This window comes from Anomaloglossus baeobatrachus, chromosome 9, assembly GCF_048569485.1.
Source record: "Anomaloglossus baeobatrachus isolate aAnoBae1 chromosome 9, aAnoBae1.hap1, whole genome shotgun sequence".
Classification (NCBI taxonomy): domain Eukaryota; kingdom Metazoa; phylum Chordata; class Amphibia; order Anura; family Aromobatidae; genus Anomaloglossus; species Anomaloglossus baeobatrachus.
In genome coordinates, this window is record NC_134361.1 from 23,499,619 (window position 1) to 23,571,707 (window position 72,089).

Sequence of the window (72,089 nt, forward strand, 5' to 3'; positions counted from 1 at the left end):
AGCTTATGGCATTTATTCCAAAGAATACTGTGAACCGCTCCCTCATTAACCCTTCGTGGACACATTACAGAGTGTAGGAATTAATTCATCCGGGTTCTGGACCGAGGCCCAGCAGGAAATCGCTGCAAGAAATTACACAGATAATCGCAACCTGAGTTTACATCAACAGTTCGGCAAATTCTTTGCTGCCCGGGGAAACCTTTGTAACCACACAATCATCCCCATAATCATTATTATGGCTTTGACTACTGTTGCATGGTAAAGTAATACAGTCATATGAAAAGTTTGGGCACCCCTATTAATGTTAACCTTTTTTCTTTATAACAGTTTGGGTTTTTGCAGCAGCTATTTCAGTTTCTTATATCTAATAACTGATGGACTGAGTAATATTTCTGGATTGAAATGAGGTTTATTACTAACAGAAAATGTGCAATCTGCAATTAAACTAAATTTGACAGGTGCATAAGTATGGGCACCTCAACATAAAAGTGACATTAATATTTTGTAGATCCTCCTTTTGCAAAAATCACAGCCTCTAGTCGCTTCCTGTAGCTGTTAATGAGTTCCTGGATCCTGGATGAAGGTATATTTGACCATTCCTGTTTACAAAACAATTCCAGTTCAGTTAAGTTTGATGGTCGCCGAGCATGGACAGCCGCTTCACATCATCCCACAGATGTTCAATGATATTCAGGTCTGGGGACTGGGATGGCCATTCCAGAACATTGTAATTGTTCCTCTGCATGAATGCCTGAGTAGATTTGGAGCGGTGTTTTGGATCATTGTCTTGCTGAAATATCCATCCCCTGCGTAACTTCAACTTCGTCACTGATTCTTGCACATTATTGTCAAGAATCTGCTGATACTGAGTTGAATCCATGCGACCCTCAACTTTAACAAGATTCCCGGTGCCGGCATTGGCCACACATCCCCAAAGCATGATGGAACCTCCACCAAATTCTACTGTGGGTAGCAAGTGCTTTTCTTGGAATGCCGTGGTTTTTTGCCTCCATGCATAACGCCTTTTTGTATGACCAAACAACTCAATCTTTGTTTCGTCAGTCCACAGGACCTTCTTCCAAAATGTAACTGGCTTGTCCAAATGTGCTTTTGCATACCTCAGGCGACTCTGTTTGTGGCGTGCTTGCAGAAACGGCTTCTTTTGCATCACTCTCCCATAGAGCTTCTCCTTGTGCAACGTGCGCTGTATTGTTGGCCGATGCACACTGACACCATCTGCAGCAAGATGATGCTGCAGGTCTTTGGAGGTGGTCTGTGGATTGTCCTTGACTGTTCTCCCCATTCTTCTTCTCTGCTTTTCTGATATTTTTCTTGGCCTGCCACATCTGGGCTTAACAGGAACTGTACCTGTGTTCTTCCATTTCCTTACTATGTTCCTCACAGTGGAAACGGACAGCTTAAATCTCTGAGAAAACTTTTTGTACCTTCCCCTGAGCAACTATGTTGAATAATCTTTGTTTTCAGATCATTTGAGAGTTGTTTTGAGGAGCCCATGATGCCCCTCTTCATAGAAGATTCAAATAGGAGAACAACTTGCAAGTGGCCACTTTAAATACCTTTTCACATGATTGGATGCACCTGCCTATGAAGTGCAAAGCTCAATGAGGTTACAAAACCAATTTAGTGCTTTAGTAAATCAGTAAAAAGTAGTTAGGAGTGTTCAAAACAAGAAATTGATAAGGGTGCCCATACTTATGCACCTGTCAAATTTAGTTTAAATGCGGATTGCACATTTTCTGTTAGTACCATAAACCTCATTTCAATTCAGAAATATTACTCAGTCCATCAGTTATTAGATATACGAAACTGAAATAGCAAAAACCCAAATTGTTATAAAGAAAAAAGGTTAACATTAATAGGGGTGCCCAAACTTTTTCATATGACTGTATGTGCAGAGTGATCAACAAACTAAACCATAAGTACATCAATCAAATAGGGTCAAAAGGTGGAAAACCCTCAAATAATAGTGAAAGTGCATTCAGTAACAATGGACCCAGTGACCCTATAAACAGAGAGCCATTATATAACACATATATAAAATCGGCAGACGGAAAGCTGGAATAAGGCAACCAAAGACAGGTGGAGCACTACCTCTGTCATTCGGGAGGGAGTTGACATCTACACTGGAACCTTGGTTAACGAAAACAATCCGTTCTGGGACTGTGCTTGTTAACCAAGTCACTCGTTCAGCAAAGCAAGATTTCCCATAGGAAATCATTACAATGCAGACAATTCGTTCCACAACTTGTTATATGTCCCATCCTGGTCCCCTATTATGCCATTCCACACACGTGCAAACACGCACAAACTCACACAAACACACACACATATTATGCTCACCTTACCTTCCGTCCCCTCGCCGGCTTCATTGAACTTGTAGTTCACCGGTACAAGCTGTGTATCGGGTAACCATCATGACCGATGCCGGAGCTTCCGCTCCCAGCGCGCTGATGTCAAAGGCAGGAGCCGCTTGCCTCTGATTGGTCAGCATGCTGCCTTTGAGAAGCGGCTGACAGCGGAAGTTCCTCCCTTGTCGCGATGGTTACCGGATACACATCCTGTAGCGGCGAACTACAAGAACCATGAGGCCGGCGATGGAACGAAAGGTAAGGTAAGCATACGTATACCTTCCGTTCCATTGCCGGCCTGATGGTTCTTGTAGTTCACCGCTACAGGATGTGTATCGGCAAGCATCGCGACGAGGGTGGACATTCGCCTGTCAGCCACTACTCAAAGGCATCGCGCTGGCCAATCAGAGGCAAGCGGCTCCTGCCTTTGACGTCAGCGTGCTCGGAGCGGAAGGTCCAGCATCTGTCGCGATGGTTACCCGATAAACATCCTGTACGGGCGAACTACAAGTTCCAGGAAGCCGGCGAGGAAACGGAAGTTAAGGTGAGCATAATATGTGTGTGTGCATGGGTGCGTGTTTGTTTGTGTTTTGTGTGTGCTTGTGTGTGTTTGTGTGGACTGCAAGAGCGGGTTAGAGTGCGGTGGATGTACGGAACCGGAAGTGCATGCGGTGAGTATTTTGCTTGTACGACAAAACTTTCTCATAAACCGAGTTACAAATTTACAGAAAGCTTTGCTCGTTCAGCAAAATACTCGCTAACTGGGTTACTCGTTAAGCAAGGTTCCCACGGTATTTGGTATTAAACTGGGAAAAAACTGTGGTGCCCCTGAGGCTTCAGTCGCCACAGAGTATTGCACCCAAATTTGGGTGTAATGCTAAACCCGGTTCCTGAGGAAGTCCGTCCCGGTTTTACTACATTACACACTCAAATACACACACTAGGTTGCCCCTGTTCCCACTGGGAACTGGGCTAGGGTTAGGTAATAAAGGGTTCGCTGACAGAGTGGCATTTACAGGATACCCTCCAACAGGGCCCTAGTCCCACTAGCTTAGGACCTGGGAGGGGGAGGTGCGGCCAGCAGGGGGAGACAGGAGCCAACACAACAGTTAACAAAACTAGTGAGCCAGCCACACACAGGCAGGCAGTCTAGAGAAGTTCTCCAGCAGGAGAGCAGCGGAGCAGTCGCATCCACAGGTGCTCCGGTGGGAAGGAGGAAGAGTTCACAGGATTGCCGCGGAGAGATTGTATCTGCTCCCCACGAACTCGACGCCACACAGGGTGCAGGACCCTAGGGAAGATCATACTTCGCGTTGGTTTTCCAGAATCTGCCTGGACGGGGAACGTTTCAAGCTTCCCTGACCACACAGCGCCCGACAGCACAGTGCCATATAGGAACCGGGGCCTCGCTTCAAGCCTGGCCCCACATCGGAACTGCGGCACCTGCATATAGGAGTACATCTCATGAAACCCAGGGTCCCCTTGTAGCTACAAGCCATGGGATCCACAGACAGGCGTTACAGGGAGGGAACCCACTGAACACCAAACCGGACTGATCTCTAAAGGGTTCGGGTTCGACGGAGTCCATCATAGCAAGTGACCGGTATTACCTGGGTGAGAGGCATCGTAGAAAAGTGAGTAAAACCTGGAACCAAAACTATAGACTCTGACTCTTTACTACCCGTACTGCTGCTCTGACCCGCCATTACTACTCCCCTCATCATCTTCCCCAGGGCCCGCTCCACCTGTGGGGAGCGATACCAACCCTGGCTGCTACTACCATCAGCCCCGGAGGAGAGCGACAGCAGCGGCGGCCCATTCCCTGGCCGTATACCACAGGTGGCATCACGACATTCACCTCACTACTACTTCCATCATCCTTCCCCAGCCATCCTCTGTACGCCTCGGAGCAATGGAGCCAGGCTAGGCCGTCCGTGACAGCGACAGTTGACGGCCCGGCGGCGAGTAGGTTCACGAACCTGCCCCGAGGGGAGCTACAGAACCATGGGGTAATAGTGTTTAAATTATGTAGGTATGAGCAGGTGATTCCTTGGAGGGGGAGAGGAGTCACATCTGACTATGGCGGGTTAAGGAGGAGCAGGTAATACAAAGGAGGAAAGGAAAGAGGAGTCACATTCCACCAGTGGGCGCAAAAAGGAGCAGGTCATTACTCACCTGTCCTGGCATAACCACTGAAGCTTGTTTCCTTACCCTGTGGTTGGTTCCCTTTGTGCCGAGTTACAGTGATAACCAAACACCCCCGACATCATCACCTCATGCCTTTTAAGGCCAGGCCAGGCAACATGTGCTGTCTGAGTATTGAGTAAACATAGTGCTCAGCTATCAAGTGTTTATCAGAAGTTACCGTCATCTTTCACTTGCCACAGTTTCACCCAGGCAACTATCTCCCTGGCACTCCTGATTTCCATTCAACTTCCATTGTTTACTTTCAATCTAAGGCCAGCTTCTGTAGGTGTTGTTGAAATTTACAAATTCTGTAATCAAGGTATGTTCAGTTTATATATGCCTTGTTACTATTACAAGTCTAAATATACTTATCTGTTATTACTGTGATTAACTGCATCCCTGCTGCAAGAAGCCACAGTTATTCCTGTGATTAACTGCATCCCTGCTGGAAATTATTTCCATTCCCCTAAACAAAGCGATCGTACTAACAAGCAAAATGCGCATTGCGCCATTCTTCTGCCCCCCCCCCCCCTCCGGCACCACCAATCTTTTACTGCAGCATTACCAGGTAATTTGGTGCTACATCACATTCTTAATCAATTTTTGTCATATGACATATGGTGCGTGGGTTTGCTCCAGGGGTTTGCTCCAGGTGCTTACGCACTAATTATCCAGTAACTGGTGCTATTTCATGATACTTTACTTGTTGATACACTCAATATAGATTTACAGCATTTCTAAGATTTTTCACATGTAATTGTCTACCCTGTGTAGTCAACTTGTATTGTATACTTTTACCTAGTGTGATCTATGACACTAGTATTCACACTTACTGTTTTCTGTGTTTTTGTATGTATTTTAATATATATTGAGTAAAATGTATCTTTTATGTACGCCATTTTGCTCCACATTGTCCTCCTTGTCATATAATAAGCATATGTGGATACTGTATATGCTTCATTATAATACTGGGATCTATGTATCTTTATCCCATGGTAAATATTTTCAATAAGTCTTTCTGATGGAATTTGAGTGTTTATGGAAAATATAAGATTACATATATATCTCTGATTCCTGTGATTAACTACATTCCTGCTTGAAGATAGCAAATTCCTATCAGTCTGTGTGACAGAGTTTGGGTTTTCCTTTGTCTGTTTTTATCTGTCGTTTTCCCAGGGGGGAAGGGGAATTAGATCAGAAGGGTCAGGAAGGAGACTCAGGCCTCCCAAACATTAGGAGTATCCCCGAGAATAGGGATAGTATAGGACTCCCTAGCTTGAGGGACAGCTTAGGAACCCCAGTTCCCCACTGTTGCATAGTCATCGAGACACTTAGCAATAGAAATAGGGAAAAAAAGAAGGAAACTGCACAGATAATGTGTATGACAGCAATAAGATTAAGGAAAGTGTGAAGTAAAGACAATAATACAGATTTATTTTATATATATATATATATATATATATATATATATATAATATATATATATATATATATATATATATTTATAAATGTATATAGATGGAAGACCTGAGAGAGTCATACACATAACCACATAACCAAGCAAAATAAATACCAGTTTTAGGACTATTTCATCACAAATTGCACTTTTCTATATTACGCTCCTCTGTACAGTTTCTCAGCTTTGTCTTATTGATCCACTGTTATGTTTTGCAAGTCTCTAATTTTTATACAGTAAATAAGGAGAAATTTCCCCTTTTTCATGAGTCTGGTGAATTGGGTAACATCACCCGGCTCCTCCTCTCTGCAAACACCTTGTTGTGAAACCGAACTGTTTATTTTATCATTTACAGGAATTCACTTGTCCTCAACCCCTGCTATATACACAGCACCAAACCCTCAGCGAGGCTCAGATCCCAGGAAAGGGGCACAGAGAGACGACGGGACAAGATGTTACCGCTATTGCTCCTCATCCACATAGCACGTAAGTAACAGAACGTAGGAGGCTTATTGGGATTTACAGATGGAGCAGGTTTTATTGTAGAGAGTGAAACAGTGGAGATGGAGCAGAGATTCCATAACATGAAGACTCAAATTGTCAGATCACAATTCATATTTTCTCCATTATTTTAAATTTGGGATTTTAGCATTGACATTGAGAATTTAGGCATTGTATGGCAGCATTATTTGTACACTTTTTGGGGTATTATCTATTAAGCAATGTGTATCAGTATTGTGCAGGAAATATATAAATACATAATAATATTATAGATTGTACTGTATATGGCAATATGATATATGGTATACTGTAGTGTATAGCGGTATTATTTAGGCACTTTGTTTAGGACTCATATTATGTGGAATTTATTTAGTATTTGTATACTATATGTTGGTATTATTTAGGCACTTTTTTAGGACATACATTATGTGGACTTTACTATTTGTATACTATATGGTGGTATTAGGGCACTTTTTTTTAGGACACAGTATTTGTATACTATATGGTGGTATTATTAGGGCACTTTTTTAGGACACAATATTTGTATACTATATGGTGGTATTAGGGCACTTTTTTTTAGGACACAGTATTTGTATACTATATGGTGGTATTATTAGGGCACTTTTTTTAGGACACAGTATTTGTATACTATATGGTGGTATTATTAGGGCACTTTTTTAGGACACAGTATTTCTATACTATATGGTGGTATTATTAGGGCACTTTTTTAGGACACAGTATTTGTATACTATATGGTGGTATTATTAGGGCACTTTTGTAGGACACAGTATTTGTATACTATATGGTGGTATTATTAGGGCACTTTTGTAGGACACAGTATTTGTATACTATATGGTGGTATTATTAGGGCACTTTTTTAGGACACAGTATTTCTATACTATATGGTGGTATTATTAGGGCACTTTTTTAGGACACAGTATTTCTATACTATATGGTGGTATTATTAGGGCACTTTTTTAGGACACAGTATTTCTATACTATATGGTGGTATTATTAGGGCACTTTTTGCATAGTCATCGAGACACTTAGCACTTATATCACCCCAACTTAGGTCCTATTAAACTTTTTTTGATTGCACTATTTCCATATTTTGTGCTTCGAAATCACCTTGAAAAGGAACCTTCTAATGTTTCCTGCCGAGCTGCTAAAATTCTGTACTTGTTTCCCTGTTATTGCCGTAGGGGGTTTGTGGCTTACTTTTAGATACCGCGATCTACACCTCTACATTGATATCCATGACATATGCTTTTAGAGGGGTTCCCCAATATTGCAGTATGGCTATATTGCTAAACCGTGGTCAAGGTGTTTGCACACAGGGATCTCTGCAAAAATTACCGATCCATGGACAAAGTGAGGGCGATTTACAAAATGGGTTGCCTTCTTTGAACACATTTGCTCCCTGCCTTTTTAAGTTGGTGGAATCTGTCTACCCACTCCAACTATAGTTTATTGCTGTGTTGACCTGTGTGCTGTTGTGTTCCAGTCGTGCTGGTGATTATATTGCGTGAAGATTGGAGTTGTTGTGGAGTTCTCCCGTGATCTTAGTCTGCGTGCCCATGATCGGGCTTCACAGCGTTTTGGACGCAGAGTGGATGGGATTTCTAGAAATCCCATGCCCACTGTGCTTGTTTTACCCGCAGTGTAAACTGACATGCAATGCGGCTTACCGATCCACAGCATGTCAATTTATTGATGCGGAGCCTCGAGTCTTCTCCACTGGGAGAGCAGAGAGAAAGACCACAGCAGCCCAAACTCTGATCGTGGGCACATTTAGCTGCGGTAATCCTGCAGAGAGCACTCACGACCCCGCAGGACGGCCGAAACTGCTTCCAGGATGCTGTGTCTCCTGACTGTGAGCCCGTACCTTCATTATTTCCTCCTTACCTCTTATTGTCTTATACCTCTGTGTGTGCGTGCTGTGAGATAGAGTTTTGGCTTCCCTTGTTTGTCTGTCTTTGTTGGTTTAATCACACTCCCGTCCTGGCCCTGCCCTGGGGTAGAGGGGTCTAAAATCAGGGTTGGTTAGGAGCAGGGTCAGGAACGTGGCTCAGACATCCTCGACTTCAGAGGTAACTCTGAGATCAGAGATAGTTAGGCCCCCCCCTTCCCCAGCTTGAGGGCTAGTCTAGGAGCCCCAGTCCTCAGCTTTCACTATAACATTGGGGTAGTAATCACAGGTGAGGGGCTTCTGAGCAGTCCTCCTTCTGTGGTCCATGCTCGGACCAACTCCACAGAGCAGGGGGGAAAGGAACAGTTGTGCTGAGCTTGGCTGGGTTGTGGTCTTTGTGAGAACAAGCTCTACCTGTGATTAGGCCCTCATGCAGACCAGGATTCTTCCGCCAGGGAGTCACAGACATGGTTACTGATTTCTTTCTTAACAATCTTTTACATTGCTCACCGTACTTCCAACACCACCTTACTATGGACACAATACTTCAACAAGTTCTTTATAGTACAATCGAGTTCAAGGTATAGATTAACTTTAGGCTCCTCCATCATTCCTGGTACTACTCTTTGCCTGTCCTCCTTCTCACTGCTTGACCCCGCAGTTCCACATGACAAAAGTCATATAGTCCTCATCCTCAATGGCCAGAGTCTTGTCCCACTCACAGGGACACGTTCTCTATAAACGTGTTGACCGCCTTAGGATTCGCCTCATCTACTGTGGTTTTGGTGCCGACCTGTTCTCCCAGGTCAATGCCAAGCCTTCATTTGAGGACTAATACAGCTGGAGTCAATCTACTGACTGGGAAACCTCTGTAGAGTCCGAGCCTGGTATTCCCGACTTCGGGACGGAAGTGACCCTTTACCCATCCTTGACTGAAGCCCTTCCTGCGTGCTCTTTATCCTGAGGGTCATGTCACGGATGCCACAGACACCCACTTTCTATGGCCTAAGTTATCTGATCGGGTGCACACTTCTTCTCACTATACTATCCACTAGTACAGATTTCTACACCCTAACTACTACTCTTCGACATATTAAACTCGGATGGAGTCAGGCTGTATCCTGCAGCTGGTTCCTCCTCCTGTGGGTGACTCAGAGAACTTAACTGTTCCCTGCCTCAATCCTCCGGTCACAAGGGAGGACTACCTAACCTGGCCACTAGATAGCCACACTTACACTTCATGCATGAATACATTGCATATATCAACACAATTCACATTATTATAACTCAATGACTACCAGTGTCTTCAGGGCAGGGGCACTCCGGCCTGGTCACCTTCTTACATCTAGACACAGTGACTCCACCAGAAGAGAGAGTGCAGCTCTGGAGTATAATACAGCCTGTATTTCGGAATTTGGAAATGTTGTGCTCATGCATATTGGGATAACAGTGACTGAGATATAACAATATAAATCTCTGCCCAGACTGACTGTACATTTACGCTATTCCTTTTTCTTTTTTTTAGTGTGTATTGCGGCACCGGAATGTGATCTTAGTAAAATATCCATTAATGGTGGTAATTACACTGTGAGTGATGGAGGAAATGTTGGCAGTACGGTGGAGTACAGCTGCCCTCCAGGAATGTATCCGCACCCATCCTTCTCCCGGGATTGTCTCTACACCGGTCACTGGTCGAATGAAAAAGTAAAGTCGCAATGTAGAGGTAAGTGACCGCACGTCTGCTGACTGAGGACCCTAGGGCAGAGCTATAGGGGGAACACAGGGAGCAGCCGCATCTGGACCTCTTTTCCTCAGAAGATCCTAAGGCTCCTCCGCTGCTGAAGATGACACCAGTAACATAAATGGCACATGGAAGCTGGGGCCGATACACATTATACATTGAATATGACTTTACCGCTTGGCGGTGTTGGACTGGGGAACCCGGGGCCTCAAGAAAGCGTCCAATAAAATTGTCTTATACCGTAGCCTTACATATATTGGGTCAAATAAAGGATCCACTGGAACCAGTTCTGTATATTATTTCTGTGTGATGTTTGTTCCCTTTACCCCCACAGTTGTGCAGTGCCCCAGAGTGGAAATGTTCGAAAATGGAGGGTTTTTTCCTCCGAAACCGAGATACTTTGTGGGAGACGTCCTGCACTTCGAGTGCTACGGAGGATTTAAGATGTTTGGACCTGAAAATCGCACCTGTCAGGCAAATGGAAAATGGAGCGGAGAAGACACGAAATGTGACGATCAAGGTACAAATATGTGTGAAAATGAAATCATATATATAAAAAAAATATATAAAAAGGTTAAATACATGTATACAAAAAAATATATAATTTACTTATTAAAATTGAATAATAATAAATATATTAGTATATAGTAAATATACATATAATAAATATAGTAAATAGTAAAAACATCAAGTTCAATATTATAATAAATAACAATGTAATAAAACAACAATAAAATCAAGTGTAATAAAATGTGTGTGTGTGTATATATATATATATATATATATATATATATATATATTATACATGGATACACTGGAGATCAAATTCAGAGATCAACACACAATTTCCTAAATGTTGTGGTGATTGGGTCGTCCTATGTGTTTATATTCTAACATGAGGAAACTCGCAGGATTTTAAGCTTATTTCATAAATTGAATTTATTGTAAAGCAAATAAGAAAAATGTAAATGAGATAAATGAAAAAGACACAGATCAAAATTAGAGAGCACTTTCCGATACCTGCAAGTTATTGGTGTTAATCTGGCACCTGGTGCTAATTTCCTTAATTATCTGACAAACACTTTGTAACTGGCAGCCTAAGCTTCCAGTTTGCAATGACTTTGCACAATTGGTGTGTCATTCCAAAGTGACTGAAACCCTCCGGCAGATGTTGCCCAGATGAAGACCAAAGGGGTGACCCAACCAGCCATAGCAAGAGAAGTTAATCATTCCAAGTATGTGATTTGGAGAATATTGCATCTTTACAACATCACAAAGTGTTTTAAGTCCCCCAAGAAGGCTTGTCACCCTTGAAAGACAAATACAAGAGTGGACAGGATCATGCGGAGAATCTCCATGGGTAATCGTTTCATCACTGCAGCTGAAATTGTTCGACAGTTCAGCACTGAACAGGGTAAGGATCTGTCTCGTCATACAGTGTCACAACGTTTAAGAGCATTTGGACTGAAAGCCCACTCTGCAGTGACCAAACCTCTCATTAGCAGAAACAATCAAAGGCTAGACTCCCCTTTGGTGAGGAGCATGTTGTGTGGACAGAGGAGAAGTCTCCACAGTTCAATTTAGTGATGAAAACAAGGTTAATTTCTTTGGGTCTGATAGGAAACATCATGTTCATCAAAAAACTGGGAAAAGACTGAACCCAAAGTGTGTTAAGAAGTCAGTGAAAGGTGGTGGAGGAAGGGTCATGGTTTGGGGAATGTTTTCTGCAGCAGGAGTTGGACCTCTCATACAGCTACATGGCAGAGTGAATGCAAGTGTGGATCAGAACCTTTTTCGCAACACGTGGTTCCTTACTTGCGTCATCACGCAATCAGCAACAATTTTTCATGCAGGACAATGCCCCCTGTCACACAGCAAAACGGGGAAAGCAGTTCCTTGAAACAGAAAAGATTGAAACAATGAAATTGCCGCCCAGAGTCCTGATCTAAACCCAATAGAAAACCTCTGGAACATCCTTGGTGATGAACTTATGGCCAAGAAACCAACAACAGTCAAAGAACTGTGCAAGAGACTAGAAGAAGAGTGGACCAAAATCCCACCAGAGCAGTGTGAGAGACTAGTGATGTACTGTGGCCGCAGATGGGCTGAAGTCATTCACAGCGACGGCCGGTGCACGTCCTACTGATTGTGACTGTTGTTACCTGCAGAACATTCACTGATCATCTCTCGCAGCACATTTTGGGCAAAATAAAGATTTTATGTTGATAAACTTTGGATCTTTTGTAAAACCCTGTTCTAATAGCATGGTGCACCCCTTACACAAGACCTTTACATGTTCATCAATGGAGATTACATTATATCTGAAAAAAGTAAGTGATCATACATTGTTCTCTAATTTTGATCTCCAGTGTATATATATATATATATATATATATATATATATATATATACTGCTCAAAAAAATAAAGGGAACACTTAAACAAGGATTTTGTAAAAATAAAGGGAACGCTTAAGTTCCCTTTATTTTTTAAGCAGTATATATACACTGTATATATAGTCATCTATAGAGGCTCGTAACTCAGTGCCCCATCGTTGTCAAAGTGTAATTGATACTCAAGGCCACATGACAAGTTATTGATACACTGACATCTTTTGGGGGGAATACCCACTACTGGTGTTGGCTTTTGTGTCAATGAATTGTATGTAGGTATGTATATATATATATATATATATATATATATATATATATATATATATATATATATGAAACTAAGTCTCTATAAACTGTATGTACACAAGTAAATAATTTAGTAATAACAAAAATAAAATTAAAAGAACGAGTATAATATTATAAGTCATATTATAAAAAAAAGTATAATAATATAGTAGGACATAATAAATAACAAAATGTAAGAAAAATAGGTAAAAAATTAAATAGAGAAAAAAAGATAAGTAAAGTTCTGATAATGAATAAAATGTACATAATAAATAATGTAGTAAAAACAGCAAGTATGATAACATAAGAAAAAACATAATAAAAACAGTAATAATAATAATAATAATATAGAAAAAACAAGTAAGATATTATAATGAATAAAATAATATAATAAAACAAGTAAAGCACGTATAATAGTAAATAATATAGTAAAACAAGTGAAATATTTTAACAAATAATATAGTATAATAAAAACAACAAGTGTACAGTAATTGCTGAGCCTGCATGTCTTATATTAGCAATAATAGACTTCAAAGTTGTTTTTTTGGGATTTTAGGAATTGGTACGATATGTGTAGAATTAAAAATTAACCAAAATACAACTCTGAAATACCCATCTGCTCCTGCCTTTCCGCTCTGGTCGTGTGTTAGATGCTATATTCATGTGACCGCTGCTGCCAATGATTAGTTGCAGTCATGAGAATGATGTATGTGATGTCATTGGATGGGGACTAGCGCATAGTTGTCAACTGTCCAATTTTTTCCGGGAGATCTGGATGAAAAAGTAAACCTGGACAAAAGTGGGTGTTTTGGGAGGATCGGAGGGGCGATACAAAAAAAGGTGGGGTGTTACTAGGAGGCGCAGGACTACTAAGCTAAAGATGAGGTGGCTCTGGAATTACAGGGGGATATTTAAAATTATAGCTCTCCTCCTCTTGGACAACCCGTGAAAGCACAGGCATTAAATAGCCTATAAATCTAGAACACGTCCTCCTCTTGGTCTCTTCTAGTGTTCTGCCTGTGTAACGGTTATGGCAGCTCGGCTCTAGATTATTTCTTACCCATGGAGTTGGGAGTACAATTCCAGGCCTAGTAGACCCCAGCAGGAGGGTAATATGAACCATTGGAAAGCTTCTGTAGTCAGAACGGCTGATTGACAGACAATGAGTGCTATTTGTAAGGAAAGATGGGATCCAGATTGATTTTTTTTATCAATATCGATATTTAGGCGCAAAAACATAGCAGAAACTTAGATTGGGTCCGTCAGACTGAGTCAAGTAATAAAATTCTATCAGCTTGCTGCCACCACTAGGGGGAGCCAACAGCAAGTATTTATCTGTATGTACTGGGCTCCCCCTAGTGGTGAATATAAGTAAACGCTAATAAGAGCGACAAAAGAACAAAACTATACTATATTATCCTCTGACGCTGCTGATTTCTCTTTTTTTGTATCTCACCTGCCTTTTTCATCTTTTCCACACATTTACCCACATACAGAGTCCGACTGTCCAAATCCAGGAATTCCTATCGGGGCTTCAAAAGTAGGATCTTCCTACAAGATTGAGCACAAAGTGAAGTACGAATGCCATCAGGGGCTTAGTATGTTCGGCTCCAAGGAAAGAGTGTGTATGGAGAACAAGCGCTGGTCCGGAGCAGAACCGTCCTGCAGAAGTAAGGCTATCAGTCTTTATGGAATAAGTTGTTGGATTTGCGCAGTTTTCCATTATCTATTCATTTTCCTCATCCATTTGTCTGATCCTTCAAGAACCCTGTCAGCATTTTTGAGATGTGATATAGTTGTGAAAGATTAGGTTAAGAACACTGCATCTAAAATAAGAAATAAATTGTTTCTATGGTTACAGACTACAAACAAACTCTGTGTAGTCAGATCCTGCAGTCTTGTGTCATTTTGCACCTTCTGCCTTTTCTTTTACTTCCTATAGGGGGCAGATTAAGTGAATTGCTTAAACTTCACCGACTGTCATAGCGGTATTGGGCCCTGTTCAGATTGCAGATTCTAATACTTCGCCCGATGGTTTCTCTGGTGTCTGGGATTAACGCAGGCAGACACGAGTGTGTCGCTCAGGGTTATGGGGTACTCGGTCCCAGGCGGTATATAACTGGGGAATGTCACTTTGGTGGCCGTTGCCTGGTTCCGTGCCCTGGGTGCTTTTTGAAAAGGGGGATATTTACAGGGGATCAGAATAATGTTCACACGTGACGCCACTTGCGGTTTTGCGGCTATGTAGATGGAGCCGCCACTGCACAGTTTCTGCTAACTGGTGTTAGTGTCAGCCTGGATGTTAGGCCCTCCGCAAGCAGGGCCAGGCCCCAGAGGGTAGGTGATGTGACGGGTGTCGAAAGAAGGTAGGCCACACAAGAGGGTTTCAGTGCAACTGCTTCTTTACTCACTTTTTGGTGGTAACTGGTCATACGAGGTCGGCTGGTTTCACCTGCAGGTCCCCTTAGTCCCAGTGCCAGTTTAGCAACCTGGTGGCTTCTTCCACTGCACCTGTCTTTGGTTGGTGGGTCCCCGTGGCGTAGAGCAGCTGGGGTCCCCTCCTGGTTGTCTTCTACAGCGGTCCGTATGACGGTAGCGTGAACCCTGTGGGGTTGGAGTCTCTGATCCTGTCCCTGGTTCTCCCATTGCTACTGAGTCCCAAACTTCAAGGTCAGTGAGGTCCTTGATGGTCCCCTCACTGTGCAGGTGTTATCCGGTCTGCCTGGAGCTTTTGCCTGACCTAGGGTCCTGCACCTTGTTGGTGCGTAGTTCCGGGAGTACTCCACCGTACTCCATTGGCAACTAACCGCCTGTGCCCTCAGGTCACTGTTCACTCCGGTCAGTCCGTCTGCTCACTTCCTCTGTCTTTTCTGACTGTCCACTCTGTTCTGACTGTCCACTCTCTGCCCCTCCCACCTGGTTGTCTAGTAGACTGGACCGGCTCCACTTCTAGGCGGCCATCCATTGGTCCAACCCTAGCCTGGTACCATTCTATGGGGGATGTTGGGGAAACAGGGATTATCTGGAGTGTTTGGATGTTACCGACACTGGTCTTCTGGGTCCCTGCTCCTGGTGAGGGATGGAGTACCTTGTAGCTCCCTGATGGCCTCAGGGGCACTACACAAGTGTCGATCTGCTGTGTGTTGATTCATAGGCAGGCTAGCAAACGTTAATCTGTGCTAGTCTGCTTGCTCTTTTAATCACGTTTTGGGGAGACCTGTCACATCGGCTCCCCGCCTATTTATGCTGGTTGACTCCTTCTACCCATGCCAGCTATAGTTTAATCTATGTTGTTCTGTGAGGTGTGATGTCCCAGACTCTCTGGTGAAAGTTGTGCCTATTGCTTGGAGCGGTTGTGGAATTTACCTCTGTTTTTTTGTACTTCCTTAATGCTCTTGTCTTAACTCCTGAATCTCTTATTGTCTTTACTTTTGTGTGTGCTGTGTGACAGAGTTTTGGTTTTCCCTTGTCTTTATTTATCTGTGGGTTTCATCACATCAGATCAGGAAAAGTCAGGAGAAGGGCCAGGAAAAAGACTCGGGCCTGTCCACCATTAGGAGTATCCCTGAGGTTATGGATAGCGTAGGGCCCAGGATCAGAGTGCACAGGGTTTGTTTGTAGTATGTAACCATGGTTACACATAGGTTTACATAGGAACTACATACACATTATAAGAGTTATCAATTTGTTTAGAAAAGATAAGTTATGTCCAGCGGTAGGAGATGAATTTGATAAAAAGTTTTTTAAAATGCTCCATTTATTGGAATATTTTAAGTCTTCAGATCCAGACTTTATAATACACGGTTCAATAAACGGGTCTGTCCTCAACCCAACGCGTTTCGGCTTAAGCTATCCTACTTAACGCGTAAGGCAGCTTAAGCCAAAATGCGTTGACAATTTTTTTTCTAGGAGTTCATTTTACTAAATTTGGAGGAATAAAAATTGATTGTAAAAAAAGTCCATACCCTCCAAAGACCTTCCATATAGAAGTATGTAGATGAGGCAAACACAAATGGTGAAGAGGAAGAAAATAGAAACGCTTTAACATTGACATTTTTAGGTTACTATCCTTTATAAAATGTTGTACTAACAGGGTCTTCTTCTCCCCAGAAACAGTGCCACTCTTGTCTAAGGCCATGTCTGGTATTGCAGCTGATGCATAGTTTTTCTTCCCAATGATTTTCATAAATCTGCCTAATTACAGAAATGAGTAATTCGGTCTATGGTGGAAAAAAAAGGATCATTTTTTGTAATCTTATACAACCCCTTTAAGTAAGAGATCCCTTCTATAATGTGTATGGTGACTGATGTCTCTTTCCTCCACAGACTGGTACACGTTTGACACCGCCGAGGAGGTGGCGGAGACTTTCGCTTCTTCCCTTTCTGAAACCATTGAATCATCAGACAAAGATAAAGTAGAAGGTATTAGAACAGTACGCGGCATGACCCCCATAGTGGAGAATACCTATGTTATAGCGGGGGAGGGGGGTGGACAGGCGGTAAACAAGACAATGAATTTCATAATGACGTTCAGATCGTTATTTGGCCTGTGCTCAAATATTAGATACGATAGTCAAATAAGCAGAACAAACAGGGCCGCGTCCAGGGTCCAGGATTAGTTTGGACTCGGGCTTCCTGGTAAGAAACTGTTGATGTTTGGTTTGTGCTGGGAAAATGATCTTTCAGTAAATGAGACCATGAAAGGACTAGATGAGAACACGAATATCAATACTTAGGAGCGTTTTGTTAAATGATTTTAATTAAAAGCTTCATGACTCTACCCACTTATTCCCTCCATCCCACAGGAGGTTAAAAAAAAACAAAAACCCCAAAACAACAAAAAAATGGTAAAATTGAATTGAAAAATTTCCCATAGAAATAAATTTAAGTATTTTTCCCTCCAAACTCTGTGATAATAATATTCAAATATCAATGATCTAGTAAACTGTAAGTTACAAAAATTCTTAGACGACCTTCCGGTGTTATTTTTTTTTGTTATATGTGTTATCAGTGAAATATGCTTCTTTCTCCACTCATAAGCCACTTTTTCTGCCCATCCCCCTCACTGTCGCGATGCAATGGAACCCGTCGCGCCAGGTCCGAGAATACACCTGGGAAGAGGCGTAACACAGAGGGAACACCAGGATAACAATACAACAGAAGGCCCTGGCACTAGGGAGAAGGGAGAGGGGTCACCTCTTAACACCTGAGGCTGATCCCTGAACTCCCTAATGTTCCTAGATGGATCCTTCCCCCTGTGCGCTGCCACTTGTCTAGGCCCTTGCGGGTCTGAACTTAACCTGACTAGTAAAAGCCAGCAAGATGCTAGTTTTGCTACTGCAATAAGACAGCATGAAGGAGGAAAGACAAACAGGTGGGGAAAGACAAAAAAAAAATAACACTCCAGCAGGAACTTCTCAGCTACAACTGAAAAAACTCCTCAGCTTCCTCCAGAGACAGGCTCCTTCCAAGTGGACAGCATAGGTATGAGCTATAGCCCGCATAGCAAGGAGTGGGGATTGGATACTTATAGCAGAAGGGAACGGTTGCAGCTGAGATTACAACTACCTGTTAGATCACTGCAGGATAGAGAGGAACCTTAACTCCTTCAGTACTGGATGGAATTAAATACACTCCAACTGAGGGTAAACAACTAGGGGGCACTAAAGCGGATCTGCGATCAACAACACGCTGTGACCTTCTGTTCCTAGATCCTCCCTGATATCACTTCAGGCTGTGACACACTCGTGAGGCTTACTTGTTGGTTTTCAAGGGGGCAGGGTGTCTTTAAGCTGATCTGCAATCTTATCTTGAGAGCCAGCCCCCTCCCATTTGTAAAAACCATAAGAGTTAGCACTAAAGAAAATGGTCCATATCTCTGGAAACGTATGGTGGATTTTTAGAAAATAAAATGTATATAAAAACTGAATACTCAGAGAAGTAGCAAAAATAGGATAAGAGCAAAAGTTCAACAATTTTGACCAGGTGACAGGTCTCCTTTAAAGGGGTAGATATGGATATTACTGGTTTCCCCTGGCACATTAGCTGGATGATTCACGGAGGAGGCGCTCTACAGAAAGCATTTTATTTTCAGCAGATTAAAAGGATCCTCCGACTGCCCTCACATTAGGACAGGGATACAAATCCTGATGTTCTCTTAGTATATTTTCTTTTATTCTTCACATAGGGGAGACTGTTCGTAAAATAGGAGTGAAAGAAGGAGGTCTGATGAACATCTTCATTATCATGGATGCCTCTAAGAGCGTCGGACCAAAAAACTTTCAAACGGCGAAGGAAATCAGTGAAGTTTTCATTGATAAGGTACGGAGAATATACGTAGACGAGTGATGGCCGCTAGCCACTTAGGCCACTTTATATAGAACCTGTGTGGTAATGGTGTACCTTCTACTGTCCTGCAATCTAAATATACAATATCAACTGCCAATCCTATTGTTTTCAGCAATGTCAGAGGTGTCTTTCACCTCGATGAAGAACACTTGGCAAAGTCAAAGCTTTCAGATTTATGGAGGAGTCTATAAAGATAACTGTCTGCTGAATGAACAACTGGACGACATCTGTCTCATGGTTATCTTAAAAACCAATATGGAATAACCCGAATGCAGTTTTGATGTGATTTTTTTTTCTGCCAGTAGATGCAGATTTGCTGCAGAAATGTGTTGCAGACAGTTCTGCACCAAATCTGCATCTCCTGGTCACTGAGTTCAGAGAGTTCACCAGAGGTCAGTTCAACTGAGGTCACAGGAAACCCAGCTGTGACCTCAGGTGAACTCACTAAGCTCAATGCCAATTTATAGAATTAGGCAATGTATGCTCATTGAGTATTTGGCTGCAGACATTTCTGCACTATCCTGGCAGAAAAGACCCGCTTGCATTTATTATGCGATTACGGTATGTTTTTCTGACGGGAAATGCAGATTCGGTGCAGAAATGTCTGCAAACAAATATTCATCGTGCGGACATAGCCTAATCCAGTAATCCGGCATTGACTTCAATGACTTTACCTGAGGTGAGGTCATCGAGTTCACTTCAGGTTAATTTACCTGCAATCACAGCTGGTCTGCTGCCATTCTTTTAGTGTTTTGGAGGTATGCTTTGGGTTGTTGTCATGCTGAAAGAGTGAAAGTCCTCTTTATCGTCAGCTTTTTAGCAGAGACCTGAAGGTTTTGTTATAAAATTGACTGATATTTGGAAATATTCATAATTCCCTCCACTTTGATGAAAAGCTCCAGTTCCAGCTGCTGAATAACAACCCCAAATCATAATGCTGCCTCCTCCATGTTTCACTGGGAGTATGGTGTTCTTTTGGTTATTTGAAGTCTTGGCTTTGTGCTAAAAATACATTTTTGAATAATAGCTAAAACGTTCAGACAATAACAGGTTTTTTTCCACATAATTTTAGCCTCCTTGAAGTAAGTTTTGGCAAAACTCAACAAGGCTTGGATGTTTTTTCTTGGCAAGAAAAGGCTTCCAACTTGCCACCCTACCCCATAGACTGGACACATGAAAAATGTGGGAGATTGTGGTCACATGCAGGACACAACTAGTACTTGCTAGAAATTCCTCCAGCTCTTGTAATGTTGCTGTTGGCCTTTTGGCAGCCCCCCAGACCAATTTTCCATCAATGTTTGAGGGACATCCAGTTCTGGGTAAAGCCACCTCTTAATCACTGTTTTCACAGTGTCCATGGTAGGTCTAATGCTTTTTAAAGTTTTCAAACCCTTCCTCTAACTAATAACTTTTAACAATGAGGTCCTTTTGCTGTAACGTAAGCTATTTACGTACCATGTGTTATGTTTGTATATAATCCTACGTAAGTAAAGGGGAAAATACTAGACATTCACAACCTGGACCTGGCTGCTTGAGTGGCTGTCGGACAGTTTCATGGTGCTCCTGAGGAACCAGAGGGAAGTTTGCAAAGCATATGATCAAAGATAAGTTAAGTGTGCAGAGATAGACAGGTACCCAAAGTGAGGAAACATAACACATGCACAAGTAGGTGTCGGAGAGGCAAAAGAGAAGACACAGAAAGAACAAAATTGGTCTCTGCCTAAATCTCTAACTGCAGGGCTGGACATCCATAGCAGACACCCCATTGAAATATAGCCAGCAGTGAAAGGATGAAATAGGAGACTAAAACTAGCCCTACCCGGGATGTGATAGGCAAGTGACACACCCACTCCAGGGCCGGGGGCACTCGGAACCGGGCCGGACTATTCCAGGGATGTCAGCGGTGGCAGTGCTCGGCTCCGTGACCCTGGCGGTGTTTTTTCTAATGATAAAGGGAGATGATGATGGGAGTTATAGTCAATATTAAATAACGTTTGTGACACCACCTGTGGATTGCGGCTATGGGGACGTGGCTGCTGGACGGGACTCCCGGGGCTGGTGTTGTGGCAGCTGCGGTGTTTCTGCTCCCCACAGGTGGAGCGGGTAACCCGGGAGCAACCACTTTGAGAGTCTGTGGTAGGGACCGGGTGGACTTTAGGGTGCTGGGCCAGGTGGTGGACAGTAACAGACACAAACAAGGATTTCTTTACCTTCTCCTTTACTTGGCTTAACTGGTACAGTCCAGGGAGCCTGTTAGAGGTGGTGGTGGTGGTCCGGTAGCCTGGAAGCAATCCGGGAAACTCACACTGGCCAGGTGAGCAATGAGGCCTGATCCCTACTTTCTATTTGTTTGTGCAGGGCCCCGCTGCTTCAGCTATGCTGAGGTCCGTTCTGCTGTTCTCTGAGGTCATTTTACCTCACCCGTATGGCAGTCTGCGTGGACCGACATAGATGCCGCTCTGCTGGTCGTGGCTCCAGGTCCTGGCTCTGCAGCTGTGCCTCCGGGTGTGCGGTAGACAGGAGACCTGAAGTCCTTCTGTCCTCCGGATGCGACCACCAGTACTCGAGTGGTCCCAAACTCCAGTAATCGATTTTCGAGCAGTGACTTCGGGGTGAGCTGGCTGCGCTCCACTCCCTAGTGTCCTTCTCCTCGCTTCGGACCGTACTTTACTGGGCTGAGCGGACCGGCTCCAGTCCCACCTCGTACGTCCACACTACTCGACTTCTCTCACTCAACTCTCCTCAGGACTGACTGACTCATCCCTAAGGTCAGAGCTTAAGGAATGCTCCCTAGAACTCCAGGTTTAGAGCTCCCACTGCTGACTCAGAGGAGGAATTGTGTTGTATGATGGTACTCACTGGCCAATGGACTCCCCCATCTGCCTCCAGGCACAGGATTAACCCTTTTAGGTAGGGCAACACTACTGTAACATCCAGACCACAAGGGTGCCACACTAGAGATAATGAGCAACAGAGAACAGAGGATAACAGCACAGCGTAGGAAGAGAAGCAAAAGTAAATAGACCATCAGCACTTGGAAAAGGAGTGGCCAGGCTGTGGTATAGTAAGACATAATATCCAGGTGGCACTCAAAATTGCAGGTCCACGGTCAAGGGATAGCTCACCCAAATAACAACACTATACAATAACAATAAGACCGGCACTCCAAGCTTTGCAGTAAATCTTTAGGGTTTAATCCATGAAAGCATGATACAAACAAAAAGAAAGTGTTTCGACTAAAGGTCTAACCGAAACGCGTTCTTTTTGTTTGTATCATGCTTTCAAGGATTAAACCCAATAGATTTACTGCAAAGCTTGGAGTGTCGGTGTGAGGACATAGGGATATATTCCGATCTATTAAGCCATATTCTTAAAGCCGCCATCTTGTCAGGGTATGACCATGTCTCTTGAGTGTGAATGGGCCTTCAGGCCTAAGGAGGCTTCAATCAGTATGCTAATTAACTTGAGGAAATTTTCTGCTAGCAGTGGCCTGAGAAAAAGGCAATCTCCTATGATATGGAAATTAGGTGAGCTGTTTAGGCCTTGGGAACACAAAGGGGGAGGAAGACCCCCCTCTGTGACGCTGTAGAAGAAGTTACAAACTAATTACAGGCATCCTGAACACCTGAGACAGACAGGCACCAGGAATAAATGTTTAATATCTCATGAGCCGTGCTTCCTATAAACATGTCAAGCAGAAATATCGCATCCCGGCATGCTGACGATTCTAGCACATATTTTATATACGTGCGGGACCTCTGTAGGTATCCCAAACTTGATATTGGCCAGTGGGGCACCAGCGGACTAACCATGTGTCCTATCATTGCGAAGGTAAAATTGTAACTGTAAAAATGAAAGCATTGGCGTCCTACGACGTTCCCAGGCAAAGTTATGGCCAATAATCATTTTGGGATATTATTTTAGACTCAAGCCAGGGGTGGGGCAGTCCTCCCCTGTGAGGTCACTAGGTAGGAGGGGACATGGGTTCTAGCCAGTTTGATAAAGGCAATGTGGCCATGTTTTGCCTTGTCTTTGCTCGGGGGTCACGTGTACTATACACCTGTGAGAAAGTCCCTGGAACCTGGTCGAATGGCGCCCCCCTGTGGCCAGACGCACAAGGTAACTGCCTGATCTGTATGCCTGCTTGTGATCCACAACTTACCTGTACATATACTATGACATATATATATATATATATATATATATATTCTGTAAATTCTATATTGTATATATTGTAGTTTCTAGTGTGCCTTAGGCCAATTAAAATATATAATTTAATCTTGGGCTGTTCTGTTATCTCGATCCCGAATTCCACGTCTGTGTGCTCGGCGTAATAGTTATGATAATCGATTGGTGGCAGCGAGTTTATGCCAAGGATCATTGTGAGGCGACCAGTGAGATTTGGGGAGGTTTAGATATATTCCGTCCGCTGAGGTCGGGGGAATATATACCTTACTCTCACCGGGAACCCTTCAATCATCGGCATAGTAGAATAGTGGCCTCCTTGCTTATTGTCTGGCAATTCCATAATTGGCCTGACTATAAGAGAGGCGCTAGAGAGCGCGTCACGTGCTCTGTCTGTCGGGTGGTAGAAAGGAAGGGTGTAACTTCCACTTCCTACCCCCCGTTTCGTGACAGCCGGTCTTATTGTTCATTTGTTAACACTTATGGGCAACATTAAAGGTGGAAAAAAGTTTTGAAATGATTCTTCTAGGTATGATTTTTTTACATGACAAAAACCTGTCATTTTAGCAGGGGTGTATACATATTTTATATTAACTGATCTATCACTGTATTTTGCAGATTGCCAGCTTTGATTTTACCCCTCGCTATGCCGTCATCTCATACGCGTCATTTGCAAAACCCATTTCGTTGCTGTCTGATGATGACAGTGCGGACGCCGATGCAATCATTGATAAGATTAAAGCGTTTAAGTACACAGGTAATGGAGCTCACATCACTTTCCCAATAACCTTACTAAAGATATAAGATCACATGACCAATCACAAAAGAAAGGAGACTATAGAATAATTATTGAAGGGGTTGTCCAGTTTAGGGAACTCGTTTCCATACAAGCCATTACATAAAGGTGATTGGAGATGGCATGGATAGAGCTTCTCTCACTCTGGAGGACCTGACATGTCCTGCGTCACCCAGTTGACCCATTCATGTGAATCGACACTGTATATTTTTTTTATTTTTCATATTTTTTTTTTAAAGCACACCAGGATAAACAGGGAACGAATACCCGGGCGGCCCTGAATGAAACTCACAACATGTTGTCTCTGGAAAATACGAGAGATCCCAAAAAGTTCCTGGAAACGAGAAATGTAATCCTGCTGATGACAGATGGTAATTATCGGGTCGCGGTTAGTCCTAATGAAAATCTTCGCTAGTGCTTTATCCTTGTCTTCTTCAACTACCAGTCAGTGCTCTATATCTTCTTACTAAAATCTTTAGACAAAGGATCCTCGGGGGTGGGCACGGCTCTTACCATATATTAGGTCCTAAATCTCAGACAGAGTGTTGTATTTTCTAATGGGTTGATCACAAAATAACTTTTTAAATCTTACTAATGAAATGTCCTATGTGCAATGATAACGAGTACAGATTAGCAAATCTGCTGAATTTCGAATTTGATGGGAAATTCACTTTACATTACATTTTGGGATGTGAAGTAAAATTGCCTTACTATGCTCACTGGTGACCCCAGAACATAACAAATGTAAGGGAAGAGTTTACTCTTCACTCTTGAGCCTTAGAGACAACTTGGTCATCCTGACAAACTGCACCCTGATTGCCACAGATGGTTCTCACCCTTCACCGGTCTCTCAACGCAACTTCCTGCCTGGTGGTCTACTCCTCTTTAAGAAGCCTCTAATCCTCTTCCATCTTCACATTTGATCTTTGGGTCCAATTTGGCCTTGTGACATTGTGAGGCCTAGCCAGTAATTAGGACCCATGTGTTCACATGACGTGTGTCGTCCCAAGTCTTCATGACGTCACAAGGTCTAATCAGCTTTGGAGGTGTTGAAGACCAGTTTGAAGTCAGAAGAGAACAAGAAGCACTTAGAGGCGGACCAGATGATTGGCTGGGAACTATATGGAAAGACAGATGAAGAGTGGAAATGTTGATTGCATTTTTTTGTCCCCTTCTTAGTAGAATGGCAGCCAGCCATGATCTCTTCAGACCCCAGAATCTCAATAGTCTCTCCAAGCAGGTCCCTGCTTGGTCATCCAGCTCTCTCCTAGGTGCCTCCGGTCCTCATCTGTCTCCACAATGTTCTGCCTCCAATGCAGATTAGACCCTACGTCTTCATGACATTATATAGAGCCTAGTCAGTGACTAAGCCGAATTCGACATCATGTACCACATCGTCCCACAACATCATGACGTCACAAGGTCTAGTCTGCATTTAAGGCACCTATAAAAAGGACCAAGTGTGAAGCTGGGAGACTTAGGAGAGAGTGGGGAAAAGCGGGTATTATATTTTTAACAAATACTTGGCCATTTAGAATCAGAATTTTTTGTAAAATTTGAAGCAAATTGGATTTGATTCATCTCTAATAACAAGAGATTATAAATGCGATTTTTTTGGAAGTGCACATGTTCTGCACAGATGGAGGATGGCTCCTCAACTCATCTCAGCTGTTGGGTCCAGAGAACTCCGATCTGATGCTAATCTTAACAAATTCTTCAGCCTTCTCAAATATTTAGCCAGTGCTTCACGTCACCACAAACACATTCCATATCATTGTGTCCACTTCATGACAGTTGACTTTTGCCTTTTAGGAAAGCACAATATGGGTGGAGATCCTACTGTCGAGATTAAGAGGATCAGAGAAATTCTGAACATCAGGAAGGACAATAATCGGGAAGATTATCTAGGTATGGAAAATATATGTTATGGTACTTGTGCCTCATTTCAGTAGACAGTGATGATAACCATTATCAGGTATGAAGGTACTGTAGTTTAGCAGCAAAGTTGTGTAATCAGTTGTCAGGGATAGCCATGGGCCGAAGGAGAAGACAGATATGGTTCATTACCACTCCTGTCTTCTTTACTATATTTCACACAGCACTTGGTAGTGAAAATATTGTCATCACTGTATTTTTTGTAACCAGTGATCATGAGTTCCAGATTATATCTGTGTGTGAGGTCCTTAGAAGACAAATGCCTTAAACACCAGGGACTATTCATATTATAGCCAAATGACTAAAGTCTCATGACCATGAAGACAACTTTATACTAATAAGGAGATCTGTATGGGGGTTTCCGAGTGATTGGTCCAGCAAAAGATCTATAGTATCAGAAGCAAAACCCCCAATATACAATTATTCGGAAAGAATAAGGTGTCTACAAATATTAAACATAATCTGGGGAAATCATTGTATACAGTGTGGTTGTTCCTGACAATAGATGCAATTTCGGTAGAACATATAAAGTCACCACACTAAACACTTAATTCACGATTGAGGAGGAGATGATGATGATTTCCTTTACATTAATGTTCCTTGACATTTTACATAATCCCTCGCTTTAATTACTTTTATCCCATTTTTAGACGTTTATGTCTTCGGCCTGGGTAAAGACATAAGTGAAGATGAAATCAATGACATTGCATCCAAGAAAGATCCCGAGAGGCATGTCTTCAGGATGGAAAGTGTAGATAGTATGAAGAAGGCCTTTGACCAAATGTTGGGTGAGAACATTTACATTTCCTTCTTCTACATTCTTCATGCTAGTATTAAGCGGCAAAAATTTGAAACAAAAGGCAGGAATCGGCTGCCAAAATGGTAAAAAGATTACCTAGGTATATTCATGACTGTTTGGGGGGCCAGCATCAAAACCTCTCCTATGTGTGTCTCTGATGGGCGTCAGCGGTGGGCCGAATCTTATAGGTGGGATGGTGACACCCACCATGTTTTTTTTCCACCAACTGGCCTTGTCTGAGCGTGTTCTATCTTATCAATTTTATGGTTTTTTTATACCTTGCTTTTAGATGAAACTGAAGTTCTTCAGATGTGTGGCCTTTCCAAAGAACGACTTGAAGATCATGAAGGCCTAGAGGAAGTGTTCCCCTGGATTGCTAAAATCACCATCACAGTAAGTCCATATCTGCAAGTCCATATAACAAACCTAGAGTAAGAAATCCCTAGACAGGCGACAAGAACAGATTTAGTGTCAGAATGTCATAGATGACGATAGCATAAATAAACCCTGCCTATATGATAAAAAAAACACATAGGGAATTTTTGTGTCTAAACGGGCACTGGAACCATGTAAATATTCGATATAGCAGAAACATGTCTGCATATATTAAGAAACAATTTTTATTAAGTGAAAAAGTTTAAAAATCTTTAAAAACATAACACACAATTAATGGCAGTCCAGGCATCCCAAAGGTCTCCCTAATACAAAGCATAATATATGCACACAGGTAACAATCTGTCAAAAATAGTGAGGGTACAAGGGCAATACCCAGAGTGGCACAGATCATATAACTGAATCAGCATAAATTATCACAGATAACATATGTACAAGACACCTAGAGCAGGCTCAAATAATATTCATTATTATCAATATAATACCTGTACAAGGAAATATAAAGCGATAAATAACCCTAATGTCAGGCTGCCAGCAGGGGGAGCTGGAGTCCTGCAGGGAAAGACGCTACACGGAGCTGAATGAGCATGGATGGGAACTCCCAGTGTGTGCTGATGCAGTGTCTGCTAGCATCAGCCGGACAGCTGAAGCTGTGGAGCATGCGGGGGATGGTCAGACGGGTCCGGGTCATACACAGTACGGGCAGCACGAAGACCGGAGGAACTAGCAATGGAGGAGTCGAGATCAGGCCGAGGTCAATACCAGAGAAATCAACCGAATGGGTAGGTAGGAGAGGGGGAAACAATCGGGGCTATTGTGGGAAGGAAGGAGGTGAGACAGAGGAATGGCAGAAAGACTATGGGACAGAACACAGACAGAGGCTTAGGGCACAGAGAGGGAACGGATCAGGATCACACTTACAAGGACCAGCACTCACAGGCAAAGCAGCACTAAGCTTATAGCCGGCGCTGGTGCACTGGAAATGTCAGCTTTTAAGGCATCCAGGCTCCGGAAGTGAGGCCCGGGAGAAGGCTCCACCCCTTAGCCATGTGGACGGGGAGGCGAACCATGACACCTAGATCCCTGTAAGAGAAGGGAGTGATGGGGAGACGGCTGCTGGCCCCTCGCGTTACGCCAACCAAATGCTAGGCTTCCTCAAGAGTGCACGGAACCGTTTATTATCCTTCTACTATAATATTGCAGTAGTGCAGACCCATTTTCTTTGGTTTTTCTAAGACTGACTACATCATATAAATTCAAGGTTACATTTGCCCTGCATTTAAAGTCGAAAAAGAAAACCTCTATCTGGTGCCAGTAAGCTGCCAGAAAGCCACGATCATATAGTAAAGTGATCCTTAAATGAGATTGTAGCCCATTAGAATCCCCTGTATCTTCCAAGGGAGAGTTATTAATTCCCAAAATACCTTATGGTGGACAAAACGCTGATGGGAGATGTCCGGTGCAAGAAAAATGAATGCATCTAGACAGTTTGTCATTATACAGACTACAATTTGTTACCTGTTTCTCTGGGAACCCAAACTTCCAATTTCTGTAGAGGTGCATGTCTACACTGTGCAGCTACACAAAATGTTATACAGTTAGGTCCAGAAATCTTTGGACAGTGACACAATTTTGGCGAGTTGGGCTCCGCATGCCACCACATTGGATTTGAAATGAAATCTCTACAACAGAATTCAAGTGCAGATTGTAACGTTTAATTTGAAGGTTTGAACAAAAATATCTGATAGAAATTGTAGGAATTGTACACATTTCTTTACAAACACTCCACATTTTAGGAGGTCAAAAGTAATTGGACAAATAAACCAAACCCAAAAAAAAATATTTTTATTTTCAATATTTTGTTGCGAATCCTTTGGAGGCAATCACTGCCTTAAGTCTGGAACCCATGGACATCACCAAACGCTGGGTTTCCTCCTTCTTAATGCTTTGCCAGGCCTTTACAGCCGCAGCCTTCAGGTCTTGCTTGTTTGTGGGTCTTTCCGTCTTAAGTCTGGATTTGAGCAAGTGAAATGCATGCTCAATTGGGTTAAGATCTGGTGATTGACTTGGCCATTGCAGAATGTTCCACTTTTTTGCACTCATGAACTCCTGGGTAGCTTTGGCTGTATGCTTGGGGTCATTGTCCATCTGTACTGTGAAGCGCCGTCCGATCAACTTTGCGGCATTTGGCTGAATCTGGGCTGAAAGTATATCCCGGTACACTTCAGAATTCATCCGGCTACTCTTGTCTGCTGTTATGTCATCAATAAACACAAGTGACCCAGTGCCATTGAAAGCCATGCATGCCCATGCCATCACGTTGCCTCCACCATGTTTTACAGAGGATGTGGTGTGCCTTGGATCATGTGCCGTTCCCTTTCTTCTCCAAACTTTTTTCTTCCCATCATTCTGGTACAGGTTGATCTTGGTCTCATCTGTCCATAGAATACTTTTCCAGAACTGAGCTGGCTTCATGAGGTGTTTTTCAGCAAATGTAACTCTGGCCTGTCTATTTTTGGAATTGATGAATGGTTTGCATCTAGATGTGAACCCTTTGTATTTACTTTCATGGAGTCTTCTCTTTACTGTTGACTTAGAGACAGATACACCTACTTCACTGAGAGTGTTCTGGACTTCAGTTGATGTTGTGAACGGGTTCTTCTTCACCAAAGAAAGTATGCGGCGATCATCCACCACTGTTGTCATCCGTGGACGCCCAGGCCTTTTTGAGTTCCCAAGCTCACCAGTCAATTCCTTTTTTCTCAGAATGTACCCGACTGTTGATTTTGCTACTCCAAGCATGTCTGCTATCTCTCTGATGGATTGTTTCTTTTTTTCAGCCTCAGGATGTTCTGCTTCACCTCAATTGAGAGTTCCTTAGACCGCATGTTGTCTGGTCACAGCAACAGCTTCCAAATGCAAAACCACACACCTGTAATCAACCCCAGACCTTTTAACTACTTCATTAATTACAGGTTAACGAGGGAGACGCCTTCAGAGTTAATTGCAGACCTTAGAGTCCCTTGTCCAATTACTTTTGGTTCCTTGAAAAAGAGGAGGCTATGCATTACAGAGCTATGATTCCTAAACCCTTTCTCCGATTTGGATGTGAAAACTCTCATATTGCAGCTGGGAGTGTGCACTTTCAGCCCATATTATATATATAATTGTATTTCTGAACATGTTTTTGTAAACGGCTAAAATAACAAAACTTGTGTCACTGTCCAAATATTTCTGGCCCTGACTGTAGGTTGGGCCAGTTGTGGGTATTGTAGCTCTACTCAAAAGGCTGTATATAAATACTGATAAATAGTCTTCTAGATAAATAATGTCAAGAAGATGCTAGAAATCCATATTTATCTACAGAAACATGGCTGCAAGGGATTTAAAACTACATTTCAATTAATAGATCTTGGAATAATTATAAGCCCCCCCCATACGATGTGTTAAAATTGTTTTAATATTTTTGTAAATGTGCCCCTGCTATGTACTGTCTTGTTTGCTGTATCTGATCATGCAGAGCTGTTCCAGTTCATGGTCAGCATATACCATAGCTCCTGGCCAGGGGAGGTAATATAGGTCACTTATGACAACTAACTATACAAACATGACATTTCAGGGCCTTGTAGCTGCTGCTTTCTGCGAGAACCGATTTCCCTGTCTGTTTTATCACAGGAGCGATAGTTTAATCTCCAGTCTGCTGGGTTCATTGTAAATAAAATCAATGAGATAGGTGCTCCGAAGGCCTCTAAGTTCATACGTCACTCAGCTCATAGGATTAGTGATATGGCAGAAACACTCGCTCCTGTGATAAAACAGCTAGGGAAATGTGTTACCTTAGAAAGCAACAGCTGCGAGCCCCTGCAATGTCATGTATTGTATGCTCAATTATCAAAAGTGATGTTTCTTCCCCTGGCCTGGAGGTGAGGTATATGCCGACCATGAATTGGAGCAGCTCTGCATGGTCAGATACAGAATTACACAGAACATAGCAATTTATAAGATTATCTTAGCACAGGAACACTTTTGTTTCCAACACATCCAATTGTGTAATTTATTATTATTTCAAATATATTGATTAAAATGTATTTTGTTCGTGGGATAGCGCTTTTAAGAAAACACTTTTATTAAAGGGAACCTGTGATCAGAAATTTGGCTTTCAACCTAAATGTTTCCCCCTCTGCAGCTCGTGGGCTGCATTCTAGTAAGGTTTTTATACTTTTTGTGCCCCCTTTTAAACCAAAATAAATACTTTATAAAACTGTACCTTTCGGTTTGAAAATCTTGTAAATCGTCCATGGGGGCGGGCCGTGTGGCGTCCGTTGCTGTATCTTACGCCGTCCCCCATGCTCCAAATCATCCCTCAGGACGCCGCCCACTGCACCCGAGGTCCCGTGCACGCCGGGACACCTAGTGACGTGGTCGCAGGCACAAGAGTATGGGGGGCGCTGTGATTGCATCGCAAGTGCCGGCCCATACTCTCGTGCCCGCCCTTTCCCCACTGCCTCCAGCGTTCTGCGCCGGCCCGACGTCACCTCCTTCCCATCGTACCCTGCAGCAGGAAATAGATGGGAGGAGCGTAGCAGGCCACTACAGGAGAAGCCGAGAGGTCTGAGCGACGTACAGAGGGGAGAGCGCGCCCACGTGAGTATGGGCGGGCACTTGCGATGCAATCACAGCGCCGCCCATACTCTTGTGCGTGCGACCACATCACTAGGTGTCCCGGCGTGCACGGGACCTCGGACGCAGTGGGCGGCGTTATGAGGGATGATTTGGAGCAAGGGGGGCGGCGTAAGATACAGCAACGGACGCCACACGGCCCGCCCCCATGGACGATTTACAAGATTTTCAAACCGAAAGGTACAGTTTTATAAAGTATTTATTTTGGTTTAAAAGGGGGCACAAAAAGTATAGAAACCTTGCTAGAATGCAGCCCACGAGCTGCAGAGGGGGAAACTTTTAGGTTGAAAGCCAAATTTCTGATGACAGGTTCCCTTTAAGAATGGCAAATCTTATTCTGAAGCAAGCTGGAGTAGGAAGAGTCCAATCTATTAACAGGTGAACAGCTTTGATATATTTTACACATATTGGGTGGTAAGGTAAAAAAATGAGGTCTACTTCAACTATAAGCATGCGTAGATTAGGATTAAATATTGCACCTGTGCCAGCAGCCGGCGCTGCTGGAGTCTGGACCTTCAGGGGTGATGGCTCGAGGGTCTCCGGACCCGGGGGTCTCGCGGACATACCGAATAAAAGGGGGGACGTATATGTAAGGGCTAGGCCGTATTGAGTTTGTGACGCCACCCACGGTGTGTGGTGAGTTGGGACACCACCGCTGCTATGACGGGGCACCCGGGGGAGATGTTGTGCAGCAAGTTGTTAACCCCTCCGTGGACAGGGATGGTGGCCCCGGGACCCGGTGGCTGTGCTGCAGGGGATGGTGACCGCCGGGGGTGCTGGTGTACTCACTGTTAGAAACAAACACACGAGTCTCTGGTAAACCAAGGTGATGGTGGCCGGTGCCGCGGCCAGCTGCGTTGGGATCCCCCACCCGACTGGTGGTCTCTATCCCTTTCCTGCACTGTTTACGTACAAAAGACTTCCCTGTATAAAACGTAGGAGTCCGCTCCCGGCTGGATGTGACCTAAGGAGCTGTGCCCGCAGACGCTGGCCCGTGGGATCTATGGGCCCTGGCAGTGACCTCTTATCCCTAATCGGTGGGCTGTTGTCTTCTATGAGGGACTTTGGGTGGGACAGAACCTCTAGTCCTGGCCTCAATTGGTTAATTAACCAGCTCCAGTTGATTCTGGTCTCTGGCTTCAGGGTCCGAGTACCCCCCTTTGTGCTACAGTTTCGGGGTCGGTTCCCCGTGTCGGTAGCGGCGGGCTACAACCCTGGCCCGGTCCACCTCGGTTCCACCAAGCCGTCTTCCCGTCTCCTGCTGATGGAGACCACCGTCTGCCTCCTAGCCAGTGGCACCAGGGCTCCTACCCTGGCACCGTTCAACTTGAACTTCCTGCTGGAGCTACACTTAGCCCCAGCCCACACTCCTTTCCAAACTGAACTCTACACAAGACTGTTTGTTTTCCCGCCCTGGGCTGTCTAGACCCCTGGGTGGGCGTGCACCAACTGCCTGGTCACGTCCACTGGTGTGTCTATCTGTCCCTAAGGGGGTGACTAGGGTTTGATGGTTGGCTGAATGTTATCTAGTGGGGGGAACAGTGTTATGCAGGGGCCTAACTGTGACTACCTGGTTTTGCCAGGGCGTCACACACCAATTTACGTCTTTTAAAGTGGTGGGCAGACTCAGACTGTAAAAGTCCGAATCCGCGCAGTTTCAATAGTTCATGGGTGCCGGGCTCGGAGTTCTCAAGGAACTCTGGCTAATAATCTGAATCTTGCAACTCGGGAAATAAAAAAAATAAAGGAAAAATAAAGCAAGTGCGCTATACTCACTGAGTCTACGGAGCGGGTGTAACTGCTTCCGGGCCGCTCATTCTTCTTCCAGGGCCGCTTATTAGCCTCATACATATTCACTGCTTCCCCCGCCCACCGGCAGTCCTGGCATCTGTGATTGTTTGCGGATAGACAGCATCCCCAGCCTGTGTAACTGAACCTGACTGGAACCAATCACAGCCCCTGTCTGCAAGTCACTGTAGATTGGTATAAAAATAAATAAATAAAGTGGCGTAGGGTCCCCCCGTATTATGATACCCAGCACAGATAAAGCATACGGCTTCAGGCTGCAGCCCCCAGCCATGCGCTTATCTTGGCTGTGCATCAAAATAAGAGGAACCGCATACAGCTTTTAAAAAAAAAAATAAATAAAAAAAATGATTTAAATAAACAATTTAAACCCCTTCCCCCCCAAATTTTGATACCCAGCCATGATAGAGCCCGAGCTGCTATTTTTAAGCTTGGGTGGCCCAATCAGCATGAGTCTCCCCAGTCTGAGAATATCAGCTCCCAGCTGTCAGCTTCATCATGGCTGGGTATCAAAACTGGGGAGGACCGCACGTCGTTTTCTGAAAATTATTTATTTAAATAATTTTATAAAAAAGCCTCATGCGGTTCCTCTTATTTTGATACACAACCAAGATAAGCGTATGGTTGAGGGCTGCAGCCATATTCCTTATCTGTTCTGGGTATCATAAAACGGGGGGGGCAGTATGCCAATTTTTTTTTTTTTTACACCAATTTACAGTGACTTGCAGACAGGGCCTGTGATCGCAAGCAGTCAGACACGGTCACACAGATTTTGGGCGCTGTCTAACTGCAACCAATCACAGATGCCAGGACTGCCGGTGGGCGGGGGAAGCAGTGAATATGTATGAAGGTAAATGAGCGGCCCTGAAAGTAGAGTGAGTGGCCCGGAAGCAGTTACAGCCACGCCAGAGACAAGGTAATTATAGTGCACTTGCTCTAATCCCTCTTTCCCTTCTACCCCCATTTTTAAGCGCTGGATTCTGGTCTCCATAAACTTATATGAGGACCGGTGTCTGGTCAGATATTCGGGAACAATTCCGGGCGAGAACCATTTTTTTTTCTGTCCACATCCAACCACATGTGACATGTTTTCTTTTTTATTACTTTAAGCGTCCAGGTTCTGAAGAGAAATGTAAAGGATCCATTGTGAGCAAATCTTTTGTCCTGACGGCTGCTCACTGCTTCCATCTCGATGAATTACTCCATACGATCAATGTCAGAGTTGGAGGTAAGTTCTCCCATCAATTTTAATGAAACTCCAGCTGTAGTTCTACTTCATCAAGGATGGGGAATCTCTGGCCCGTGATGATGGTTCGTGGTTTTCATGCATTTCCAATAATGATTATTCACTTTTTAATTCACTATCTGTATGGATGTGCCGAAATCCTATTGACTATCATAAATACCACCAAAGGGAAGCAGCTCCAGACATCACATTCGGGGGGAGTTAATGAGATGTCGTTCCAAATATTTCAGGATAATTTTTATGTTCATAATGTTGTTTGGCCCACAAATGATAGTATAAACATCCAAATGGCCATTGACAGAAAAAAGGTTCCCCATCCCTGATGTACAACCTCCAACGCGGCCTCTAGCGGAGACTTGAGGACCTCGGAGCCGATTCTACAAATGTGAGGACTACGTATATTTCTGCTTTCATCTGTTGTAGATAAGGTATTCAAAGTGAAGAACCTCTACCGTCATACTGACTATAACCCACTCGGCAAAACAGACAAGGGCGTGAAGAAATCCTATGATTACGATATGGCTCTCATTGAACTGGATAAGGCACTTGAGTTTTCCAGTAAAATCAGGTAAAAAAAGAAAGGATTTTGTTTGACAACTTGGTTAAATTGTTCATATACATGTCCAACAATGAAGATATGATCACCACATCTTAAGGCACCATGACTAACCTTCTCATAGGGCACCGGAACTGAAATTACTAAGGGGACACTGTGACCAGCATTGTCCTGGTCTGAGATTAGCAAATCTAAGTTCCTGGTCTGAGATTAGCAAACACCAACTTAAAAAAACAGGGCTTGGGTTCGAAGTTTGGATGCTTTACGTGTGAACTTAACTTGCGCGTGCAACACTGTGCTCGGGCACACTTGGTGCTCAGCCCTGTGCGAACCGCTTGCAGTGTTTGAACGGCTTGTACTGGTGGAGACTCCAACTGCCAACTAGTGATTCCAACCCTCTTTGGGCCAAGTTCAGACCAGTGGAGGCTCGGTTTATTTGCTGCCAGCGAACCAAACCTCCAAAGGTTTGCTCATCTTTAGTCCTGGTAGCATGGCTAGTGGATAGAGATGAGTGAATAGGTTCACTGGTCTTGTGTGACGTCACTGTTGCAGCGTGACACATGCATGACATTGTGCCAGGCCACCTAATCACAAGACGCACTGGCAATCCATACAGGTAGGAGGTTTGCAGAGCTCTGGTCAGCTACCATGGACTACCAAAGTGGCCAGTGGACTAGGGTCTTCCAAATCTTTTTGTTCAAATATACTACTGATACTACTGTACTTTATGGTGTCTCTGTATGGGGGCACCATGCTGGACACTTTCATTAGAGACTGGGAGAATGTCCCACATCTGCCCCCTTTGCATCTTATACTGAGCATAACAACATTATAGTATCAAATAGTGCCAAGAAAATGTAAACAATTGCACTCGGTAGTGCTAAGATATGTGGAACAACGAATATGGGAATATAGACATGCATTATTGCTATGAAAAACATGTAAAAAATGTGGTACTTAGCACACAAAAATGGCCAGTTTTGTGTGAGCCCAACAGCCAACGGCAAGGCGACCTCTGTTTGTTGGGTCCCTGCCTACTCAGTTTGCATCTGTTCACATTAGAAAGGTAGGATGTGCTATCAGTCTTTTTCTTTGATTACAACGTTATAGTAAAACACTATAGCGTGAGGCATTGTAACCCCAAAATGCCACAGGGAACATCCTATGATTTGTTTTATAATACAGAGATGTCTTATACCCAATATACATATCTACCAGGAGCACTATATTAAGACGTATACAACACAGACATTGCCAGAGTCAATAAGCTGCTGGAAAGCCAAACTCATGTAAAGCAGATAAAACAGCGTCAATAAGCTGCTGGAAAGCCATATGTTCTTATCATAAGATCAGTGTAGACTGGATGGGCCTTATGCATTAAATTTTGGTGCTTCTGTTACATAAAAATTAGTGAAATAGTAGGTTGTCCTACCACATTCTGAAAGCGCTGAAGTGATCAGACTTCCATGGGGGCTGTTCTACTGGATAAAACCTTACACTTTAGATTTTACTTGTTGGAGTTTATTCGGAGAGGGCGGAAATGAACGTTGTTACTTAGACATCAGGAATAGCTCCGCTCTCTTCTCGCAGACCGATCTGTCTTCCATGTACTACGGGGGCCTCCTGGGCTTTAAAGCAACGAGGGAAATCTGTGACCTGCAACGACCATGGTGAGTGTCGGAGAGAGGGATTTGGTGTGATGGGTTTGTGTAATTCCAACGATAAACTTCTTTTTGTGGGGGGTGGGGGGGGGTTATATTTCTATTTTTTCTTTACACAATCAAAGATGTAAGAGAAATTCCAATAGAAATTAACAAAACCAAAATTCCTAAAAGTTTCACATTTTATTAAATATAGCATTAAAAAACACAATAATTAGATATGAGAAGAGCGCTCCAAAAAGCAAAGGATCAAAAAAAAGTGAGGAAAGCAAAGATCTAGGTAAGTCTAAGGGGCACTTTGCACACTACGATATCGCACATGCAATGTCGGTGGGGTCAAATAGAAAGTGACGCACATCCGGCGTCGCTGTCGATATCGTAGTGTGCAAATCCTTTATGATACGATTAACGAGCGCAAAAGCGTCGTAAACGTATTATCTGTGTAGCGTCCGACATTTCTATAATGTAGCTGCAGCGACGGTACAATGTTGTTACTCGTTCCCCTGTGGCAGCATACATCGCTGTGTGTGAAGTTGCAGGAGCGAGGAACATCAGCTTACCTGCGTCACCGCGGCTCACACCGGCTATGTGGAAGGAAGGAGGAGGGCGGGATGTTTACGTCCCGCTCATCTCCGCCCCTCCGCTTCTATTGGCCGCCTGCCGTGTGACGTTGCTGTGACGCTGCACGACCCGTCCCCTTAGGAAGGAGGCGGTTCGCCGGCTAGAGCGACGTCGCAGGGCAGGTGAGTGCATGTGAAGCTGCCGTAGCAATAATGTTCGCTACGGCTGCAAGCACAAGATATTGCAGCTGCGACGGGGGCGGGGACTATCGCGCTCGGCATCGCAAGCATTAGATTGCGATGTCGTAGTGTGCAAAGTACCCCTATAGGGAGAAACCGTTGGCCCTACGGTCTGACCCTACCTTGATGGTGGTATCCACACCATACAGAGACATCTATACCCCAATCAGGCCTCCTGATGAACCTGAAATACAGGAGAAACGCGTTGAGGCCGACTTGTGAATGATGACATCTACAAGGGGAGTGTTTGGGTTTTCTTTTCATTTTTTTGTCTGATATTTGGTTTTGGTTTGCAACCTATATTGTGGGCTTTTCAATTCATTTTTGTGGGGCGCTGTGGCGCACTCCAGTAGCCCTGGAATTTTGATTGGTTGTTACATGCGGTATCTATTAGGATCCAGCATGGCATATTAATAGTGGACACCACCGTTGTTATCTTTTTTGAGTCTGGTTGTTAAAACCTATTTGATCAGATTTGGTATTGTGGATACTTTCTGATAGGATCCATTTTAGGGACTCATCAGGGTAAGTCATCGGTGAGCGGGGGCGCCATATGCGCTTTATTAGGGTGCCAACCTCCGCGGCAACAGTAGGGCCTGTCAAGGGAGAAATTTAGGTAAGACAGCTAATGGAGTCTGTGTTCAGGGCAGGCCCAGAGGACGGGGCCAAATTAGCTATCTACGCAGATATAATAAATAACTCAGAAATAATGACCACAGAGACTGTGTTCACTCTTTGAGTCAGTATGGGCGACTGACCCGTGTAATGAATAGCTCAGATATTAGTATAATATTTCAACCTTCAGACATGTACAAAATATCAAAATCTGTCTTTTCTCATACCTCGAAGCCGTATAGGGAGGTTTAGGGAGATGCGTAGGAACACAGAAACACACATTTCATCCCACAGATAACACATTCCTTCTTTGTGTGAAACCACTGATAAGACTTTCACTTGTCATTATGAAGGCTTTCCTTGTTTATTGTTCATTCTGGCTTCATCATTTTTGGTTAACCCTTTCTTGAACATACAGCTTAGAATCATATTATGGCATCTGTGCGATTGTCATATAGACACACAGATAATTATGCAAAGACATCTATACTTTAATTATTTACATACACAGATCATCTTATTACATTTGAACAAACAATCTATAGCCCAGGCTACCCTCACAGGGCCCTTTAGGCTTACCTAGATCCTTGCTTACCTCACATTTATTGGCCTTTTTTTGGAGCGCTCTTCTCATATCTAATTATTGAGTTTTTTAATACAATATTTAATAAAATTTCAAACTTTTAGGAATTTTGGTTTTGTTAATTTTTAATTTCAGAATATGATTTTATAGGGATCAGAGATTACGCTATGTTACTGAGCTCTAAATCCTCAGCTGTCCCCCACTTATCCATATAGTATAATAATCCGGCTGTACAGTCCAAGATCCTTTCCGCTCAATAGACATGTCATCACTAGGGACATGAATATTTTTTAAAAATGTTACCCAATAAAATGTTCTATTTTCTAGAGAAGACACTGCTCTCGGAAGAATTGGTGAAGGCCATGTTTGTGGCCGAGGAAACTGATAAAGCGCTGGAGCGGAAGGATGTGATCATAAAGCGCGGGAGTAAGGTAATGAAATCATGACTTATCAGGTAGATTACATAGCCATAACACTGCCGTCCTGCCTCAGCGCTGGGTTCAGAAGACCTGCCCTGTGCATGTGTGCTGCGGTCGCCATGTCAGACTGGTCTTATAATGAAGATGAAGCATTTTGGTCTTTTTTTCTATCAGTTCTCTGGAAATAGAAAAATTGAAAAACTCATTCTGAATAAATTCCTATTTACCCTTTATTAGCAAATTACAATATTTTTGTTTATGGAGGTAATCACATTACTACATTAAAATGGCTACCGTACTGTTACACTAACAGAAAAACGTCCTAGAATCTTAGCTAGCTGCCTGTGAGCGTGTGCAGGAGGAATGTGATTCTGATTTAATAGTGGAGATACCAGGGGTGTTGAGGTAACAAGAGGCTGCTCATACTGCTGTTTACCTTCTCTATCTAATCTAATGCTGGAGATACCAAGAGTGCTGAGGTAAGAAGAGGCTGCTCACACTGCTGTCAACCCATCTGCCCACCGTGGCTATCTTATTAAACACTGGAGATATGAGGGGGCTGGAGTAAGAAGAAACCACTCACACTGCTGTCCACCCTGTCAATCAGATATAATATTGGAGATACCAGGATTGCTGAGGTAAGAAGAGGCTGCTCACACTGCAGTCCAACCGGTCTATCTGATACTGGAGAAATCAGGTGTGCTGAAGCAATAACAGACCACTCACACTGCTGTCCATCCTGTCAATCTGATCCAATATTGGAGATATCAAGGGTGCTGAGGTAAGAAGAGGTTGCTCACACTACTGTCCATCCTGTCAATCGAATGTAATACTGAAGATTCCAGGAGTGCTGAAGTAAAAAGAAGCCACGTAAGGCCCCGTCACACTAAGCAACATCGCTAGCAACATCGCTGCTAACGAACAACTTTTGTGACGTTGCTAGCGATGTTGCTGTGTGTGACATCCAGCAACAACCTGGCCCCTGCTGTGAGGTCGTTGGTTGTTGCTGAATGTCCTGGGCCATTTTTTAGTTGTTGCTGTCCCGCTGTGCAGCACAGATCGCTGTGTGTGACAGCGAGACAGCAACAACTAAATGTGCAGGCAGCAGGAGCCGGCTTCTGCGGAGGCTGGTAACCAATGTAAACATCGGGTAACCTAGAAGCCCTGTCCTTGGTTACCCGATATTTACCTTTGTTACCAGCCTCCGCCGCTCTCACTGTCAGTGCCGGCTCCTGCTGTGTGCACATTTAGCTGCAGCACACATCGGGTTAATTAACCCGATGTGTGCTGTAACTAGGAGAGCAAGGAGCCAGCGCTAAGCATTGTGCGCTGCTCCCTGCTCTGTGCACATTTAGCTGCAGCACACATCGGGTAATTAACCCGATGTATGCTGTAACTAGGAGAGCAGGGAGCCAGCGCTAAGCAGTGTGCGCTGCTCCCTGCTCTGTGCACATTTAGCTGCAGCACACATCGGGTAATTAACCCGATGTGTGCTGTAACTAGGAGAGCAGGGAGCCAGCGCTCAGTGTGCGCTGCTCCCTACTCTCTGCACGTGTAGCTCCGTGCGGTGGTAACCAAGGTAAATATCGGGTTGGTTACCCGATATTTACCTTAGTTACCAAGCGCAGCATCTTCCACGCTGCGCTGGGGGCTTGTCACTGGTTGCTGGTGAGCTCACCAGCAACTTGTGTAGCGACGCTCCAGCGATCCCTGCCAGGTCAGGTTGCTGGTGGGATCGCTGGAGCGTCGCTAAGTGTGACATCTCACCAGCAACCTCCTAGCAACTTACCAGCGATCCCTATCGTTGTTGGGATCGCTGGTAAGTTGCTTAGTGTGACTGGACCTTAACATTGCTGTCCAGCATGTCTATCTGATCCAATATTAGAGATATTAGAGATGCTGAGATAAGAAGAGTCTGCTCACACTGCTGTCCATCCTGTCTATCTGATCTAATACTGGAGATATCAGGAGTGCTGAGGTGAGAAGAGACCACTCACACTGCTGTCCACCCTGTTTATCCTATCTAGTACTGGAGATAACAGTGCTGCTGAGATAAGAAGAGGCTGCTCACACTGCTTTCCATCATGTCTTTCTGATCTTATACTGTAGATACAAGGAGTACTAAGATAAGAGGAGGCTGCTAACACTGCTGTCCAGTATGTCTACTTGATACAATATTGGAGATACCAGGGGTGCTATCAGAGGACCACGCCATTGAAATGTATAATACTGATTAGCTCACTAAATAAAAGAAGTGTGATTTGATAACCTATCCTAAACTCTGCAGCCCACTTAATCCACCTCTCCCCTCGCTACTCCCCAGCCTCGCCACTCTGCCAATCCCTTCACTGGCTTCCCATCACCCAACGACTCCAGTTCAAAACACTAACCATGACTTACAAAGTCATGCACAACCTGTCTCCTCCTTACATCTGTGACCTAGTCTCCCGATACCTACCTGCACGCAACCTCAGATCCTCACAAGACCTCCTTCTCTGCTCCTTTCTTATCTCCTCTTCCCACAATCGCGTACAAGATTTCTCCCGTGCATCCCCCTTACTCTGGAACGCTCTACCTCAGCACATCAGACTCTCCCCTACCGTGGAAAGCTTCAAGAGGAACCTCAAGACCCACCTCTTCCAACAAACCTACAATAGCCCTCAGTCCAGTAGACCACTGCGCAACCAGCTCTGTCCTCACCTATTGTACCATCACCCATTCCCTGTCGACTGTGAGCCCTCGCGGGCAGGGTCCTCTCTCCTCCTATACCAGTCTGTTTTGTACTGTTAATGATTGTTGTATGTATACCCTCTTTCACTTGTAAAGCGCCATGGAATAAATGGCGCTATAATAATAAATAATAATAATAATAATAATAATTACAGGTATTTAGAAATGTATTTATAATGACCTTATATTTCCTTTCTTCCCTCGGGTTCCTTTCCCTTTTCTCCTTTCTTTGCCTTTCATTCCTTCCTATTCCTGCAAAACCTCTGTAATCTAATTTATTCAAATTCTGTCTTTATATATTTGCAAATATTCTTATATCAGCAGTGTCAACCTGGGGAACATTGGTCCCACCAGAGGGCTGATTCTGAAGGCTCACCTTTCATCTTTACAAAACCAATGCATTATCATTAAAGGGTTTTTTTTGGACCAGGGCTAATTTGTATTGTCATAAGATACATATGCCAACTAGCTACCCTTCCTTCTTCCCTTAATGTTAAAGCATTGAGATAAGCAGGAAGAGAAGTTAGCTCTCTGTCCAGACGCTGATGGTTCTTTTCTCGGCATCTTCTCCTGGTTTGCGGTTCTTCAGGTGTGCTCACTTCCTTACTTTGGCTCTGTCCTATCACATCCCGGGTGGGGCTATTTATACTCTCCTTTCACCAGCCTTCTTCGCTGCCTTTATTTTTATGTGGATTTCTGCCCTGCAGCTAAGGTATTGACCAGTGTTGTATTTGCCCTGTGTATTTCTCATTTGCCTTCCCTACACCTAAGTTTGTAGGAGGTTACCCTTGCTTATTTCTCCACTTGTTCACGTGCTTTATGTTTGCTCATGTTTATAGCCCTGTGTCTCACCCTCTCCTTACGTGCACTTCCTTTATGGCTGGTGTTTTCTGTTACGCAGTTTATAGTTGAGGGGGCAGTTAAGGACACTCAGGGTAAGCCGACGTTGAGTAGTGGCGCCATTACGTGATCTTACAGTGCCAACCTCCGTAATCAGGCAGGAACAAAGCAGGGCCAGATTTAGGGCTTCTCCTAGTCTGAATAGAGACTTGTGGATTTCAGGACTCGTGCCTCTCCTGGTTTGTCCAGCCCCGTGTGAGTGATAGAGTTCAGTCTTAACAGTGATTTCCCCCATATAGTATGATAATTCCAGTGACCCTAAGAAAGTTTGATGCCCAAACAACATATTATGATTTCCCCACAGCCCCCCTATACACAGTATAATGGCCCCACAGCTCTCTATATTCAGTATAAATGGCCACCAAAACTTCCCGATTTTATAGTATGATGACCCCACAGGTCCCTGTATACAACATGATGCTCCCCACAATCCCCTCTATACAGTATAATGGACCCAAAGTTCTCTACATACAGTATGATGGCCTCATAGTTCCCTATATACAGTATGATGGCCCCATAGTTCCCTATATACAGTATGATGGCCCATCAGCTCTGTATATAATTTGATGGCCCTACAGCCCCCTATATACAGTATGATGTCCCCATAACTTCCTATTTATAGCATAATGTCCACACAGCTTCCCTATATGCAGTATGATGGTGCCACCACTCCCTGTCTACAATATGCTGGCACCCACAACTCCCTATCTGATGGTCCCACAGCTGCTTATATACACTAATGATGTCCCCACAGCTGCCTATATAGAGTATAATAATTTCACAGCTGCCTAAACACATAATGGTGTCCCATATAGGTGCCTATATACTGTATTATGTCCCTACAACTCCCTATATATAGTATGATGTCCCCACAGATCCCTATATACAGTATAACTTCACAGCTTCCTATACACATAATGGTGTCCAGAAGAAGCTGCCTATAAACTGTATTATAACCCCACAGCTCACTATATACAGTATGATGGCCCCCCAGCTCCCTATGTACATTTTGATGTCCCCACAGCTCTTTATATACAGTATGATATTCTTACAGTCCCCGATAGGCAGTAAGATTTATTTGGTATGGGCCCTATGCTATAAAGATATGATGAAATGAATCCGAACACAGTTCCATTTACATTTTGTAATGACAACCGCCCTTCTCCTCCACAGAGGCTCGCCTGTATAGAGGATACCAAAAAGGTAGACGACTTCAAGGATGTTCCAGAGATTACAGACGTCGTGTCTAACACTTTCTTATGTACAGGGGGAATAGAACCTCAGGTGGATCCACAGACCTGCAAAGGTAATTGTTCTTCTCATTATCACTTAGTACAATACCTGTAATCCATACATATATGTGACAACCCCGTCCTTATTACCCTTGTGCACTTACTTCACCACCCTGCCTAATGCCATTGTGCCACTGGGCCTAATTCAATGTCCCCGCAGAGCTGTGGACCTCACGATGGAGACATGAGGGAGATGCAAAGACGCAATCTTACCTGAGAGATAGATTTTGGAACTAGCAAAACCTTTTTCGTTTTGTCCATTTCAGCATTGGGTTATTTTCCCCAAATCCAGACCAGACACATTTTCAGGTTTTATTGTACATGCGCTTTTAACATCTCCAAAAAATGTTCTCGTTTGAATATTGAAATAAGTTTTCCCGAGAGGCACAGTAAGCTTGTTGGTTACAGTTAACAAATGCGGCATAAACCTCTAGATTGGATATAATACTTGATAGTTGTAGAATATCAACTTTACAGATTTCTGGAGTAAACCGCTATGAATCCCAAGAAGGGTCAAGTTATGAACCCTATGTACTCTTTACAGGCTATAAACAAGTAACCCGACATTTTTGCACTACCGGAGCCTGATGCCTGACTACTTAGTGGTCAACACAATCTTTAAGCCTAAGTTCCTTTTGGGTCTTATCCTTAGGAAATCTATTTGCCAATGACCAATGTGTGTCTTCACATGGTACATTACATCTTTGTTACATTATGACGACTAGAGACTTGTGCCTTCTCTTCTTATAGGAGCAGGAATTCTAGCAGCGTCCTGGCCTAATCTCTAAGCACCCTGCAGCCTTGTACAAATTGATGCTCTGATGTGCTAAAAATATGTCACGGTGTTGGTGGAGAGCAGGGGACAGGGGCTCCTAGACTGGCCATCAGGGTCGGGGGTCCCTAGCTATCCCTAATGCCAGAGTTACCTCTGATGGTGAGGATATCTGGGCCACCTTCCTTGCCGTAGTCCTGACCAGCCCTGATCTTATGGGGGGCCAGGGTAGGAGTGATAGCCAACAGAAATAGACAAACAGGGTAAACCAAATCGCTATCTCGTTGCACATGGTATAAGACAGAAAGAGATTAGGAGGAATATAAGAGCAGGAAGGAAACAAGACAATGGGAGAACTACACAACAACTCCACACACAAAGTTATACACTCACCAGCAGGACTGGGATATAACAGCACAGAGACCGGTTTAGCAAAAGCTATAGTCGGCATGGGAAGACAGGATCCACCATCTTAAAAAGGCGAGGAGTGACTGTGATAGGTCTCCCACAACATGTAATCCAAGAGGTAACCAGGCTATCCAAAATTAACACCTGCAAGCCCGATCACTAATGAGAACACAGCTGTTCGACAGCCAAGCCGGTTTGTAACTTGGAAGCACCAGAAAAAGCATAGTGTGGAGTGTCAGACTGCAGTGTGAACAGTGTCAGATGCCGCCACTTGGCCAGTGTGAAAGAATGGGTCAGATTTATCAAAATTGTTACTGTAAACACACCTATAATGCACCAAATGTATCAAAGTGCTTTATGCTGTTTGATAAAGATCTAAATCTAGATTTTGGTTGTAAGTCCCTTGTATGACTAGTTGTGAAATGCGCCTCCTTTTCTTGTGATTTCAGGTGACTCTGGGGGTCCTGTTATTGTGCCCTACAAACAACGCTTCGTCCAGGTAAGTCACCGTCATGTAGAAGCGCATTTCACATTCTCTTTTTGCTTCATGTTAAGTTACTAATTGGTGTCCTGTGAATTAAATTTGTCTGATCCAAACAATTATGTAAAATTAAGGGGAAAAATCCTTGAAAAACCTGCATTTTCACCATAAAAGATAAAAATAAATATTTCCACGTGATGAATACTGACAGAGGTGACAATCAGTTATCAGAAGGCCTTCGATTTTAAGGGGTCAAGGTACAGTTCTGTGCTAAAGTTTTACCCTGCAGAGTATGAAAGCTTTCAAAAATAGAAATGTTAATATTTTTATAAATTAACAAAATACAAGGAGAATGAACCAAAGAGAAATCTAAATCAAATCAGTATTTGCCTTCATCAATTCTTCTATGTAAATTTTTACTTGCGCAAAGTTTTTGAAGGAACTCGGCACAAGATTGTTCCAAACATCTTGGAGAATTGACCACAGATCTTCTGTGGATGTGGCTTGTACAAATCTCTTCATTTTTTCATGTAAAATCATTCAGATTGGATGATATCGCCACAAAGTAGATGGGTGTTTCTGGTCCCGCTGGTTGCGGTCAGTTCTGAGTTGATGGCACTGCTGGACATCTTCCGATTTCAAAGTATGATGTGTCTCATCCACTGCGCTGTTTCTTTGACAAACCAATGCATCTTACGTTCTCAAAGTTAAACATTTCTTGGTGTTTCTTCGAAAGAGCTTCATCAGCACATCTTGTAGGGCGCAGTCTGCTTTTTAAACGTTTCCTTGGAGAAAATTTGCTGATGCAGTGTAACTGTGGCGCCCTTGACAAGCCAGGACGTCACAAGCACTACACCAACACACCCCACACTCCCGGTCAGGCACACCTAAGTCAGACAAAAACCCTTGTTGCCTCCCTCCAGGGGCTGATGTTAACACCAGGGGGTGGGCCAGGCGGTTGGTCCCGCCCACCGAGGAGTTCACAGTCCTGGAGGCAGGAAAGAGAGTCAGTTTAGTGGAGTTGAGTTTGAGAGTTTGAAGTGGAAGGAGGGAAGTGGTAGAGGAGCGGACAGAAAGTGGTCCGGGTGTGTGGCCGGGACGGAACAGCAAGGTTGGCAGACGGTGGTGACTGTCTGCAGGAGAGGCTTATTGGAGCTAGCCGTAAGGACCGTGGACGGGCGGTGGCCCGGCGGTACCAGACCGGTACGCAAAGAGAAGCCAGCACCATCCGGCAGGGGCTTACGGACCCCGGCAAGGCTAGGAGTCGCCGTGCAATTTGCCAAATCCGTTAGCGAAGGGAACCTCCTGGGTTTCCCAGCAGCCAAGTCCCAACAGAAGGCAACAGTCCAACCGTTAGAGGGAAACACAGTCACCGCCAAGGCTAAAGTTCCCAGGGCCAGAGCCTGCGGGCAAAAGGGGCTCCTTCGGCAACCTTCAAGCTGGGGAGCGGGTTACCGGTGGGAACCCACTGGAACCGTTTACATTACACAGGTGCAGGGAAAGGCAGTCACCATCAACCTGCCGGGAGAAACAACACCGCAGCCGTCTGTGGGACCCGTCCATCCAGCCGTTTGTTTTACCGGAGACTCTGTGTACATCATTGGCTGAGTGAGTACCACCGTGCCGTGCGGCACAGCGCTGCCCCTGCGACCCTGCACCTCGCCAGGCCCCGTAACCCGCCTGCCATCAATCCCTACCCCATCACCGGGCCCCGGGACAACCAACCCCCTACCCACGGAGGGGAGAACTAACAACAAAGCTGCTCCCTGTCATCGCTCCCGGGATCCCCGTCCAAAGCAGCGGTGGTGTCACCAATCTCACCACAACCGTGGGTGGCGTCACGGACAATACCAAATCCCCACAATCAAAACCCCCTTTTCACTCACGGGCGAGGAGCGCCGCTCGAGTCCCTGGGATCCGGCCCACCGCTCGAGCCACCACCGAGGAGTAGCAGCAGCAGCAGCCGAACCCGAGCAGTGGGAGAGCGCAGCGTCCCCTCCTCCGCCCGCGACATAACTACTGAGTGCGATACTCAGATCTACCTCTCTGGACCTGACATTACCTCCTTTGTAACAAAAATCCCACAATGTCTGTCTGCTATTTCATCCTTCTCTGTGCGATTCCTAAAGCTTAACATGGTCAAAACAGAATTCATTATCTTTCCTCCTCATTCAACTTTTCCACCAAGCCTTTCCATCAAAGTTGATGGCTGTTCACTCTCCCCAGTCTCACAAGCACATTGCCTTGGAGTAACCCTCGACTCTGCTCTATCCTTCAAGCCGCACATCCAAGCCCTCTTCACCTCATGCCGATTACAACTCAAAAATATCCCCTGGATCCATGCTTTCCTTAACCAAGAATCAGCAAAAACATTAGTGCATGCCCTCATCATCTCCCGCCTCGACTACTGCAACCTCCTGCTCTCTGGCCTCCCTTCCAACACTCTTGCACCTCTCCAATCTATCCTGAACTTTGCAGCCCGCTTAATCCACCTCTCCTCCCCATTGCCCAAAGACTCCAGTTCAAACCATTAACCATGACCTACAAAGCCATCCACAACCTGTCTCCCCCCTACATCTGTGACCTAATCTCCCGGTACCTACCTGCACGCAACCTCAGATCCTCACAAGATCTCCTTCTCTGCTCCTCTCTTATCTCCTCTTCCCACAATTGCGTACAAGATTTCTCCCGTGCCTCCCCCATACTCTGGAACGCTCTACCCCAGCATATCAGACTCTCTTCTACTGTGAAAAGCTTCAAAAGGAACCTGAAGACCAATCTCTTCCAACAAGCCTATAACCTACAATAACCCCCAGTCCAATACACCACTGCGCAACCAGCTCTGTCCTCACCTATTGTACCATCACCCATTCCATGTAGACTGAGCCCTTGCGGGCAGGGTCCTCTCTCCTCCTGTACCAGTCTGTTTTGTACTGTTAATGATTGTTGTACTAGTTTTTATGTATACCCTTTTTCACTTGTAAAGCGCCATGGAATTAATGGCGCTACAATACTAAATAATAACAATAACTACCTTATGTCCTGCTGCTATGCTCAATTTGAAAACAAACTGTGGCACTTCTACCATTGGAGGTGTCAAAGTCGGATCCAAACCCTTAATATGAAGTGAATAATACTTGGCACTCAAGTGGTGTGAAGAAAACCTCAAGCAATTTTATTTGCAATCCAAGATTATAGACGTTTTGGCCGAATTTAGCCCTTCATCAGTACAAATTGCCAGGAGACATCTGTGAGATGAGCGCAGAAGTGCATCATCCACCCCTTACTAGTGAGCTCAGTCTTATGCTATGTGCACACAGTGCGTTTTTTTTGACGCTGCGTTTTTGGCCGCTAAAAATGCACAAAAACGCACCTGCGTCGAAAAAACGCGGCAAAAAACGCACGCGTTTTGCCGCGATTTGGTGCGTTTTTTTGCTGCGTTTTTGCTCACTGCGTCCTTATGCGTTTTTTATCAGTGAACAAAAAAAAAAGGTCTGATGTCATTTCCTTCTTCAATGTGTTCTTCATTCTCCACTAGTGTATGCAGAAGAGCAGACAGCTGCAGAACTACAAGGCTCAGCATCCTCCATCCAATAGTGTATGCAGGAGAGCAGACAGCAGCTGTCGAACTACAAGGCTCAGCATCCTCCATCCAATAGTGTATGCAGGAGAGCAGACAGCAGCTGTCGAACTACAAGGCTCAGCATCCTCCTTCCAGGACTGTATGCAGGATTTCTTTGCCCCCCCAAACAAAAAAAATGACGTGGGCTTCGCCATATTTTTGTATGCTAGCCAGGTACAGCAGGCAGGTACGGGCTGCCCCCAACCCCCAGCTGCCTATTTGTACCCGGCTGGGAACCAAAAATATAGGGAAGCCCTTTTTTTTTTAAATTATTTCATGAATTTCATGAAATAATTTAAAAAAAAAATGACGTGAGCTTCGCCCAATTTTTGAGTCCAGCCGGGTACAACTAGGCAGCTGGGGATTGGAATCCACAGTGCAGGGTGCCCATGCTTTCTGGGCACCCCCGCTGTGAATTGCAGTCCCGCAGCCACCCCAGAAAATGGCGCTTTCATAGAAGCGCCATCTTCTGGCGCTGTATCCAACTCTTCCAGCTGCCCTGATGCCGGGTGGCTCGCCGGGTAATAATGGGGTTAGGGCTAGCTGTATAGCTGGCCCTAAGCCCGAAATTCATGGTGTCATGCCAATATTGGACATGGCCACCATGAATTTCTAGTAAAGATAAAAAAAAAACACAACACACAGAAAAATATTTTTATTAGAAATAAAACACAACACAATTAGTGACTCCATCTTTATTGAAATAAAGAACCCCCCTCCGCAGTAATCCTGGGTCAGGGTCCCGCGCCGTCCAATCCGGATCCAATATCATCTGATCGGTTTGCTGGAAGGCAAAGCGATCAGATGATGTGTCAGGATCAAGTGCCTGAATCCCATCACACATCAGCTGATTGTATAAAAGCCGATTATACAATCAGCAGATGCATCGGTGCAAAAAAAAAAAAAAAAAAATAATACTCACTTATGTGCTGATTACCGGCAGCTCCTGGAGCGATGGGGCGGGAGTCTGATCCCGTCCGATCGCTGCAGCAGCTGCCGGTAATCAGGGATGAAGTCTCCTGACGCATCCGCTGATACCGGCCGGGCGCCCGCGTCACCGCGATACTTACGATCACCTGATGCGTCAGGTGACTGCATCAGGTGATCCATCGCCAGGTCCTGCATCCATCGGAGCTTTCCCGGCCGTCTGCACACAGCCGGAGCGGGGGTGGCGATACCGTGAGAGGAGATGGGAGCGGGCATGGCACCGGGAGTCTGCAGACAGGTGAGTATAACTTTTTTTTTTTTTTCTACTGTTAACTTTTGTTTTCGCAGCCGCTTCCACCTCCTGCCTGTACATGGCGCCGCACGGCAGCATACATGCACAGGACGGGAGGTGGACGCGGCGGTGACGGTACCGGGAGGATTCACGCTTCTGTGTTTACTGACGGAAGGAATCCTCTTCCTGTACACGTCACTTTACTACCCACCTCCTGCGTTTATAGCTGCGTTTTTGGTCTTAGAAACGCACCAAAACGCACCAAAACGCAGCTATTTGCGTTTCTCATTGCGTCTTTCAACATCCCATTGCACTCAATGGATGAAAAGCGCAGTGAAAAACGCGGGAATAATTGACATGCTGCGTTTTTGTGGTCACCACAAAAACGCAGCTGGAAAAAAACGCTGTGTGGGGACAGCAAAAATGAAAACTCATAGACTTTGCTGGGGAAGCAAAGTCATGCAGTTTTGAGGCCAAAAACGCACCCGAAAAACGCGCAAAAACGCCGAGAAAAACGCACTGTGTGCACATAGCCTTACCGTGATGTTTGACCTGTGACATGAAACTATCTTCCAGAACCTCACCTTTGTAGCAGAGTTTGTCAACCCCTCACCCCTCATATGTTCTTTTTTCAGTTGATAACTGTGTATTACAACCTGCATATAAAAACAATGATAATTATCTCCTGTTTGATGTAATCAGTTACTAAAACACCTGACTGTAAAGGGGGCTTTACACGTTGCGACATCACTAATGCGGAGTCGTTGGGGTCACGGAATTTGTGACGCACATCCGGCGGCATTAGCGATGTTGCTGCGTGTGACACCGATGAGCGATTTTGCATCGTTGCAAAAACGTGCAAAATCGCTCATCGGTGACATGGGGGTCCATTCTCGATTATCGTTACTGCAGCAGTAACGATGTAGTTCGTCGCTCCTGCGGCAGCACACATCGCTATGTGTGACGCCGCAGGAACGAGGAACCTCACCTTACCTGCCCCCCGGCCGCTATGAGGAAGGAAGGAGGTGGGCGGGATGTTCCGGCCACTCATCTCTGCCCCTCCGCTTCTATTGGGCGGCCGCCCAGTGACATCGCTTAGAAAGGAGGCGGTTCGCCGGTCACAGCGACGTTGCCGGGCAGGTAAGTATGTGTGACCGGTCCGGGCGATGTTGTGCGGCACGGGCAGCGATTTGCCAGTGTCACACAACAGATGGGGGCGGGTACCCACGCTAGCGATATCGGGACCGATATCGCAGCGTGTAAAGTAGCCTTAATCCTTCAAAATCTCTGACTTAGAAGAAGTGATAAAGGGCGGTCACCCCATAATGATGGGATTTAGATTTCTCTTTTGTTCATTCACTTTGCACTTTGTTTATGTATACAAAAACTATTAATACTTCTAGTTTTGCAACCTTTTTCCTGAAACTTCGTCACAGTACATATGAAGGTTAATAAGCCTTTCACACCTATTGATAGATATTTAATATTATGCTCAGTACTTGAAACGGACAGGTTGGACGATGGGACAGGCTACACTGGAGTACTGAGTATAATGGAAGTCAATAGGAGCCTTAATCTTTTTTTCCAGAAGATTTTCCAGAAAAATGTTTGAGTTTCCCAATCACTTCCATTATACCTGGTACTTGAGTCTAGCCCATCCGAGCAGCCAACCTGCTCGGCTTGAGTACTAGCCACCCGAGCATGGTTGTGCTCGCTCATCACTAATATTTACATCATGGAATGGATCAGGTAGACAGTATTATGCAGCCAGTACAATCCTCTAACTGCAGAGACCGGAACTAACTCTGATTGCTGCTATGATTTCCTAAATGAGACTGTTAGTTAATGACCGCAACATTTTAGGTACGCAATGCTGCTTACCTATTGGTGCCACCTGCAGGTTTCAAGTCCCCTATGGGTATTAAAGAATAAAAAGTAAAAGTAAAAAAAGCTTTAAAAAAAGAAATAAAAATACATAAAATAAATACATATAAAGTTTACCTTCTCACCCCGTGAGGAGTGTTTTTTTTTTTGTTAATCCTCATTTTCGGGTCCTCTACTAGAGGCCTGGGAGTTTGAGGGATCTGCGCAGGATCTTAGTTGTCCACAACACTGCATTTTTCTGGACAGAGTTCAGATGTTGCTCCTGGGATCTGTTGTAGCCATTCTTCCAGCTTAGTCGTCACTGCTCCACGTGCTCCTATCACCACTGCAGTCACTGTTGCCTTCACCTTCCACATCCCCTCTAGTTCTTCTTTCAGGCCCTGGTATTTTTCTAGTTTCTCATATTTCTTGTTTCTGATGTTACGGTCATTTGGCCCTGCCACATCTATTATCTTTGGTGTCTTTTTATTCTTTTCTACGATCATGATATCTGGGTGGATAGCCAACACCTCTTCTCCGACTGAATCTTGAAGTTCCACAAGATTTTAGCCCTTTCATTCTCCGTAACCTTTTCTGGGGAATCCCACATGGAACGGGTCACGGGTGCCTTCTGCATTCCCTGCGAACCCTGGGATTCCCCTTCTTTCCTCAGAACCCGGGTCGAGCCTCCGGCTCCAGACCATGGGCCCCGAACTTTCCGTGTCTTTGCTTGCTTGTCTGTTCCGGAGTCCAACCTGACTCGGACGCCGTCCGATGCTAACTGCCTGTAATGTGTCAGATGGCTCCTCCCTTCCCTTGTGGGTGCCCCGCCTCCCAGGTCCCTGAACTAGTGGGCATGAAGTCCCATACCTCTTGATGGCCACCCCAGCACCTGCCCTAGCCCGATTCCAGTGACAGAACACCCGTCTTATGTGTTGGTTTAGTGTGGTTATGATTGTTACCCGTGATGACCTCCTCCATATCCGCGATGAATACTGCACCTCAGGTGAGGTGTAGTACCCTGTGGTGCCTGAGGCCGCAGGGGCGCCACACCTGCACCTTGGGTCTTGTGTGATAAATCCCTGCCTCTATGGATTTGGTACTTAGTGCTTGCTCTTGTGCCGCTATGATTAGTGCCTCTGAACTGTCCTGGAGTCCTGCTTTCTCTGACCATTGGTGGGATTTCTCAATGTCAGCCACCTCCTTTATCTGTAGATGATACATCCCATGCAGCGGCTTGTCTTGCCATGGAGCTTTATGTTCCTGTTGCTCCCTCCATGACTGTTGTTGCTGTCTTAGGCTCTTTCTCGGCATCTCTTCTTTTGGTGCCATTTTTCTGGATACTCCTTGTTTCGCCCATGCCTATGAAGCCCTTGACCACCCTCCTTTCTGTTGGTATACAATTTGGGTGTTAGATTTGTGGTGGAAACCTCCATGCATTGTAAGGAGCTTCCGGGTCTTCACAGCTACAGCCTTTCATCTCTTTTTTTGGCCAGCAGGGTATCTAATAACTGGCAGGGCAGGTTTTGATGGTGCGGTTCTTATTCTTCTCATTGAGATGGCTCTTCATAGAACATAAAAATCCAACTCACCCCAATTTCCCCATATCCATTAAAGTCTTGTCTATGAAATATGAACATTGTTTAACTCGTAACGTGGGAAGGAAAAAGAGGGCGATCCGGCACAAATCCTCCTTATGTTAAAACATTCAAGTCTTTATTTGGACATCGTTAAAAAACATCGTGAAGACCAAAAACCACTTAGATGGTACAGGTAAGGGTCATGATGGCTTAACGCGTTTTGGACTATTAATAAACACAAACAAGTCCTTAATCATAAGTGTTTTTATTAATAGTCTGAAACGCGTTAAGCCATCATGACCCTTACCTGTACCATCTAAGTGGTTTTTGGTCTTCACGATGTTTTTTAACGATGTCCAAATAAAGACTTGAATGTTTTAACATAAGGAGGATTTGTGCCGGATCGCCCTCTTTTTCCTTCCCACGTTCCCTGTTACCGGTCGGGATAGACCGAAGGATTCCAGGCACCCGCAAGGCTGAGCAGTCCGGGCAGCAGGTGAGCTGAAGAAACCATTTTTTATATCTCCATTGTTTAACTCGTACATGTGATAAAAAGAAGAAACCAGTTACCCTAAAATTGCCATCTGATCACCCACAAAACACAATAAGAAGCAATCAAAACATTGCATTTACCCTCAAACATTACCATGTTCAGCATGCAAATAAACAAGACCCCATACAGGTGCAAAAAAAAATAAATCTAAAAATAACCCCCCCCCCCCAAAAAAAAAAAAAAAAAAAGAAGTTATGGTTCTTGGGAACAAGAAGGAGCATAGAATGAAAACTCGAAATTATCCACAAGGGGTCAATGTTGTTATTCACTCTTTTGTAGGTTTTTGTAAGATTATTGAATTTTTTTGTGAGTTTTATTTTTCTGATTTCATCTCTCCTTCACCATTTAGGTGGGCATTATCAGCTGGGGGACAATCATCAGCTGTAAAGGACCCAAAAGAAATTCTGGGCCGGTGCCGGCGCTGTCTCGTGACTTCCATGCTGATGTGTTTAAGATGTTGCCTTGGCTAAAGGAGACGTTGAAGGAGGATTTGACATTCATAGACTAAAGTTTTCACACTAAATGACACAAGTAATGGCCATTCTCACTTCGGGAGGAGAATTCGGAAGTGATCGCATTACAATTGACCACCGGAGTTACACTTTTTGCAAAGTGGCATAAGATCCACTACAAATGTAATAAATGTTCTTAATGGAATTAGAGACTCCACTTCTAGAATTAGTGCTATTGACCCTTCCAATTCCTGCGGTGCCAACCAACGCCAAGAACGAATTGGGAAATATGAAAAATTATTGTAAATTTTAGCCTTATGATTAGAAATCCAAAAGTAGGTAGCAATGGTATATGCTTCTGGTATTTACATAATATATACATAAAAGGCTGTAATCTGATTGGCTCCTGTGGGTAACCCCCCTCTTATTGTCTGAACTAATATTTATACATGATATCCTGTTCAATATATGTGTGTATACCCTTTTCTTACATTAGTGCCCCCCCCCCAAAAAAAAAGAATTTCTATGTTTATTTTTTCCCAGTCCAACCCTCCATCCCTATTTTTCCATACTTAATTGATTTGAGGAAGATCCCATTTAAAGGGGGTTGTCCAATGACAACAAATTATCACCTATCCACCAAATAGGTGGTAACTGGATATTGGTGGATCGTTTCGCGGGACTCAAGTCTCTTGACAGGTCGCAAATGGCAGTGGCAACTGGACGAGAGGCTGGCAAATCTCTTACTTTCAAAGATTCTTGGCACGGCTTTTGCAATGGTGTGCTACACAGATGACATCGCACCAGCCCTGATAAACTACTGCAGTGGTGGGCATCCTGGAAGGTAAATGATTTGAGACCTGTCATCACCGGACAAGACATCTATATACTTTTAGAATGAAGCGCTACGGCCAGTGTGAAAGAAGCACCAGACTACGGGTCAAGAGGAGACTGTATAGTGTTACTTGCAATAAAAGAAATAATAATAAAATAAATAAATAAATAAATATATATATATATATATATATATTGTGATATAATCACTGGTACTATGCTGAGAGGGTTAAGGTGTGTTACCTGGGCCGGCTCTGTTGTGGACAGCTAATGAGATAGGTGGGACGGCTGTTCACCATATCTCCACCTCGGGGTGTGGTCCCAGGAATGAAAGTCAGGCCTCTGGACACACTCAGGGCCCTGCACTGAAGTTCCTGTGCTGGAGGAAGTAGCTGGGTGTATTGATGGGTGGAGGTAAGGAAACAGCATCTGAGAAGGCTCTGCAGCGACTTGTGGACTGAACATAACCTGAAGGGCTGAGGTTTGGGAATGTACCTGTTTTCCTGCCTGTACATGCCATGTGATGTCCGTACCAGCGCGGTGCTTTATGGAGTGGAATAAAGCAGGCTGTGATCTTAAGAAACTGTGCCTCCTGTGTCTACCTGAAGCCCTCATGCTGAGCGAGTAACCCCCTATGTTGCAAGGTGCAACGTCACAATATATATATATATATATATATATATATATATATATGCTACCGGCAATGTGTAAAAACAGGCATTCTATAGAATACCTAGGCAATGTATACAATGCCGGAAATGGGGCGTCAAAGTATGAAATACATCAGATGTTCATACATTTCCTAGTCATTCTATAGAATACCTAAATGACAAACAGGCGGAGTGTAGAATACTACAGAGGTGGTCCGTCCAAAAGTAGGTGGACAGCCAGGCAGCAGCAGATCTGTGAAACTGGCTCAGTTGCCCTTAGTATTAGCAACCAATCAGATTGCACCTTTCATTTTCCTAAGAGTCTGCCATTCTAGCCCCCCGTGCTGCAACAAATAGTCAGGAATGACACTTCTGATTCCTTTTTTTTTTTTCCCAACAAAGATATCCTGTTGTTCATTTTGCATTTCTTCTTTCATGTTTTTGATTGTTTGTTACTAAAGACTAATAACCAGGCATGACACTTCTGTTTCTTTGTCTTTTTCCCAGTAAAGATATCCTGTTGTTCATTTAGGATTTCTTCTTTCATTAGTTTTTTGACTCTTTGTTACTTTTCATTATTTTTTTCACTGTTTGTTACTAAAGACTTTTCCAATCTGGGCATTATATCAGACTTTGCCTGAGCAGTTATTGTCATTCTTTATAATACCTAGACATTTTATGTAATGGCTAACCTTTCCAATCTGGGCACCTAGACATTTTATGTAATGGCTAACTTTTCCAATCTGGGCATTATATCAGACTTTCCCTGAGCAGTTCTTGTCATTCTTTATAATACCTAGACATTTTATGTAATGGCTAACTTTTCCAATCTGGGCATTATATCAGACTTTCCCTGAGCAGTTCTTGTCATTCTTAATAATACCTAGACATTTTATGTAATGGCTAACTTTTCCAATCTGGGCATTATATCAGACTTTCCCTGAGCAGTTCTTGTCATTCTTTATAATACCTAGACATTTTATGTAATGGCTAACTTTTCCAATCTGGGCATTATATCAGACTTTGCCTGAGCAGTTCTTGTCATTCTTAATAATACCTAGACATTTTATGTAATGGCTAACTTTTCCAATCTGGGCATTATATCAGAGTTTGCCTGAGCAGTTCTTGTCATTCTTTATAATACCTAGACATTTTATGTAATGGCTAACTTTTCCAATCTGGGCATTATATCAGACTTTCCCTGAGCAGTTCTTGTCATTCTTTATAATACCTAGACATTTTATGTAATGCCTAGGAAAAGTATAGGACAACGCAGATATTTCATACCTTGCCTGAAAACGACAGGGATTGTACACATTTCCTAGGTATTCTATAAAATGCTGGGTTTTTATACATTGCCTGTAACATATATATATATATATTTGCAACTGATCTACAGAATGAAGACAATACAATATTCATACCACATTATGAATGGCTCAGAATTTAACAAACATTTTCTTTTTGATGCTTTTTCCTATTCCGTCTTTTTAGAACATGTTAATAAAAGATAATCCGTAAGTTCCATGTACTCCAAAATGATTGAAAATACCACCTCACCCTGCCCCCTCCAAAGAAACAGGTCCTCAGGCGACTACAGAAAAAAAAAGACTGTCGGAAACGCAAAGATGACGAAGCAAAATCAACTGTTATGTCTGAAGGACGTCCTTAAGGAGATCGTTGAATGGATGATGTTATTTTTTTTCCATGTAAGGTGTCATACTACTTTTTAGCAGTTGCAGTCTCTCTATGGTTAATGGGTGCAGTTCATTCTAGGTGACGCGTGGATGCTCCAGGACAGATTTTACATTACAGTGGTGTACCGAGGTGGACATATTGATTTGTTCCCCCATGAAGACACCAATCGAGTTATGGTTATATAATGTAATGAATAATGTGAATTGGGATAAATGTTAACGGGAATCTGTCAGGTGATTTTCTAGTACAATACTAATGTTATCTTTAAAATAGGGCTTAAGGAGACCTTTCAGTTTTATTGTTCTACCTTATCCTGTTATCTTGCTGCAAGCTCCATAGAATAGTGCATTCAATATCACTGCTGAGAGGTGGATGGAGTATGGGTGGGTGGCAGCAGAGTAAATTCAGCTCAGATTTACTATTACTACTGACAGCACCGAGAGGTGGTAATGGGGGGTGCAGGGCATATGCAGCTTGTATTTACATATGCTTGACACACTGAATTCTACAGAGGTTACAACAAAATAACAGGATAACAGAGCAATAAAACTTACTGATCCTGAAAGTTCTCCTTAGGCCCTATTTATAGATAACATTAGTATTGTACTACAAAATCACCTGACAGATTCTCTTGAAATTGGTTTTGCTGATGATAATGCGCGATATAGTTAATATTTAGGACCAGCCCACAGTGCGAGGAACTAGAATGCAGGGACACAGTGACGTTTTCCTATTGGAAGATCAGATAGGGCCCAGCGTGTAACCTAAGGACTGGGTAGTTTATGAGGCCACATGAAGTGGGTGTCCCTAGAGCGAAAGATAGCGAAATATGGAGTACAGAGAAAAAGCGAGATGACCGGGACAAGGAATAACCTAACCGAATTGGGTCAGCGTACTGACCAAAGGAACGAGAGATTGAGTGAGATGGATCCTTAAGTCGGACGTTCAGCAGCGAGGCCCTTAGCAGTTTACAACTCTTAAAGGTGACGTGCCAAGACAGAATGATACGTGGGACGAAATGAGTGCCCCGGGCAGGAGTCCCCAAAGTGTTTTAAGATAAAGTCCGGCCATATTGGCAAAACAGCTACTTTACAAGGAGAACAACACTTGGAACCGCAGGAGGAGAAGAAGGACGTTCACGGACTGTACTGTGATGTCGAGCTGTATGGTGGTGAAACAATCGGGACTAGTGAGGACAGGACCAAGTGAGGTGGAAGAAGTAGAGAAACTTTATGCAGATACTCAGTGTTAATGAAGAAATGTATAAGGAGTTATGTGCCCTCTATATGTGCCCGCTATCTCATGTATATAGTTGCCATAAAATGGTTGTGCAGTAAAGAAACGTTTTTTCATGAATTGGTTGTCCTTTTCGGGGAATAGCATCATTCGGCCTGCAAGGGCGTACCACCCCTACAACTCAAATCCATACACTCAGCCACAGCCCCATCTTTCATACAAGCTGAGGAAAAGCAGATGCACACCTCACCCACGAACACCGCCCATGCCACGTTACAGTGGTTCTAACTCTCACTTTCTGCAGGTCACGGCTAGCTCCGCAAGAAGCCCTCAAGAGAGTGTTGCCCTTACACATAGCTAAGGGACAATGTTAAAGGTGACAACCGACTTTTTAAAACAGAAGGCTTGTGTGGCGCCCTGGACTAGCCAGGTAGCCACAGACAAAACACACCCCCACCCCCGGACAGTTACATTAGTCAGACACAAAATCCTTGTTGCCTCCCTCCAGAGTCTGATGTCCACACCAGGTGGGGCGGAGCCAGGCGGTTGGCCCCACCCACTGAGGAGTTCACAGGCCTGGAGGCAGGAAAAGCAGTCAGTGAGAGTTAGAGTTTGGAGGAGTGGAGTCTAGTTTGGAGGTGAAAGTGAGAGGTCACGTACTGCGAGTGTCTGGGTTGGAGCCCAGGCACTGAGAGCAAGATTGGCAGACGGTGGTGGCTGTCTGCAGGAGTTGGTGGAACTCCGCAGAGCCGTAAGGACCGAGGCTGGGCGGTTGCCCACAGGTACCGGACCGGGGAACCGAGTGAAGCTAAGCACACCCAGGCAGGGCCATCGGACCCCGACCAGGCTTGGAGCCGCCGTTAACAGTCAAATCCGAGTGTGACAGGAACCCCCGGGGTTCCCTAACAACCAAGTCCCGATTGAAGGCAACCGCTCACACCGTGAGGACATACAGCCACCGCCTATAAGTCCAAGGGCCAGCGCCTGCGGGCAAAACGGGCTCCTCCGGTATCTATACACCGGGGAGCGGACTACCGTTGGGAAGCCATTGGAGTCAAACAGTACACAAAGGTGCAGGGAGAGACAGCCACCATCACCTGTCCGGGGAGAGACACAGCAGCCGGCTGCGGGACCCGCCCATCCAGCCGTTTGGTTTACCGGAGACTTTGTGCATCTCTTGCTGCGTGAGTACACCCGTGCCATCCGGCACCGCGCCACGCTGTCCCTGCAACCCTGCACCTCACCGACCCTGCCTCCCCGTCTCACCACCGGGCCCCGGGACCACCAACCCCTACCCACGGAGGGGGAAAACAACATCCCAGCTGCTCCCTACCATCGCTCCCGGGATCCCCGTCATCAGCAGCGGTGGTGCCCATATTCACCACAACCCGTGAGTGCTGTCACGGACTAAATCCCCAAACAAACCACCCCCTTTTCACTCACGGGCGAGGAGCGCCACTCGAGTCACCGGATCCGGCCCACCGCTCGAGCCACCGAGCAGCAGCGCCGGACCCGAGCGTTAGCGAGCGCAGCGCCCCGCCGCCCGCGACACTTGCCCTTAGCCTTAGAACATGCCGTCAATAATAGATCAACAATATTCAAAACTGAATCAACCAGAGGGCAGACTATGGGCTTCTGAACAGCCAGGGTTTCAGTAGAGCACCTCTTAACTTACATGGAGCTTACTGGAACCAGGCCATATTTGCTACGAGCTACGAGGAGGTCCAGTTCCTAGGGTGGCAGATTACGGAGGGCAGCATAAGTATTAAAAGTAAAGAGAAAACATTTTTTTTTTTTTTAAATCACCTATTCCTTCTTCCAGACCACATAAAAAACTGGGGTCTTTGTGGCGGAGGAGTATTAATTTGCATTAGCATCTTTAAGATGCAAATACCAATGAACCTCGAAGCACACTGACACTTCTGGGGTCAGAAGGTCTCCAATCAGATTCCTGCCCCGACATGCAGCAGCATACTCACACTGCTGAGGTTGCTGCAGAATGATGAGGTCTCTTCATCACGCTGCAGAGAAAGAGAAGACGACGGAGACTGGAGCATGTAAGCACTTAGAGCCGAAGATGCAGGGGGTTTTACTGTAGACTGGGGTTTAGGGACAGAGTGAGAACAGTGCGATAGACAGCATGGAGGAGGGACACTGTGAGGGGGCTCAGTATGTAGAAGATGCAGCAAGGGGGCTCTATATTGAGGGGGGACTGTGAGACGGGGCTTAGTATGGAGAAAAGGCAGTGGGTTGGTTCAGTATGCATAAAGAGCAGCATGGGGGTTCAGTATGCACAAGGGACAGTGTTGCAGGCTAAGTATGCAGAAGGGACAGCATGAGGAGCTCATATAGAAGGGACAGCATTAGGGACTCAAAATGCAGAAGCAGCAGCATGGGGGGGGCTCAGTATGGACAAGGGACAATGTTGTGGGCTCAGTGTGCAGAAGGGACAGCTTGAGGGGCTCATGTAGAAGAGACAGCATGAGGAGCTCATGTAGAAGGGGCCGCATGAGGGGCTCATGTAGAAGGGGCCGCATGAGGGGCTCATGTAGAGGGGGCCGCATGAGGGGCTCATGTAGAGGGGGCCGCATGAGGGGCTCATGTAGAAGGAGCCGCATGAGGGTCTTATGTAGAAGAGACAGCATGAGGGGCTCATGTAGAAGGGGCCGCATGAGGGGCTCATGTAGAAAGGGCAGCATGAGGCACTCATGTAGAAAGGGCAGCATGAGGCACTCATGTAGAATGGACAGCATGAGGCGCTCATGTAGAATGGATAGCATGAGAGGTGTCGCGGGCGGGGGATAGATCACAACCGGGGGGCCGCTCGAGGCACTCGGATCCGGGCAATAGCTGTGGCTCGAGTGGAAGCCGGATCCGGGGCTCGCCCAGCCGTCCGTCGCCCACGAGTGAAAAGGGGATATTTACAGGGGATAGAGTCTTTGTCAGTGACTCCACCCGTGGGTTGCAGTGATGGATGGTGACACCACCGCTGCCTGGATATGGGGGAGCCCGGGGCTGATGGAGCGGGGTAGCAAGGTGGGATCCCCTCCACGGGTAGGGGAGGTGTAGTCCCGGGGCCCAGAGGATGGTGAGAGGTTGCAGGGAGCAGGAAACTCACAGTTCGGTTGTCGTGGTGCTGGATGAGCTGCTGATGATTTGGATGGTCAGTCACCACACACAGTCTGTATTGTAAACCAAATTGCCAATGGCCGGTCACCTTTGGCAGGTGTCTTCGGGTCCCACACCCAGATATACAGCCAGGGGCCTTTTCTTCCACACTCTCTGTCTGTCTCTTTCTTGTCTGGACTAGTCCGCTTGAACGGCCTCCGGACCGGATCCCCTCTCTTGGCACCAGTGGGCTACAACCCTGCCCCAGTCAGCCTCAGGTTCCACGCGACCAGATCTGTGACCTGTGGCCCTCACTGCCACCTAGTCCGGTAGTCCAGGGCTCCAACCCCGACTACCAACCTCTCCAGGGAGCTCCAACACTCTCCTGTCAGCTCTCCACTGACTACAGCACAAACTGAAGCTAAACTCTGCTCTGTCACTTGCCAAGCTCTCCTCGACCCCTCCCATTTTCCTGGGGAGAGGGTGAGCAGGGGCTGATTGGCTGATGTATAACTGTGAGGGGACTGTGTTGGTGCCAAGGAGAATGGTCTGCACTTTGGTGGATTTGTACAGGCTCTGTGACAACCTGGTTTTGCCAGGGCGTCACAGAGGCTCAATTAGAAGGGGCAGCATGTGAGGTTCAGAATGTAGAAGCAGCAGCATGGGAGGGCTCAATATGGACAAAGGTTCATGGTGTGGTGGTTATAGTACATAACGGGAACGTGGTGGGAATGTTTTATAGGTGAATACAGTGTGGAGGCCATGTATCGTAAGAGGAACAGTGTGCTTATTTAGGGCACAGCATGGGACAGATATCTTTTTCAGGATCATTATAATGACACTCATTTTTAGGGGCACCTTGTCGGGATGTGCTGCAGAAGACCAGAGAACTGGAAAGTCTGTGGACACCTGCAGAAAACATACAGCTAAAAGGCAGGGGAAAAAATGCAACATTTTCATTAGATGTGAACACGGCCTCAGCAAGCATTACATTTTTATTCCATTTTTTTTATTAAATTAATGGAGAAAAAAATCAATCACGCCCAGTGGTATTCCATCAATGGTGGCAGTCTATGCAGCAGCTATGGGGACTATGAGTTGGGGTCCTGGTGCCAGAACTGGGCCCCTCCAACCGTCATTGCATGCTCATTTGTATCGGCATTATAGCAGCAAAACAATTCTAAAGAGCATAGATAAATCTCAGTCAGATAGAATCATATTTCCTGTGTCAAGGAGCAATCCACAACCCCAATGCACATTTCAGTGCAGTGCCTTATTCCGAGGGCGTGGCTAATTGCTCAACAGGATATCATTATATAGTGGTGATAGCCAATCAGGAGAAATAAGAGAAGTGAAACTAATGTCTTCATTGGCGCACTGAGTTTATCAGTGTTCACATGCGCCAATGAAAACATTAGTTCCATTTCTCTCATTTCTCCTGATTGGCTATCCCCACGATATAATGATATCCTGTTGAGCGATTAGCCACACCCCCGGAAGAAGGCACTGCACCGAAACGCGCATTGGGATTGTCGCATTGCTCCTTGATACAGGTAATATGATTCTGACTGAGATTTATCTAAAGCCAGTTTCACATTTGCGTCATTTTGACGGAAACGGAATAAAGCACAGATGCAGAACAGTTCATATATTTACAGTGAAAGCGCGACACCATGTGGACACATGCGGTAGTGTATGAAGCACACAACCCGCATGGTGTCGCGTTTCCACTGTAAATAAATGAACTGTGAATGTAGCAACATGTGATATTAAAACTTAACTTTTAATTGGGTTCAATAATAACTATTACAAAAGTGAACAACCGTGATCCAAACACCAATTTAAAACCTGAAAATGATGAGGCCAATCGAGGATTATAGCGCCATCACTTTCATTCAAAAAGGGTGAGATTTTCATTCACCCATATCATATACCACAGGTAAAACGGAGGGTGAGATATCCTATATATATGTGTCCCCTCCAAAGATAATAGCTGGGGAGGTGATGGATATGAATGACCTACAATATTATATGAGGTCTATATCAAACACCCCAGACTCGGTCTATCATAAATGACTTTAGGCATATACAAATACCTGCGCAGCTTATAGATCACACACTGTGAGTTCACAAAATGGGGGACACCTTACTAAGCATATAACATAAGTTGTGGTATCCAATAAATGGTAGCTTTTGATGAATATAGTACATACAGCAACCATATTATATGAGGTCTATATTAAACACCCCAGATGAGGTCTATCAAAAATGACTTCAGGCATATACAAATACCTGCACAGCTTATAGAACACACACTGTGAATTAACAGACTGGGGGACATCTTATTAAGCATATAAAAATTGAAATGCAATGTCCAATAAATGGTGGCTTTTGGTAAATATAGTACATACAGCAACCATTACATCGACTCATCAACCGAAATCGTGGATTATGCAAAGATGTTAATAACACATAAATGGAACGATCTCACCCGAATCTTGTATCCCAATGGGGGTCAAGGTTCTCCTGTGATGCTGAAATCCGTATGTCAGGATAACGGGAGAGGTGGCTTGGTCACTGACCCTGTTAGGGATTAAACTGACCCTTTTTCCACATAAAACTCCCGCCCTGACAAGGGCAGTCCACAGCTGGCCCTGTTGTGGCTAGCCCTAGAGTCCAGACCAAGTGCCTCCCGACGCGTTTCACATCATATGCTCATCAGGGGAGACATATGGCACTTAAGAATACTGGTGATGGCTCGAAATGGAGCTCAACCCTGCGTGGCCTGGTATCATTGAGGATGTACAGAATAATGGGGCTATAAAAAGGAGCCTTCATCCCACCCCCTGTTGTGCGATCCGCCTCTGTCAATTATGCAGATGATACGGCGGTGAAAAGGAAAACCCGGATATTCAGGGATTAAACCAGAATTGATATATACACTTTTAAATGATTAAAGAATACATGTCCCGACAACACTGTATAAGGGTGCAACCCCTTTACCAGTTGGTGGACCATGCGCTCCATCAGGCCGTCATCTGATGGAGGGTATGCACGTCACTTCCTGTGGCTTGGCACGCACTTCCTCTCATCATGACGCGCCGCGCACCTCGTGACTCGTCATGTGACCCCGGAACTGGGAGGTATGTCCTCCTCTGTCTGGTATGCACGCTGCGTCCTATGACGTGGTGCATACTCCTCCCTCCATGACGTGCCGCGGGCCGCATGACCTGTCATGTGACCCCGGAATCAGGAAGTGTATGTTTTTGTATTTACGGTTTTACAAACTGAATATACCATCTGATTATCTGGTAATAACCTCACATACTAGGTAAAGGGGTTGCACCCTTATACAGTGTTGTCGGGACATGTATTCTTTAATCATTTAAAAGTGTATATATCAATTCTGGTTTAATCCCTGAATATCCGGGTTTTCCTTTTCACCGCCGTATCATCTGCATAATTGACAGAGGCGGATCGCACAACAGGGGGTGGGATGAAGGCTCCTTTTTATAGCCCCATTATTCTGTACATCCTCAATGATACCAGGCCACGCAGGGTTGAGCTCCATTTCGAGCCATCACCAGTATTCTTAAGTGCCATATGTCTCCCCTGATGAGCATATGATGTGAAACGCGTTGGGAGGCACTTGGTCTGGACTCTAGGGCTAGCCACAACAGGGCCAGCTGTGGACTGCCCTTGTCAGGGCGGGAGTTTTATGTGGAAAAAGGGTCAGTTTAATCCCTAACAGGGTCAGTGACCAAGCCACCTCTCCCGTTATCCTGACATACGGATTTCAGCATCACAGGAGAACCTTGACCCCCATTGGGATACAAGATTCGGGTGAGATCGTTCCATTTATGTGTTAACATCTTTGCATAATCCACGATTTCGGTTGATGAGTCGATGTAATGGTTGCTGTATGTGTCACGCTCCCCGGGTCCTCGGCTCCCCTCCCCGGGTCCTCTGCTCCGCTCCCCGGGTCCTCAGCCCCGCTCCCCGGCTCACCTGCCACGCTCCCCGCTCTCCAGCCTCCGGTGCCCGTCCTTCCCAGGCCCCCTGGTCTCCGATCCCGGCGCCCGACGGCTTCCCAGGCCCTGGCCGGCTCCCCTGCGTCCTCCTCTCAGCTTCCTTCCCTGGCTTCTGGCACCCGGGCCGCGCGCATGCGCATTAGGGCGCGCGCGCGGTCACTGACCCTTTCTTAAAGGGCCAGCGTCCATTAACAGGAAATGAGGCTAAACAGGTACAGGGTATAAAGGGGTTTATTGTCCAAGGGGGCGGGGCCTGATCTTCGTGTTTCCTAAGCTAGGAGTCAGGTCTCCTGGTGTCGCTGTGTATATACTCACCTATCTCTCTTGTAGAGCCGTGCCTGCCTCGCCATCCGGTCCTGCCGTATCCTGAACCCCGAACGCTGTCCATCTGCCATCCTGACAGTCCGCACCATCTCGGATCCCTGCGGTGACCCGTCATCTCGCTCCCAAGGTTCCGGACCCCGCCTGACATCACCTCGGCTTCCGAACCTGAGCTGCGTCACCCGGACTACCACCAGTGACTCCGTGGTCCCAGGGACTTCTCCGTTATACTCGTGTGCACGGACTGTTCTGCTGCCTATAGTGCTCCAGCTACCGGACCCCTTACCACCATCAAGGAGTTCGGCCCAGTGGATCCACCTCCTGGGTCTGCCCGTCCACCTGGCCCTGACAGTATGTACTATATTTACCAAAAGCCACCATTTATTGGACATTGCATTTCAATTTTTATATGCTTAATAAGATGTCCCCCAGTCTGTTAATTCACAGTGTGTGTTCTATAAGCTGTGCAGGTATTTGTATATGCCTGAAGTCATTTTTGATAGACCTCATCTGGGGTGTTTAATATAGACCTCATATAATATGGTTGCTGTATGTACTATATTCATCAAAAGCTACCATTTATTGGATACCACAACTTATGTTATATGCTTAGTAAGGTGTCCCCCATTTTGTGAACTCACAGTGTGTGATCTATAAGCTGCGCAGGTATTTGTATATGCCTAAAGTCATTTATGATAGACCGAGTCTGGGGTGTTTGATATAATATTGTAGGTCATTCATATCCATCACCTCCCCAGCTATTATCTTTGGAGGGGACACATATATATATAGGATATCTCACCCTCCGTTTTACCTGTGGTATATGATATGGGTGAATGAAAATCTCACCCTTTTTGAATGAAAGTGATGGCGCTATAATCCTCGATTGGCCTCATCATTTTCAGGTTTTAAATTGGTGTTTGGATCACGGTTGTTCACTTTTGTAATAGTTATTATTGAACCCAATTAAAAGTTAAGTTTTAATATCACATGTTGCTACATTCACAGAAACTATACATGTAAGAGTTCCTATTTGCTACCTACTGGTATTTATTTCTTTGCTAACACTATAAATAAATGAACTGTACTGCATACTGCATTTATTATTGGTACCTGTTAATTAAACCAAACTATGGATATTGTGGTTTCACTGCCTTTACTGTTATCTCCACTCTATGCACTAGACACTTTTACTACAGTATTAACCACCTTATTATTATTCATAATTTTTCTGCATATTTGATAGTGTCATTGTTATTATTTCATTGCTCAGACAGCAATGTTCGCATTATTAGCAGCAATACAGCATTTTTTATTAGTGATGGTAATGTTAAATTTTCCCTGCATCTGAGCAGTGCCACCTTGTGGCCATTTGTGATATTTCTTTTTCTGTAATTTTAATAATTCAATAAAATCTATTTTATATTTATTCTGGTCTTTCGTGCACATCTTTTCATGTAGGTATTTTACAGTTGTGGACGTGGCAGGGCAACCCATCACACAGGGAGTTTCTACAAAACAACAAAAACTGCTTTATTCATTAATCAACCTTTTTGACATACATGGCCATTTCTATCCATTCTGCTGTTCTCTGGGGTACTTCTTCTGTCTAGCCCTCGCCCTGGGTATTAGCCTTCCAGCGGCAAATCTAAACCTCTACTTTTCCCCGTTCTGGTCTTCGCGGCTACCTGTGTCCACATGCCTATTTGAACGGCTACACTAAGCCCGTCCTGAGGTGAGTCGTAGGCTCCGGACACTTGGAGGATACCTCCGGCGGGTTCCCCCGAGGGGCCAAAGTTACCAAGCACCGTCTGTACACCTGTAACCCCTCTGCACAACTAACTTCCCTCAGGCTTGTCTCACCATACAACCCTCTGCTCTCTGTCACTCCTCTCAGTTCCCTCCGCAACCAAGAAGTATGTGTTACACCATACATACTAAAACCTGCACTTACTCTAATACCTATCTAGCTGACATTTCTAATTAACATTCTTACACTTTACATTATACTGTTAATACATTAACCCCACATAACGGATTATACGTCATATTACTATAAGACACATCTAAAATATAAAGCTGTGTGTGTGTGTGTGTGTGTCCACTAAAGGAATCTGCACCGTCGCATTTACAATCACGAAATTTTGCACAGACGCCTCATGTGACTCAGGGAATGTCATAGACTATGTTTGGGCGGGAAAATTTAACCTTGCGCTTTACACTTACTCTCCAAAAATCCTGCCTCTGTTAAACTGAATGGAGCTGGGAGCTACAGGCTATAAATAGCAACTGTCAGTGGTTGCTATAGGAACAAAATAAACTATTAGTATAAGAAGCTTATGTGTGAGGTAATAAGATGTCGGTGGGGAGACGGATAGAGAGACACACAAAAAGACAGACAGACACAGACAGGGAAAGAGACAGACAGACACAGACAGAGACAGATGGGGAAAGAGACAGAGAGATAGACGGCCAAAGAGAGACCTGGAAAGAGGCAGCCCTGGAAAGAGACACACCGGGCAAAGAGACACACCGGGCAAAGAGAGATAGACGGCCAAAGAGAGACCTGGAAAGAGACAGCCCTGGAAAAGAGACAGGCCGGGCAAAGAGACAGGCCGGGCAAAGAGACAGGCCGGGCAAAGAGACAGGCCGGGCAAAGAGACAGGCCGGGCAAAGAGACAGGCCGGGCAAAGAGACAGGCCGGGCAAAGAGACAGGCCGGGCAAAGAGACAGGCCGGGCAAAGAGAGAAACAGACAGACACACACATAGAGGCTATGTGTGCACGTGTGCGTAATTCATGCAGTTACGCTGCGCTTTGTAGCGCAGCGTAACTGCATGCGTCCTGCGTCCCCTGCACAGTCTATGGAGATTGTGCAGGGGCCGTGCGCACGTGGCGTCTCAGAGCGCAGCGCTTCGGCTGCTGCCCGAAGCGCTGCGTTCAAGAAGTGACATGTCACTTCTTCCGTGCGCTTTGTTGGCAGCCCCTGCTCTGTCTATGGCAGGAGCTGCAGGCAGAGCGCACGTTCTCGCCGGCACCATGCGCTTCAGAACGGAGCTTTTCAGCTGCGCTCTGAAGCGCACCTTTTAGGTGCCGTGCAGAGCGCACACGTGCGCACATAGCCAGAGACAGACACAGAGATAGAGAGACACAGACAGAGATTGGAGAGAGACAGTTACTATCCCGGGCAACGCCGGGTACTACAGCTAGTGTATAATAAAACACAATCTTCAGGAAAACACTTTAAACTTTCGGCCGCTAGATGGCGCCGGCTGCTGCACTGCTCCGGCTCTGCTACATCGCCAGCCCATATTCTCCAGCAGCAGCACTTAGTGTATGTTCCCACGTTGCAGATTTTCTGCACTAAAAACTGCATCTCTTGGCAGGAAAAATGCTGCAAAAAACCCCCACTAGTTTTTTGCCGGGGTTTGCGATTTTTTCTTTATGTGTTTTTTCTATTCTGATAGGAAAAACACTGGAAAAAAAATCCAAAAACCATTGACAAGTCAATTGTTTGGTGCAACTTATTTCTGCACCAAAATCTGCAAGGAAACCATTTGCAACGTGTGCACAGCACTCCAGGATTCTCATAGACTTTGCTGGGATGCGTTTTCCCATGCAGAGTGATTAAAATCTGCAAGAGAAAAAGCATAAAAAAAACGCGGGGAAGAAACCTGCAGTGTGCACACAGCCATTCTATAAAGCATGACCATTAAGATGCACACAATGTAAAACACTATGTGTGGTAACACCGCAGGAGGGGGTAATCTGGCACCGCACACATCTGAGTAGTTGACAGACAGTGACATTTATCTACCATAGTCCAAAGACCATATCCTGACGTCTATGTAGTTTGTTGAACGCTTGGTAAATATACATAACCCCCCTCACCAGTGATGCGATCATGGAGGGTCATAAAATGGCGGATGTCCTCTGTACCTCAGTTCATGAGGAAAATGGGCTCCTTCTTCCCACAATGCACCACTCCAGGGAAAAGAATGGAAAGCGAGGAGGGACAAAAAACTAATGCTGTAAATAATTTCAGGGACTAGACGAAGCCATTATACTGTGAACAAAACTCAATAATAAAAACATCAAACTTAATGCTGAAAACATGACAGGGGGGTAAAATTGGGTCATCATACTATGTGTGTGGAGGAATTCACTGTGTCTTTGTAAGGCTGATTTCACACATCCGGTTTGTGCTGAGCGACACAGTCCGGCTCAAAAACCTATGCAACGGATGCGGCGAAAAAAACGGATCCGTTGCATACGTTTTTCCCATGTGGCCCGTCCGTTTTTTGACGGACGCGGCTTGATACTGAGCATGCGCAGTACAAAAAAACGCATCCGGCGGTCGGATGCGTTTTTTGCCGCAGGACGCCGCATCCGGCCTCCATAGGCTTGCATTAGGCTACTTTCACACATCCGGCCTCCATAGGCTTGCATTATGAATCGCGCCGCATTGCGCCGGATGCGGCGTGATGCGTTTTTTTGGCCGCATGAAAAAAACGTGCCAGGCAACGTTCCATCTGGCCGCCGCATGGGCTAAATATGCCGCAACGCAACGCAAGGCCATGCGGCACAATATGGCGCTAATGCAAGTCTATGCGGGAAAAAACGCAACCGGCGGCAAAAAAAAATGGTTGCATTTTTTCTGCAGAGCGCCGTATTGTGC

At 44.9% G+C, this 72,089-nt stretch overlaps 1 protein-coding gene across 1 annotated transcript; it reads left to right on the forward strand.

Moving 5' to 3' along the window:
* The first annotated feature begins 6,387 nt into the window (after window positions 1-6,387).
* Window positions 6,388-55,933, forward strand: LOC142250941 (complement factor B-like). The gene is made up of 18 exons (XM_075323280.1): window positions 6,388-6,498; window positions 9,948-10,145; window positions 10,498-10,683; window positions 14,337-14,510; window positions 17,167-17,262; window positions 19,028-19,161; window positions 23,992-24,130; window positions 24,409-24,540; window positions 25,982-26,077; window positions 26,755-26,892; window positions 27,193-27,296; window positions 34,893-35,010; window positions 35,452-35,596; window positions 37,175-37,254; window positions 39,571-39,674; window positions 44,466-44,598; window positions 46,214-46,263; window positions 55,432-55,933. The coding sequence occupies exons 1-18, from the start codon at window positions 6,465-6,467 to the stop codon at window positions 55,588-55,590; spliced, it is 2,220 nt and encodes a 739-aa protein (XP_075179395.1). The 5' UTR covers window positions 6,388-6,464; the 3' UTR covers window positions 55,591-55,933.
* Window positions 55,934-72,089: the final 16,156 nt, after the last annotated feature.

Excerpts from the sequence above, each read along its gene's own strand:
- LOC142250941 (XM_075323280.1), top strand. The coding sequence starts at position 6,465 with ATGTTACCGCTATTGCTCCTCATCCACATAGCAC. Across the intron at positions 26,078-26,754 it reads TAATCGGGAAGATTATCTAG|ACGTTTATGTCTTCGGCCTG; the intron begins GTATGGAAAATA and ends TCCCATTTTTAG. Across the intron at positions 26,893-27,192 it reads GGCCTTTGACCAAATGTTGG|ATGAAACTGAAGTTCTTCAG; the intron begins GTGAGAACATTT and ends CCTTGCTTTTAG.